The following is a 72,089-nucleotide window of genomic DNA, read 5'->3' on the forward strand; positions in this document are numbered from 1 at the left end:
CACGAGCGCAGATATTGTCTCATCCACTCTGAACAGTACCTCTAATGAACATCATTCAGCCTCTACATCTTGATGGGAAATATCATGAACTTCTGGCAGGAGCACAGGGCCTCTCCAGGTGCATTCTGCAGCCCAGGGAAAGGGGTTTAAACATGCTGGAGCAAGCCTTTTTTTTTTTTTTTTTTTTTAACTTTTTATTTGGTTTATGCAAAACAAGCAGGTTTGATAAACCCACCTCAGAGACCTAGAGTCTAAACATAAGAAAGCCAGTTCAGGGTGCAAATAGAGAATGTGATGCCTGCTCAGGCTAGGATACTGTATGTTTATAACAACCACCATCTTACCAGTCCAAAGCACTGAAGATTCCCCCTTTTACCATGGCATTGCAAGTGAACTTGAAAAAATATTGGAGCTATTGCTCAGTGGTATTTCTTGGTTAGATGGACTGGTGGATCCTGCTTTAGCACTAAGTACTTTTCAGACTACACCATGAAGTCCAAAAGCAGCTATTACAAATGTAGTACCAGCATTTGAAATCCGGCTGCCCATCACCCCTCCTCCATTTGCCAACTGTAATTAGTTTACCTTCTTCGCAAGTTTCAAGTCACTTGAACAAATTTTCTGCCTTACATTTTCAATTTCACAATCTCAGGGATGTGCTTCCTAATTATGCGAACATTCTTTTAAAGACTAGGAAAAAGTTAATTAACTCGCAAATAACACAAGAGTTATAAAATCTTTTCAGAAGAGACATTATAGCAAAGAGCCGTGATATAATTCTGAAGAAGCCAGGTATATCAAACAGCCAGTACAGCCACAGATGACTGTGTAGAGCTACTCTCTGCTGTCTCTCCCACCTCCATCCTTACCCTCTTTCTTCCTGAAAGGCATAGGAAAGATCCAAGTGGCACCGAAATAAGACCTGAGGAAGGACCAATTTGCCACACTTGGAACATTTTCTAGTTTATTATAATACTCCTGCCTATGTCTCCTCCAGATGAAGAGATGAGTAGCTTAACAGGGCAAGGCTACTGCTTCTGGCATATTTGTGGAGCCCAAGAGATAAAGAGTAAGAAATATGCCTGCCAAATGAAGTGGAAAGTGTGATTTACTTCCAGCTTCCCTTGCCAAGGCCTGTTTCTCAAATATCAGTTGAATTTATCCCAAGCACTGGTGTACACAGCTCCAGTTGGATATGTCATTTATTTCTTCCAAAGATAGGAACCCAGGAAGTGTTTTCATCTCTTTGTAGATTTATTAAGTGCTACTGGATTTAGACCTAGCTTAAAGCCTCAACTCCATTTCTTTCCTGTCTGCCCCCCAATCTGGGTCACAGACCTAAGAATGCTTCAGTGCACTGTGCTTACCTGCAGAAACCTGAACTCTGTACAAAAAGAGCATTTAAACACAAGTAATGGACACTCCTAATAGAAGTGATATTGTTAGCAGAACCATTGTTCTTCTAGTAATTCTATTTCACTCACCACCTGTGAGACCCTCATTATGTATCTGGCCAGAGTTCCTTCATCCAAAGTGTCATCTTAATTCGCTACTCCATTTAAACCTTGGTATCTCAAGTGCAAGAAGCCCCTACCCACTGCATGCAATTTATGTTTTCAATCCATTCCTCCTTCCCTCTCACCTAACATCTTGCCCTTCAGAGTAGGGTGCAATCTTCATGCACATTCACCCAACTTCTAACCAACCAGTTTTTGTGATGTCACAACTTATGGCCTCCACATGTTTCTAAATACCTGCATACTTCTTTCAAACAAACCAAGATGGGGATGTTTTTACAGTCAGTCCTCTCCCTGCTAGAAATATCTGGGCAGTCTGCTCAAGTTTTCACCTCCCCCAAAAACCATCCATAAAGCATTCCCATGTCAGGTGGGTAAATGAATAAGCCCATTTTCAGATACCATTTTCCATTTGTGACTCTCTATAGTGCTTTACAAAGGAGGAACAGGTATTTATCTCATTTAATGAATGATGAAGACAAATACATTCAATCCATAGCAAGCTTAGTAATGACTCCTACAGATGACTAGGAACTCTGTTCACCAACACTACTGGTGTGAGATCTCACTTTCATACCTAATAATTTTCACGTGAGAAAAAGCTACACAAAGGTCATCTGGTTCTTCACAAAAGAAATTTTAACTAATGTAAGAAAACCATTTTACATATTACATTATTGGGTAACAAGTATGCTATTTTAACAGGCTACCCAAGCCTCAACAAGTTTGGCCAACAAGTCTTTGTTAATTACTATAAATTTCTTTTCTCTATGTAAGCAACAAACTGTTTCCAGAAATAGAGAAATTGAAATAGAACAAGTAGGATATAATATGAGCACCTTTTGTTTTGAGGTTTGTTTGGGGGTTTTGGTTATTGTGATGCTTTGGGGGGTTGTGTCCAACCCCCCCACACACCCCTTGGTTAGTTGTTTTGTTGGGGCTTTTTCGGTTTGGTGGAGTTTAGGGGGGCTGTGTGTGTGGAGATTACACCACCATTCACTTTTTTTTTTTTTTTTTCCCCCTGTGGTCCTACTAAATTGTGACAGATTTGTGTTAGAAAAAAAAGGTGTCCCTCACTCTAGCAGAAAAAGACACAACAGTTTCTAATGGCTGGCAAGCTAAGCTGGGCACATTCACATTAGAAATAGTCTTTATAAAAGTACTGAAGGCAGTAATTAAGTGTTGGAACAACTTACTAAGGATGGTAATATCTATCTATCTCCATCACTGGAAACTTACAGCTAAAGCTGCTAGTTATGAAGTAGTAATTACATTAATGGAATTTCTGTGGTTGTCGTTACAAGTAAATTAAAATAAATTATCTGAATTTATCTATCTCCAGACTGGGATACAAATCTCCAGAGTTTATTGACCTCCTTTAAAGGCCAGTAAAACTATACTTGCATTAATTTATCCTACATATTGAAAGCTTTTACCAAACTGACTTAAAAATGCATGTCCAGTTTTCATCTTCGTAGAATGAGGTCACTGAACGCATGTACAAAACTGTAAAAATTTGACAGGGGGAGAAAAACAGTTCAGACAATGCATCCGTTCTGGAATGTTTCAAATAAGTTTATTAAATAATCATGTTTTACATGTCATCAGACCTAACCCCTGAAGTGCAAAAATGTTTCTGAGGTATTAAGACTGGAGGAAAAGAGGCACAGTGTGGGTTGTAAGGGATACCACAGCACAGTGGACTTTGTGAACAACAGGCCTTTATACAGCATTTGCAGGATCAGAGAAAATTGAGAACATGTCTGTATTTGTCCTTAGCCTGGAGAGACAAAAAGCCCTGATTGTTAGCCAGTTGCATCACATCAATGAAAGTACAGATATGGTTAACACAGAATGATGATAAACATCAATGAGGTGTTTCTAGGCAAATATATACAGTACATGAAAAATGAAAATTAACTGCTGTACGTGTGGCCAAAATCCCAACCATCTATCCAGTCCAGCTTAATATGTGTTGTGTCTACAGTGGCCTCTAGTACCGGCATTTTTGTCTATTCTACATAAAACTGACTGCCCTATGCTCCTGTTTGAGGATACCTGGTCACTCACACTCACTTCGGTTAAGTGTGACGTTTATCAGATTAACTAGAGTCAACAGTACAGTACTGCTTGTGACCTGCTATCCCTCTAGTTGCCCTCTTCCCCTCATCCATGCAGGAAATCTGCCAAAGAAATAAGCATTGATTTACAACCCTACATGTAGAAAGGAAAGCCTTATCCAAAAACTGCAAAGCTCATGGGGCAAAAGTGGCCCTTACAAATTAGGATATTAATGAGACTTTTTCTCAACTGCCAAGTTGTGCTCCAAAAATAGTTTTGTATGAGGAAAGTTCAGGCATTACTTGTTTGTATTAGCTTGCCTGTTCAAGGAATCGGGCAGGAGAAGGAATACTTTTCCCCTTGGAGCAGTTCCTGGGGTTAGAATTTGACTGAAGGCTGTAGATGTGGCAGTTCTGTGCAGAATTAACTTGCTGCTAAACGCTAGTTAGATTTAAAGTCCTCACTGATTCTCACTCAATGATTTTGCTGGGAAAAGATTTTTCCACCTTAAGAACTGCAGCATTGTTTCCTGGGACCAACTGCAGTTTGCCTTAAACTATGTGACTTAAAGATACTCAACCAAATTACGCCCTTCACATGATATCATCACAATTCAGCGGAAGATACATCTAAGAAAACATTTCCAAATGAACAGTAAGCAAAAATTACTTATTCTAAGTCTCTCTTGAGATATTTTTATCCAAGATAGAATAAAACAAAGTCCTCCTGAGACACAAACGTGTTTTCAGATCTGTGAAAAGTACCATGACAAAATAGAAGTGATCCTTATCTTAGTAGGTGTGTATGAACTTATGAATGTTTCTGAATGTGTCAGGTTTAGTGTAAGCATGGCAGGTTTGGAAAGGTTCTCACCTTGAGTATTTTCACCTTTGAGACATCACTGGGAAGCTGGAGAAACAAGCTCTGTTGTCAGCACACCCATGAGCATGATGTTATACAGTCTGATCACAAACGCAATTGAGATTCTCATAATTTTCTAGGATTATTACCAATATCACTGCTGCTTACCTACACAACATCATCTAGCAAAATAAAAATACAGAATAGCTGGAATAGAAGCTGGATACAGATGGAGCATTGCCTTAATAGTATTTTTTAATGGAATCATATTTCATGGACAAGAAAGGCAGCTCCAAAGAAAAGGTGCAAGTAAATCATCAGTTTCAGTTGAAAACTGGGTTTCGGATGCCAGTCAAAACTGAACTGTTGGGCCACTTTCTGTGCAGAAGAGTTAGGGAACATATGAAAAAGAAAATGGTTGTGATTCCTAGGATGACAACACCTGAAATCAGTGCAGTGGTGATTAAGTTCAGCTGGAAAGGAGGTCCATCTGGGTGATCTGCAAGGAAAACAAAAAGGCACAGGTAAGATCTGGTTACAATCTCTCAGCAGTGCCAAACACTTCCGTCTCTCCATTACAATATACAGAATATTTACAGATATAATAAGATATTCTATATACAGAATATTCTATATACAGAATAATTACAATGAAGGGACTAAAACTGTACTTCAGAATGAGCACCTGGCTACTCGGATAAAGCTTATCTACATATACATTGAAAATAGTTATTAGTTCTTTCAATATCCATGATACTGATGGATAAAGAGAGTAAGGATACTTATAAGACATAATCCCTCATACGCTAGTGATTGACCTTAATCTGTGCTATTTAAGGCAAGACTATTGGTGTCCAAGAACTATCAAGGCAAAGGTATAAGGATTTGTGGCCTAATCGAGCTAATGAAAGGATTTCTTCCCTGATTATCAGTATTCACATCTCAACTCAAAGTGTATATAAACCCTTAGCAAGCATATCTAGCACCATATATCTGAGATACTTCAAGTTTATCTGTATACCTTCACAGAAGGCTTCTAAACACATTTATCAATTCTCAGAAGAGGTAACATGGCTATGAACCAATCCCTGGATACTGGAACACACACATTCAGCCTATACCATCTTTTCAAGCAGGAAGGGAAAAACATACCCACATTTGAGTGGCAGGTGCTACCCAAAGCACCAATGTGCATTTGCCTAAGACCTGTGTTTGCCATTACCACTGCTGGAGAGTGAAATGAAACACCACCACAGCTTCTCCATGGGAATCCAGACTGCTTCTCCCAGAAACAGCCACCTGCCCTCAACATCATCAAGAATGATGGGAAGGCAACGTAACAGCCATTAACATAGCAAGCTGTGTGCAGCAGATGAAGAATTTGGGTTTTATTACTTTAATGATATCCATGGGTAGGAACACACCACGGAGCAGCTCATTATAGAGAGAACTTTGTTTCTATGCCAGAAAAGAAAGGTAGCCACTTTTATGTGGTCTAAGTTGAGAAAAGAAGAGAATAAATAGCATTGGAGTTCACAGGACAGGATAGGTTGCTAGTGCCATTCAGTCCTGTTATGAACAAGTGTAAGGTGGAATGGCCCAATGGACCACCTGGTTACCTTGACTATCTTTTCTTAGTCATCAGCTACTCCTCGTTACCAGCAGAGAGCAGTAACAGGCTGAAACAAGTCCTCCAAGTGCCCAAAGCAGAAGCAACCTAAAACCTTAAAGACCTGATCTCCCCTACAGGCTATTTCCTTCATTGCCCTAGCAGACCACAAGTTTCAATCAAGCTTCTCCATAGGCTCTTTGTGTGGTTAAATGCTAGGAAAACAGGAGCTGAAGCAGAGCTTTTCTGACTTTGAGCTCTGAACTGAGCTGGACTGCACCATAAAAACCAGTTTGCTGCTCTACTCCTGCATGACATGAGCAAATTTTACTGTTTAAGTCTGACTTTCCATCTGGCAGTTGCAATGTTCCCTCACCCTCATATGTCATAGCCGCAGATTTTCATTTCAATTCCATCATAGGAATTACAAATTTCTGTGTTGGTGGGGCTAGGTACACAAATTAAACTGAGCATTCCAGATTCACCAATTGATTTCTTTACAGTATGTCAGTATTGACTCTTTTAACTGACAAAAATATAAAGCCAAAAAGAAAATCATTCCAGCTGAGTGCATAGAGCTCAATCAAAATGGTATATCTCCTCAGTTCTGTTTCACTCATAAAACCTCTCTTACGTTTCTTGAAGTCTGGTTAACTTACCAAGCTGTGAATTGTTGGTTGGCGTCTCATCTATAGAAAACAAAAATGGGATGTATTATATTTTACAAATACCTCTGCCTATGGCTCCCCTCCTTGCAACACAAAAGCCAATAGTCCTAGTTTTATTTTCAAAACACATCAGCTATACTTGCAACACTGACTAGTAGCTTTTAGCACCTCTGGTAGAATAAGGACACCACCATGAAATTGCTTCGTTTGTAATGTGAGCGCACCCATGTGAAGTTACTTAATAGCCTGTGGAGGGAAAAAAACCCCAAAACGACAACCACCAGGAAAAAAAGAAACACAACAAAACCAACAAAAACCACACCAAAAAACCCCACCAAAAAAAAAAAAAAAAAAAAACCAAACACCAAACGAAAAAAAACCACACAAAAAACAACACACCCCCAAAAAAATGGGGAAAAAAAACCCCTCAGAAAACAAAACCCCCACCTTAATGCAGGAACCTCTTCATTGAAAATGTGACCCAGTTCTATTTTGTCCCTCAATAAAAATAAAACCATAAGCAAAATATTATACACACTGTTAAAATCAGATTACATGATGATCTGTATAGGAAAAAAGTTAACCTGAGTTTTTCAAGGCAAAATACATCAGGGACCAGAAATGATTACAGAAATTCCCTTTTCCCATTCTCCTTTTTCTCTTGACAGTTACACACCAACATCATATTCAGGGAAACATCTATATCTTGTCTTCAGTGTTTACTTATTTACCATTGTTCATCTCAGAATTACATTTCTTGTCACTCTTTTTGGTTTTTTGGGCAACTTGTAAGCAAACTCACATATACATTTGTTTTGAGCAGCTGCTTTAAAAGTTTAAGCGAGACATCCATCAAAAGCTACACAATTTCACCTTCACAAGTAGGTACCTGCTTTGTTTTTATACGCAGAGACCAAAACATTCTCTGCTGTGTGTGTCTCCTGTAATGACTTATTTTAGATTTAAAAACAAAAATACAGTTTCTCTGAAAAGAACAAAATATTAGAAATAAGAGTTCAGAAATACACAGAAGGAGGACCATTACTCATCTGCAGCAGCACTATTCGGTTCCTATCAGAGTAATTGCATGAACAGCTCTGCTACCAGAACAACTGGTGACTAGTAATGGCAAGACCTGGCTAACTTGAGGTGCTTCTGCCGACACTGATGTGCATGGGACCAGCCCCAGACAGATGCAGCACCAACCTGTGAGGGAACTGAAGCGTCCATGCAATTGTAGACTTAACACTGGCGCACACGTACCATGGTGAGTCAGGTGCAGCAGCTTTGATGGGCTTTGTACAAATGTATCTGTACTAAAGTTGGGCCAGACCTGGCCTCGAAAATAGTATAAGCACTCCATGTAGCACTGCACCAGAGTAAGCCAGCACTCCTCATCCAAAACCAGATCATTCTGTTCAAGTTTTCTCATGACCTTTCCCCTTTTCTTTTCTTGACTATAGTATTCATGAACCTCACATTTTTAATGTGCTTGTTTTCACAATAGGAAGGGACAACGGGAGGAAATACTAATTCCCTCTTTCTGCTCCAGAAGGAAAAGTGAAGTGCAAGTCAGATTACAGGACTTGCACAATGCCACTCTGGAAATTTGTGATAGAGTTCAGAACTGACTCCCATTTTTTAAAGAATACTTCCCATCAAACCATCCTCCTGACAGCAGGAGTGGGATGCTCCAAAAGCATAATATGGAGATGCAGAAATATGTTTAACCTAAAAAGCTTTAGCGACATACCTCAAGTAGATGATACCTAAAACAAAAAATATTATTTTCCTTTTCCAGCCTTATTCATGTTTTCATTTAAAAAACCTCAACAGTTGTCATGAAATTATGAAATTATAAAATCATTGACCCTTTCTTTGGGGTCATTAAAGAGCTAAGCCAAGGTTTTTGCTTGAAGTTATGCAGTATTTAAAGGTAATTGATAAGTACCCTTTTTTTTCTATTGTAAAAATAGAATTCACAGCCTTTGAATCATAAGCTATATCGCCTAATAAGGTTGCTCATATAACAAGCTTTATCTAGTTTCCATTCCTTGCCCAAGGCAACATTTCCCTAGCATACATGTTTGAGCAAATCTGTCATTTATTTCCCATAAGTAGTCATGCATGCAACTTTGAAGTTAGTTCTTTTCACTTTCTCTCGACTAATCAGATGGCAGCAACTCAACTGGGACTATGTATAATGCAGAAAAAAAACGCTTATTTTCATTGCAGAAATGTTGCTTATAACAAAGGGTATTTGTTCTAAAAACAGTCTTTTGCGAAGATGGTTCTGCATTCTGAAAGGTCAGTTGTTCTCTTTTTATACGTGGGCGCGATCACTTTGCATGTAAAGAAGGATTTTATTTCTCAAGTGTTTAAATTATTTCCATCTAACTATTTCAGATGGAATTCAGTCCTGCTCTCAGCTTTCTGCATCTAAGACTGATGAAATCAGTTGCTTAACTGCAACTACTTATAAATATCTGTAAACAAAATTTCTTAGACTTTTTCAAATATTTAAATATTTTGTCAACAGCAGTCTCAAATTCTTTTCAGAGAATTTGCATTTAAAGCTGCAGGTTGCATTTAAAGCTGCCTTTTTTGAAGCAAACAATGCTTTGGCAATAAAAACAGAAGTCATGGGATTTAAAAGAGTAGATCTTGGCTCACTCCATTTAGAACTTACAGTGTGTTTGCCCTATTTCTTCCTTATAGCTGAAGGCAAAACATAGCATGTATTAATTTTATGCAACACTTAGATAAAAATCCAGAGGTGAAGGTGGAAGAAATGGTGAATACAAAGTGACAGTGAATACTCATTATCTGTCCAAATTAAATTGCAACACTGAACACAGTACCTTAAATTCCATTATCGTCAGTGAAATCTGACAAAAAAGAGTCATCAACCCACTGAGTTTGGGCTTTTATAATGGCCTTATGTGCATAACAGTATCCCACAGTGATTTTACTGTGGTAAAGGAAGCATGTGAGAGACAAACAGAAATATTAGCTCAAATTTTCTACCAAAGACTCCAACAGTAAGGACAAAAAAATAATGCAGCAATCTCATGGAGAATCCACCCTTTCCCTAAGTCACTGAAAATTTATATTAAACTGCAAAATATTTCTCCAGGTTTCTGGAATTTCTGCAGTCTATAGTAAAAGTTTGTTCATTCCTACCACTCCTCGTAATGATGGGGCCAGCAGAGATTACAGCATTGCCAGAGGTGCTCCGAGGGCTCCAAGTTGTCCTCCCACCAGCGTCTCTTCTTTCTCTGTTACTGCAAATCTGAGCAGTTAATCAAAACAATCACAGTTTCAGAGTGGAGTGGAATTATTGCCCTTCTGTGCTTTCTGCTTTAACGTAAACTCTTTAATAAGCAATACTACAACTACGATTTTATTCCTTAGCATGCATTAAATTACTTTGCAATAAAAACAGCTACGGTATTCCTTGGAAGTGTATCTTATAAATGCCTCACTTCCTGTTGAATTTTGCATTACTTTATTTACAGAGCTACGTTGCTGTTGTACACAGGATTCATCTTATAGTATATTAAATTTTCAGTAGTTAATTTCTCAAAGTTTTGTTTACAGACAGTTTTCCCCAACAAACATGTTTTGCTTGACTAGGGATAAACAACATGCTACAATCCTTCTCCCAGCAAGCTTCTTGAGTTAAAGTTAGCACATTCTCCATAGTGTTCTAAATAGCAATGACTCATTTTAAAACAAGCCCCAGCATTATGTCATCTGGAATCCACCTTTACCATCTCTAACTTATCTAGGGTATTCAAGTATGCTCCAACCAAGAGCATTTCTTTAATTTCAACTTCTTGTGAAAGAACTCAGCACATCAATTCAATAGTAACAATTATTTTAAAGTGTAACATAAAAGTATAAAACATCATACGAAATGTCAGAAGTGTACTGAACTGGTAGCATTTTAAAATTCTAAATGGGAAGTCATTCAGTAGGAAACGATACTGCATTCTGAAGACATCACAGAATATTCTGTGTTTATATGTTTATTTAGATGTTTCAGTTTCCAAAATAAATTTATTGTTCCTGACACTCCTAAAGTGAAATAATATTTAATTGACACAACTTCATGAACTTCAACAAAACAGCAGTTTCCAAACTATAAGGAGGGTGGTAATTAACTATAGAGAATGTAATTTCCCCCCCCCCCCCCATCAGAAACTTTAAAATTTTCATTGACAGTATAATGGCACTTTACTACAAGTTTAAGTTTTCCATAAGCTCCATTCTAAGATATGTCTATTCGTCCACTGTAATTGTGGATATTTTGTTTCTTAGATGCTACACTAAGAATATCAGCTCTGAAGCTATCTCAGAGTTTTTAACGTTTACAAATGAATTAAGGACCAAAAGGCAAACAGTTCATTTCTCATGTGTTCAACAACCTGCGTTTTGCAGGTCTAGTATTATTCTATGTCTGGATGACAATATTCACTGCCCTATTTGTCAGTTGTTTTACATGTCTTCAGACACAAAAAAACCCCCATTCTTCAGACTCTACAAGTCACCTTCATTCTATGCCATCCGAACTTCCATAGCATTTGTATGCAGAATAACTCCAGTGTGCCTAGTTTATATCCAGATAATTAACAGCAGCTTCCATCCACCGAAACTTACTGGCACAAGAAAGGGACAGTCATCTGCTCTGCACAGCTTTGTCACGCAGTGAAGGAAGACTGTAGACATCTTCTGGTTCTTGTGCTTCACAAAGCGAAACACCTCAAAGGAAAACCGGCCCATTTGGCTCTTGCCATTTTCAATTATAGTTGTCTGTGGGTCCTTGTCACAGCTAGTTTTTGTAGAGAAGATTAAAACTAGGATGAGCAGCTGTATTAGCATTTTGAAGCTCTTAACTGAGAATAAGGTAACTTAAGCAACAAGTTCAGCTTGTTGCTGAACTTCAGCTTCAGCTCCTCAGAAAAGAACACAGCACCTTAATGTGAAACATGGGAAGCCACAATCTGCCTGTTAGGCTGCACAGTCCTGTGCTGAAATGCATTTCTACAAAAACAATATGTTTTGTTTTGCAACACCACAGCTATAACCAAGGTACCATTTAATTCAAGTGCCCAGTGTAGACAGGCAACTCCAAACGAAGACAATATCTCTCTAGCAATTGTCACTGCTAAGATTTAATCTGAGATATGCCAAGATGTTTCTGAAAGTTCAAATTCAAATAAGTGTTATTGCTAGGAGTAGAAGCAGGAGCACCTATTTATCTTTAATCATTTGCTTAACTGCTTTCCTGAACTGGAGTCTGCGATGCTTTATATCACTGTCATTCACCACAATGGTACCTTTAGTAAAATAAAGGCCAGTTTAGCTATTCAGTTTGTGTGTTTATGGTATCTCTAGTAGAGCCATTTTGGATATATGGTTCTCTACCTCCACGATTCTTATGACTTTGCACTTGCTTCTATGTTTATGTTCACAAACCAGACAAGTCCTGACATGTTATCCATAAGCCTAGACCTTGGTCCTCCCTGCTAATATTGCTTAGACTTTCCAGGCAGTTTAGAACACTCCTATTGGAGAGATTTATAACTGTATTTTAAAGGAAAGACCCACAGAATACTGGGTGTGCACAGGACCTACCTGAAAAAAAGATCGTATCGAAGATCATCGCTAGGATTACCAGATGGTGTGGTGTAACAGTAGTCCATCAAAACATTCCACCTGCACAGGAAGCAAAGTGATAGATGAGGTGAACTGGCAACGTAAGAGTAGGGGTGGAGAGCGGATGAGATAAGATTAAGAGACAGTAAGGCAAGCATACAAACTGATAATGCAGGTTGTCACACTGAAGCTGAGCCACTGTGCTTAACAGGTCACATACAAGTGATCCTGCATTCCGAATATATCACCTGTTTCTTCCCACTACTTAAAAAACTAAACAGCACAGTATAGCAGCAGAATTGTATAAATCAAATCATTTGGTTTCATGCAAGTCAGCTGCCATACCGACACAGGTTGTATACTTCCTCTCAGAAGTCATGGCTGCATAGGACTAAAAATCAAAACCATCCCACTTTTAAAAGCCCTAGAGTTTCTCACTTGATCGAGGCCATTTCTTAAATAAGAGCAATATAGGGTTTAAAGTATAATTCAGGAGAGCTTTCATCAGGAGGACAGCAGCAAGATATGCATTCAATTCATCATCGAGGACCTGATATCCCAGAGCTGAGGGCAGTGATTACCAAACACCAACCAATATTTTGACATATAAAAGGCTATGAGGAAAGACAGTTGCTTCTAAATCAGAAAAATTTGCAACACCAAGAGCTGAATAGCAAGCAAGACAAGAAATAACATCCTTCATGGTACCTGCCATCAAGGTTGGTTGCTCTTACAGCTGCATATATTTTGGTTTTCAAAGGTAAACCTGTACTCGGAATAAGGAGCTGCTGGCTGTAGGTTGAATCCTGAAAAACAAACATTGCCTCAGTGTACCAGAAATCCCACTGTAACAACCCACCTGCAGCCACCGACTGAACTCCCATCTAATTTTTCTGACTTTTCTATGTGGGACAGTGATTTACTTTGTCCTCCATAAGGGAAGAAGTAAAAAGCAGTGTCACAGCATTTGGCTACAAGTTTGTAAAGATGAACAACACTTAACTGGCCTTATCCTATGCAACTATTTTAGGGAACCTGCTTATGATTTTATGAAGTGGTTGGACTGGTGATTAAAGAAAATGTATCAATCATTAACATCTCATTAAGCCTCCCAGCACCTACAGGCAAACACAGCAGCTTCTGTAGTTTTCTAAAGGAGGAGCTTGACTAGGTTGTCACAGTGCCCCAGGAGATAGCAATGCCACCAGGTTTTATATATCTTAAGCTGTAGTCTGGGAAAACAGACACATTCTATTGTGCAAAGTGTAGTTTTGATGGAAGTTGGCTTGTTGAAAACTACAAGTAAACGTTTTCATTTAAATTCCAGTATTTAAAAAAGCTGTTTCAAGCAAGCTGTATATAACATAAAAGTTGGGAATTCCTCATATACTACTACAGAGATATAGCTGTTTTATTGGTTTCTTGTTCAAAGGCTGAACCATTAACGTCAGCACAGCAATAAAGCTACAAAGCATATCTGAGTGACAGATGTTAATTCAGCATATCGAAATGCACTTACTGGTAACATCACCTACGTCAAATTGGTTGCTAACCCGGAAAGCACAGGGACTCAGCACGTTGAGACCTTGTCAGAGGTCAAAACACTCAATACATACACATGAAAAGTTTTACTATAAGCGGAGTTTTGACCAGGTTCAGTGTGGCAGGCAAGACCAAGACCAGCAGCTGACAGCAACAGGAAGGATTAAGCACAAAAATCACCAATATTTTCCAAAGAGAACAATGCCAAAATTCACAGCATGCCCAATATTAAATCTCTGCAGCATCAGGACCCTTGGGAAGTATAAATGCACACACAGACCAGTTCTGTGACATACACGAGCAAGCCCTTGACAAACCATTCAAGTAAGTTCAGGTAAGTTTCCTTTCTTTAAAATTAATTTTACATTTCTCTAATAGGTAGCTCTGTTGCATTTTGCAACTGATTAAAAAGTGCAGAGCAAGTCCCTCACTCTTGCATTCCATAGTTGTTCCTTTTTTCTCAAAGAGTAGGTTTTATTCAGTTAGACAGATATTTACAGGAAAGCCTAAAAGCACACAACCACTTAGGCTCTGTGAAAGCCCAATAAACATTTTGCTATTAAACTCTGAGTCTATCATGTCTCCTCTTGTCTTTCCTAACAATAACATGCTAACACCATAAAATAAATGTAAACATCACCTTGTGAGGGAAGATGGAAGTGAGCTGAGAGATGAAGAATCAATGTTAGGAAATAACATTACAGCTGAAGTTTAAAAGCATGGCTGCTCTCAGTCAAAAGCCAAATCTGTACACAACCCCTCACCAATACCAAGGGTGGACAAGAGCCTCGAGGTCCCTCCCAAATCCAGGACTCCTTAACAGAGACCAAGTGAGGCCACAGAATCAGAGTTCACAAGACCATGGCTGTCCCAAGAAGCACTCCCAACCAGACAGGCTGTAAGCAATGTGGGAGCTGCCTGTGTATACACTGAGTCCCAGGATGTGAACCAGAAGGGGATATCCATCACTTGAATCTGTCAGCCTTAGCAGTATTATTCATGCTAGTGCTACTCACTAGACTAAGTAATATGACTGAAACCAGAAGGATAAGACAGCACTGTTCATGGTCAACCTGTAAACTCACTGGGTTGGGGAGGATGAAAGCCCCTCTTGGCATCTGGTATTTGAGGAAAAAATGTGCTCAGTATGAGCATCAATCGCACTTATACCTCACTGTTTGCAGAATTTGGCCCTGAAAGGCAGCAAATATGTGGTTGTCAATGCTTACCCTGAAAAATTTAGCTACCCTTACCCTGCCCTATCTTTTTGGTCGCAGGTTTATTTAAAAATGAGAGAATTATAATCTTCACTTTAACAGATTATATGTTATTTGTAGCTCTACTCTGTCAGACAAACCTAATTTTTTTTTTAAGCATGCCATTGGAAAATGTGCTGTTACAATATTTATAGCTCATTATGTTCAAAACATAAAACATTGACTTTTAAATCAGTTGCATGACTTATAACTCAGGATCATGATGACATGAATAATAATGAAAAAAATCAGATTCATAATTTACAAAAATGATGCTTGATAGATTGAAAAATTGATATTTAAATCAGCTATTTAAAATGGATGAATAAAAATTTTAATCAACATTAAAATATCATTTTCGGGATGTTAAGTAAGGTCCAAGCATTTTTCATGTTTTAATGTCACCATCCATATTTACATAGCAAAAGCTTTTACAATAATGCCATATCCAAGTTAAATTATCTAAAACATATGGGAGTAGCATAGTTAGAAACTGTTAAAATTATTAACCCTTAAAATCTTCAAAGTCCATGCAATGAGGTCACAAGTGCAGTGGGCTATAGATTTTGAACAAATTCCACATCCCTCGGTTCTATCACAGGTGATCAAAACACTCTGATGAGGCATGAACATAAAAATACCCCAGCAAGAGTGCTACAGTTTATTGCAAAGGGAACAGGTCTGGAATATTTTTACGGAATCCTACAGCGTACTCTGTGTGTTAGTACAATGTACACATACACAGACAGACATATATAGTAATATGTACACACACATAAACATAATAAATGCAAACAGAAGTATGCACGTGGAGTATGATCGTTATTATTGCAACTGATTAGTCATGTGGCACTACAACCTGAAAGCCAGAGCTCTAAATTGAGGAACTGTATAAATACACGACAAAAAGACTCTGTCTATCCTCAAAGACCAGCCATATAAATACAGGACAACATGTACATGCAAACAAAAAGGACAAGGGAACTCAGAGATGAAAGATGCCTGGATGAAAGGCCTGGTTCATGGGAGTGGTGAGAAGGCAATAGCAAATAATGAGGAGGAGTCTATACTTTGCTCTGCTAATCTAGCTTGTACCCAGATAGTGCAGAGATGATTTTAGTTCAGGTCATACTACTGCATTTTATACTCACATTGTAAAGCAACAAATTCAAAGTGCTGATAAATGTACCATTGTTCTCTCTTACAGAAATAGCAGCTGATGACCTACAACAGAAGCAGAAACCAAAAACCATCATGAAGATATCTTTGTGTGTGTTTACGTACTTCATTGTTTTCTATCATTCAAAAAAGCCAATAAGTCATATCACAAGAAGTTAATTTATGCATTTGGGTTATAAAGTTCAGAAATAGGAATTTATAGCTGGAGCACTGACAGAACCTTAACTATGAAGAAAGTAATGGATACTGTCAAAAACACAAATTGGAAAAATAATTAGCAGAAAGGCAAAGTGACAAAAGGATCATGATGTACAAGGTTTAGTCATGGAAATATTTTATTTTGCACTCTATATTCACATGCTTACAAACTATTTCATCAAGAAGTTCTATTTTTTTGCTGCCTCCATTTTGTCATCAGACAACCTGAGTTTTAAAGGAAGCTTTTCATTGTTTAAGGCTCTCTTCATGAAGGCAGCTCTTCATAAACTATGTTATCTCATACAATGATGTTATAGCATTTTCTTTTCCTTTGCATCACCTCTTCTTTCAGTGCTTTTTCCTCCCTCTTTACTCTTGCACAGCTAAAAATTACTGTGTTGACAATACTGCTATGGCATGCATATACTTAGGTGTATGTGCATGTGTGTGCATATACATGGGCTTACACAAACATCGGAATGAAACAGAAATAAAAAGCACACTTACGAAGCAAGCTGGGTATTGTTAACCAAGTATTCCAGTGGATAGCTACAGCTAAATTTGTACAGCAGCCCAGGCAAATAGCTGATAATCGTTGGTGGGTCTGGTGTATCAATATAGCCTGAAACATTACCTATCTGTACCACTGAGGTGTTTCCATAAGCATTGATACCTCGAGCTGAGGACACCTATTGAGGGAGACAAGAAATTCCTATTATCGGAAAGTTAATTGTGGAACAAAAATTACCTAAGGACACTGATGCTTTGGGCCATAATTCACCCAGAGATACCCTCAGAAAATCCTTCAAAAATTAATTCAGCTTAATAATGTGTTCCCTGTGTTTTGTTTTCACCTCCCCAAAATAATGCATATACACTTCACAAGAAATATTCCTGTTCTTCAAACAGACTTGAATAACATTAAAAAAAAAAAACCACCAAAAAAACTCACGTTATTTACTGGGAAAAAAGCTGAAGAATCTTTTCTAGTACAGTTAGAATATATTAGCTTAAAATGAGTTTCCATATGCAATAAAGCCAATACACAAGAAATTTCATTCATAGAAACAATACTCTGTCACTCTTGAGCTTTTTTTTCAACACATCAAAACCAGGGTACTTTATAAGCAGATATAAGCCAAACAGCTGAACTTTGAGTCTGTGTTTTTGTTTACATTCTACATCTCTAAATCTAAATTATAAACTATGTGCAAAGAAACACTGCCAGAAATGCCAGAGCTAAAAAGTAATACAACCTTAATGCCAAGGCAAACTTAGTTCAGTCCCTGAATGCCTGCTATCCTGTATTGCTCAGGCGCACAGAGTGAGCTGACCCAGCAATAACATGCGGCCCTCCAGAAACTGTCTCAGTAGGCATGTACACAATAAGGCAAATTAACAGGGCACTAGACTTCCACTGTAGCATTTCTTTTGTATAACTGTATTAGCAAAATAGATGCTTTCAATAGTTTTAGAATCTGCAGTTTCTTAAAAAGACATTTCATTACTGAAGGATCATCCTGAGGCACACGAGTTTTAACATTTTGCACTAAGTAGCACAGGAGCTATTTTGTTTTCTTTGGCTACACAAGAAATGGCTACAAGACAGATGCAGCCATGTACTTTGCCAGTAGTATACCTAATTATTTGCTAAATGACAGGAAAGTGATGAAAATCAAATTTCCTAGGATCTGTTCCTTGCCTAAAAAATATAGGCTAGAGTATTAAGGTAGTATAGCCAACTACAGCCCTCAGCTTTCTTCAGCTTCCTCACCATCCCACCTCCCAAAATTAAAAAGTTGCATCTGCCATATTACAGATAGACCTGGGGGTTACTGAGTTCTGCCTGAACAGTTGTATTTCCTTTGCTTCTATTAAAAATTAGTTTGAAGATCTCTACTGTGAAACACAGCCAAGCAATGCATAGGATTGTATCATTCCAGTGTGAGGAACATGATAAGAAATGCTCCTTGTTCCTTTATTCTCTTTGTTGCATAGTATGCATAAGCTCAGAGGATGAAGGGAGGTTTTGGTTATATTTTTAGCAGCTGCTACTTTGTCTTTCTATCCTGTCCAGTCTGGCTGGGGAGATCCAATTAGAATCATAGAAACATATAATAGTTAGGGTTGGAAAAGACCTGAAGATCACCTAGTTCCAGCCCCCCTTCCATAGGCATCTCGCACTAAACCATGTCACTCAAGACTCCATCCAACCTAGCCTTGAACACCGCCAGGGATGGAGCACCCACAACTTCCTTGGGCAGCCAGTTCCAGTGCCTCACCACCCTCACAATAAAGAACTTCTTCCTTACATCTAACCTAAACATTCCCCATTTAAGTTTGAATCCATTACCCCTTGTCCTATCAATACAGTCTTTAATTAACAGTCCCTCCCAAGCATCCTTGTAGGCCCTCCTTCAGATACTGGAAGACTGCCATGAGGTCTCCACACAGCTTCTCTTCTCCAGGATGAACAGCCGCAGCTTTCTCAGCCTGTCAAATATTTTTGCTGTGCTCCACTTGGCATGCCTTTGGCAGCACCAAAATCCCTGCAGCTCCAGGCCTTGTGGCTCTCTAAACACTAAAAAAACCCCTAAACCAAACTCTTATTTGAATGGCATCATGGACCGGAGGCTGATGTCCTCCAGCCGACTGGGTGTCCCAGATGACAAAAAAGCTGAAGGAGCAATGTCGGTGCAGTGCTGTGCTCCCCTTGACGTGCATTGGGCAGCCACAGTATCCCTTAAGGTGTACGTTTGTGGCTCTCTAAAACTTAACCCTGGCCTCAACAGTAATTTGCTTGGCATCATGAAGCTGAGACTGACATCCTCCAGCTGAATGGGTGTCCCAGATGAGAAAAAAGCTGAAACAGCAATGTCGGTGCACTGCCGTACTCCCCTTGGCATACATTTTTCAGCCGTAGTATCCCGGCAGCTGTAGGCTTTGTGGCTCTCTCAACGATAACCCTACCCTAATTTCCATGGCATTTTGGAGGGTACACAGACATCCTCCAGTCGAATGGGTGTCCCAGAAAAGTAAGTTGTTCAAGGAGCAATGTTGGTGCAGCGCCGTGCTCCCTTCGGCATGCATTTTCACGCACCGGTAAACCTAGACCCATGGACTTTCTGGCTCTCTTAAAAATAATCCTAACCCTAAACCAAACACAAATTTGCATGTCATCATGGCGCTGAGGCTGACGTCCTCCAGCCGAATGGGCATCTCAGACGAGATAGGTGTTGAAGGAGCGACGTTGGTGCAGTGCCGTGCTCCCCTTGGCATGCCTTTTTCAGCCCTAGTATCACGGGAGCTGCAGTCTTTGTGGATCTCTTACATCTAACCCTAACCCAAAACCTAATTTACCTACCATCAAAGTGTGAGACTGACATCCTCCAGCTGAATGGATGTCCCAGACGAGAAAGGTGTTGAAGGAGCAATGTTGGTGCAGTACTCCATTTGGCCTGCCTTTTTTTAGTCCTAGTATCCCAGGAGCTGTAGGCTTTGTGACTCTTTTAAACCTAACCCCATCCCTAACCCTAATCCTAATTTGCATGACATTGTGGAGCTGAGGCTGACGTCCTCCAGCCAAATGGGTGTCCCATATGGGAGAGGTGTTGAAGGAGCAATGTTGGTGCAATGCCGTGCTCCCCTTGGCATGCCTTCTTCAGCCCTAGTATCTCTGAGTCTGTAGGCTTTGTGGCTCTCTCAACGCTAACCCTAACCCTAATTTGCATGGCATCCGGGAGCTGAAGCTGACGTCCCCCAGCCAAACGGGTGTCCTAAATGAGAAAGGTGTTGATGGAGCAATGTTGGTGTAGTGCCCTGCCCTTCTTAGCATACCTTTGGCAGCACCAACATCACTGCAGCTGTAGGCCTTTTGGTTCTCAGAACCCAAACCCTATCCCTAACCCTAATTTGCATGGCATCGTGGAGCTGTAGCTGATGTCCTCCAGCCGAATGGGTGTCCCAGATGAGAAAGGTGTTGAAGGAGCAGTGTTGGTGCAGTGCCCTGCTTCCTTTGTCCTCCCTTTGGCAGCCCAATTATTTGGATTCCAAATATCGGGACCAGGTTTTGGTTCTGTTTGTTTTGGGTTTGTGGCGTTTTGTTTCTTTCTTTCTTTCTCTTAAAATATCAAGCTTTTACAATTATACTTAAATATGAAGTTCAGGGAATTTACAGTACAATCAACTCAATGGGAACAGCAGGAACTTTATTCCTGGCAAATTATTCTACTGCAAGTCATGGAGGTGCTACAGCTTTTCAGGGAAAATGGCCAAAGAGAATCTTGAACTTGGTGAGCAGTTTTTGTTGAAACCTTAAAAGAAAACCTGAGGCAAATAGGTCACAGACCATACTGGACATTCCAGCCCAGTTGTGCAAAGTTATTAGCGACAAAAGAGGGGGTTTGTTATAAAAACTGACAGGTATCATCAAATACAAGTATGAATTCCAGATAGAATATAAGCCTTAGAAATAATACATTTTTACACTTGTTTTTGTAAATTATTCGTAGTCATCACTGGTTGCACAGTATGATATACACAAACGGTACAACTCTTCTCCTTGGTTTAGAAGGTTTGAGACCTCATGAGTCCCTCTCTCCCCATTCCAAGTGAGATAGCTTTACTGAATAATGAAATTATAGTGGTACAAAACAGACTTCCAAGTCAGCTCCTGGTTCCAGTTCTGGAAAGATTAGTCATTAGCTGTACAAAGATGAACTAAGATGGCTAAATCACTATCCATCATATTTGAGAAGTCACGGCAGCCCAGTGAAGTTCCCACTGACCAGGAAAGGGGAAATATAACCCCCATTTTTAAATAGAGGAAATAAAGGAAGACTCGGAGAACTACAGGCTGCCTAGTCTCACCTCTGTGCCCGGCAAGATGATGAAGCAGATCCTCCTAGAAACTATGCTAAGACACACAGAACATGATGAGGTGATTGGTGACAGTCAGCATGGCTTCACTAAGGGAAAATCATGCCTGACTAATTTGGTGGCCTTCTACAACAGGGTTATAGCTTTGGTGAAGGAAGAGCAACTGACATCATCTACCTGGACTTGTACAAAGCATTTGACACTGTCTTGCACAACCTCCTTGTCTCTAAACTGGAGAGGCATGGATTTGACAGATGGATCACTCGATGGTTGAGGAATTGATTGGATAGTTGCCTTCAGGTACACTTTCTAATCAGAAGACAAACATGCGTCCCACCACATTTTCCCATTACTAATCATGATTACAAATTACTGAACTTTCTCTAGATTTTTTTGATGTATGCAATATATTGCTAACTGGGCAAGACAAAGTAAACATTATCTGTAAGAAATACAATGCTGTTAAGGCCATTCACTTGATTCTATTCATAAACAGCCATGACACAATTTCACTTCAACTTTGTCTTACCACTAGAGTGTTTCCACAGGATTCCAAAGTACTCAGATTGATGATGAAAATGACCACTGCTGGAAAGGTGTTGTTATTGATGAAACCCCTGCAGTGGGCATCCCCATGTTTCCCATTCAGTGCCAGATCTGTCTCAGAATAGCCAGAGAAAAGAACTGTGCAAAAATTTATCTTCATAGTAATTGTCTGTACTCCACAGAAAACATTGATATCTCGTTCAGCTGCGAGAAAAATACAGGGAAAGACATTGTAAGATGATGTATTTCAACTTATCACCATATAATTATTGTAGCAGTTAGTCTACTGTTGTAACTTCTGATCAAATAAATTTTTAGACCCCAGTTAAGGCAAAATATTGGAGTATAAAGGTCAGAATAGCATTATTCCGAAAAACAGATTTGACTCTACAGCTTCACTAAAGAAAAAACAAGAATCAGTATAGTAAAATAGTCTACCACACAACAAAAACATAAATTCAAATTTCCCTGGCAAATCATTTAGTAGCATATTCATAAGACAAAGAACTGCAACGTAGTGGAAAACAGCAAGTGGATAAATATTTGGAGTCCAATTAAATTCTGGAACAGAAATTCCCAGTGATCTTGAGAAACTGAGGAGGCCAAGCTCTGCATTCCAACCCACCCTAGCATGGAAGTCAGGTGTGTTTGTCTGAGCCTGTCTGGACTCCATTTTGTATGAAACCACAGTCTCAGGCTGTGCAGACTTTGAGGTATAACCAACAGTGTATGAGCAATTTATTATGATATCTTTAAAGTTGGGGGGCTTTTTAAGAACCATTGTTTAGCTTTAATGAAAAAGCAGTTGGCTTTTGAAAGACAACGATCGATACTACAACACATCTTGAAATCTTTCATTCTGTACATTATGACAATACGAAAGACCTAGAAAACAGCAGTTGCTACAACTGATCAATATTTGAACAGCAAAAAACTGTCTTGGATGAACCTGACCTATTTTTTGAAAGTTCTGAACATTCTTATGTACTTGAATGGAAAAGCATAAGGTTAGGATACAGGCACAAGCAACAGTTCATTTTGCTTTAGAGCTGTAACATAGCTTTTCTATAAGCTCTTCCCTGCCTGTAGATGATTGGGGGAGGCTATTTCTTTTTTTCCCCCTAGTGCTTTACAAGAAGACATACTGCACCATATTAAACACAAACATTACTGCTTTATATAACAACTCATTTATTACACCTGCTTAAAGATTAAGTGCTGTTAAAAATTGTAGAACAACTTCAGTCAATACTATACCATTAAGCCTGCTGAAATGAATTGTTTCACTGCATTGTCACAACACAGAGGAAATGAAATCTTCATTATAATGAACTAGCTCTTCCCCCACAGTACAGGAGCAAAAGCAGTTTAATTTAGACAGCTTTAATGGTGACTTTAAAGCCAAAACAATCAAGTGCGGGAAATAACAGGCTAAACTCAGTCCTGCACTAATGTGGTGATAAATGTTACTCACTGGGTGTAAATTTGGGTAGAAAAGGTACTGGAGGCAAAGCAGGAGTTTAAGTGATTTGGCATGAAATTCTCCTGGTTTGTACATATACATAATTACACCAATATAACATATAAAGGTCAAGAAGAAGCATGCCTTGGTTTTCACTACATGGGGACTGTTATGATCCATTTAATAGGTATACTAAGGAAGAGGGGATGGTACAAAAAGGCAAATGGCAAAGTGCACTGCTACGCTTACTTGAACCAATGCAAACAGATTGTAACAAATTGCAGGATATAATATAAAATAGCTCAGTTAATTTTATAACTCACTTCAACCCTTTTAAAAAGCAGGATATTACTTTACCTGTTAAGGTACCATTACTCCTTGCAAAATTCTCATTAGACACTACGGGGAACAAGACCATACACAGTACAAAAACAATATTTGTACTATACAGGAGGATAAACAGCCTTTTCAGACAGAACCTTTTCTGCCCACTACTTTACAAGGAAGTACTGTTGCCAAATTAGTCCATTCTGGAATTAAAACAACAGTATTTGTTCAGAAATTAATCTGAAAGCACATTCAAACAGATCCAATGTCTCTTTCAATACTAAACATCTAGCTCATTTCTTGTCAATTTAGAAAGGTATAAATACTACCCCTATATATCATAGAATGGTTTGGCTCAGAAAGGACCTTAAAGATCATCTAGTTTCAAACCCCCTGCCGTGGGCAGGGACACCTTCCACTAGACGAGGTTGCTCAAAGCCCCATCCAGCCTGGCCTTGAACACTGCCAGGGATGGGGCACCCGCAACTTCTCTGGGAAACCTGTGCCAGCGCCTCACCACTCTTAAAGTGAAGAATTTTATCCTAATATCTATATCTACCCTCTTTCAGTTTGAAGCCATTCCCTCTTGTCCTGTCAGTACACACCCCAGTAAAAAGCCCCTCTCCAGATTTCTTGTAGGTCCCCTTTAAGTACTGGAAAGATGCTATCAGGTCTCCCCAAAGCCTTTTCTTCTCCAGGCTGAACATCCCCAGTTTTCTCAGGCTGTCTTCAAAGGAGAGGTGCTTCAGCCCCCGATCATCTTCATGGCCCTCCCCTTTATATATGTATAAGTTTAAACAAAAAAATAATTGCATTCATGCACTAAAAGCTTCTGGTTTTCTGAGTAAGGCAGAAGCAATGGCTTGAAGGTTAGATCACTCAGCTGATGGAACTTTAAATGTTAACAACCTCTTTTTCATAGAGTTTGCATGCAGCCAAACCGCTTGACTTCTGACTCAAATGACACAAGATACCTACAGTCAACAGTACGCACAGGAGTGTCTCATTCAAAACAGAGTAAAGCTCAAGAGCTGCATAGATACTGCAGTAACAGAACTGATCTTGAATCAAGGACATGAAAACACAAGCCAAATGCTGACAGCTGCACTGCCTGCTTCTGCTCTGGTACCCTTCTACACATTCCCAAGACTCACCCCAGAGCAGGCAGTGAAAAATCTGCAGAGGACAAAAATTTCCCACAAACACTCTTGTCAACAAGTCATTCCACCAGAAGAGGTGTGCAAAGACGTGTACAGTTCAAACTCAGCTTCTCTGTATGAGCCTCCTCTTTGATCAAATTGCTGCTTTGATAGTGAATTAAAATGCACAGTGTATGTGAAAAAGCTGTAATATTTTCTTAGCTTCTACTAAGTTCTCAGCCTGTACTTGCAGCAAGAGCCCCCTGTACCAAAACTGTTTCCAATCTGAAGACAGCCAGACTGCTATGGTTCTCTCCTCCAAAAGCCTTTTTAAAAAGCTATGCTTTACTGCAATGCAGAACTAAAGCTTTTTTCTGCAATTAATTCTCTGAAGGATGACAGGATCTAACCTTATTAAATACTCTCTAGAACACATCTAGCTTTTGGTATAAAAAAACCACAGAATATTCAGTCTACCCAATATGGGCTTTTTTTCTTCATCCCTGCTGACTATTCCATACCTACACTCCAAAAACAAACCTGCAAACTGCAGAAACAGAAGTCCTGCTTGATTATTTATCTTCCTATTTATGCAGCATCATCCCCAAGCAAGAAGTCACCTCAACAATGAATGATAAAGACACAAACAAATGAAAAATGGATGAGCTCCAAGGTTCCTTTAGGAAGGCTTAGTTTCTCATCTTTGCTGAAGACAACTATCCTTCACAAAAAGGAAAAAGAGCAGTCAAAACCCCAATGGCTTCCCTGGTATCTGCATACCACAGACCTCAGTAAGAAAGCCATTCCCATGCCATGTTTGAAATTTCAGCTGACGTTAATGAAAAATCTTGGTGTGAAACAAATATGGACCAAGAAGAAAGTCTATCCATAACCTGGCTCTGTGAGCAGTAGCTTAGCGTGGAGAGATACTTGTTTTGAAACGTTCTCATTTTTGACTTCTGCGGCTACTTCCCTTACATTTGAACTCTGAAGGCAGTGAAGGTAGCACCCTCAAAGCCACAACCTGAATCAAGCACTGGGGAAGCAAATGCAGCAAGAATGATTCCCTTCTCCCTGAAGAGGCTCTCTCACCTGTGTTCTGGAGTTCTTCAACCCAGAAAAGAGAGTTGCAGCAGTTTCACTCAGCTCCACTAGCCCTAGCCCATTACATGGCATTCCTTTTTGCATACTGATAATAGTATCTGTCAAATTTTGGGACAAAAGGGTTTCCTGTTTTCTACCTCTATCTCAAATGCAGAATTATTTTTCTTTCCTAGCTCTCAAAATCAGCACTAAGACTGTTAATTAAATTCCAACCATTGAATCTTTCCTGCCCGAGTTCACAAACAAGAAAGAGCAGGACTCTACTGTCAGCATCTATGGGCAGTGTGGGGTGATTAGCATTTACTTGCGACCTGAACAGATTTCTCCTTAAGTCCCTGAGATTTGGCAGACATGGAATCTGATATGACCTTTTTTTTTTTTTTTTTTATGAGGCAGAACTCCAAAAGGCCCCTGAACACCCACAGTAAGAGCTGTGTTCAATTCACAGGTATCACATTGCAAATATAAAACCATGGCACAGGACTGGTGCAAAAAAATTATCAGGAAAAATTTAAAAAGAACAGAAAGAGGAATCTAAATTTCCCTCTAGTTGCTGCAATCCTCTCAAGAAGCCTGAAACAGAAAAACAATTACATGAAAAGCTACAAAAGCTAGATTTGAGAACGGTGGGCACAATTCACCCAAACTTTTGAAGCAAGCCTGTAAAACTTTTACCTAAGAAGGGGAATATAGAAGCAGTTTGTGAAATACTCAGTTAAACAGAGATTTTGTTAGGGATGGGGACAACATATTTGATCTTCTTTGCATGTTTTATTTCCCTGCTCTTCATATTCACATTAAGTGAAAAAGGATCAAATCCACTGCCAACAAAGCATCTAGCAGTATGGTGGTACCACAGGATGCAATAAACAGACTGTAGGCTTTCTGTTGACTTAAGTTTAATAAGAGAGCTGACCCTTCCTAGGAAAAAAACCAATAAAAAGTCAAAACTATTATAATTCAGAAAGCAACTACATTGAATGGTATTACAGGGCAATACTATATTGAGAGTTCATCGCTATACTGTTCAGTTCAATTGTTATCTCAGAATTCAAAATGTGAGCAAGCCAGTGTTCACAGCCTTTATTATTATTATTATTATTATTATTCTGCCCAAGAAACAACCAAGGCAGGAAGGATAAGCAATGTAACAGTGAGTAAAAGCTCTCTTGAGCTGAGTAAACCCTGGTACATGTTACTAAGACTGAAATTTCTTTTCTATTTCTCACTGTATTAACAGCTCTGGACACCTGCTGTCCCCAAAACACCATCCTACTTTCTCAGAGGCACGAGCGTACATAATACATAGATACATGTCATTTAATATTGAAGTGCAGCAATAAATTCTGCCATCAACTTCATTTTGCTCAAAAATAGATTTTTTTAATTTCACTAAAAGGACATAAAAATATTCTCTTACCCAGATAAAACATGAAAGAAAACACAATTAGAGGTTTCAGACTCTTAAATCTGTAGAGAATTTTTACAACAACACGACTTCTGGTGAATTTCTTGGACAGGATACAGCTCTGGCAAAAGCATGTCAAACCCCACTGATGTGAGTGGAGTTGTATTCATTACTACTAGGCTGAATTTGACCCATTGTGCAATTAAGAAGTAAAGCAAAGCACAACATTAGAGGAGTTTCATTGTCACCAAGATAGTTAACACTCACGTAATGCGGAGTCCTACCCCCAGGCTTCAGACAGATTTAAAGCTCTGTATTTAAAAATCAGCACTGCTTTGAACCAAGACAATAAAAAAGCCCTTAGAAAAAAAGTCTATTAAACACTTACCAGGAAACCTGCTATGGAGGTTAGCATCACAGTTGTATCCGTTGAACTGAGCAGTCACTGAAAGCACTTTAATCATCAGAAGGAGCAGTAACCACACCTGTTCCATTGCAAAACCTAGCAAAACATTAGATGGTTATTACATACATCTGTTCATTGCATTAAAGATGCTTACTGCAGACATTTAACCACTAGGGAGGTGATGGTCTCCAGGAACAGGACTGGGGATAAAGCTCACAAGCTTATGCGAAAGAGGCCACAGGCAACAGGGCCTGTTTCTCTACTTCTGAGTAATGTGCAATTTCTAGTAAGTTCTACATCTTCTAATCATCACTTGGGGCAAAAAAGGTACTCAAGGGTGATATAAAAGAAAAAGGGGAAAAAAAAAAAAAAATCCCTAAAATATATCAATAGATTAGGATCACTTAAATATTTAAACTCCACCAGCTCTTTTTTTTTTTTTTTTTTTTTTGGTCATTTCAGTGTAAAAATTCTTTGAGAAAGACATCTTAGAACATTAGTTTTATTGTAGCCAAGTCCTTGAAACCATACAGATAAATGGCTTGCTGAAAAATTCTCAGACTCAAGGTCCTAGAATAAAAATCAGTTCATAAATATTTGCCAAAAATCTGTTCTTTGAAGCATACATGCAATTGCATTGAGCTTATGTACAGACTTGGCACAGACTTGCATGTACTTGAATTGTATCTGGCAAACAGACCATGAGATCAGAACACGACTTACTAGTGTCTTGAGTAACTATTCCTCTTGGAAGGAAAACTCCAAGGTGTAATACCTGTGGTATTTAGTACAATCAAAAAACAAAATCTGATTCATGCTTTTGTCAAAAATATCCCAAAATATTGAGATTTCTTGTCCATGAATCCAACTGTTACTGATCTATTATTATTTATAAGACTTTGGAATCTCACAAAATATTTCCGCTAATGTAGACCTCCAACGCAGCAATGCATTTGCCTAGACAGAAACTGAGCAATTCTAAGATTTAGGAGTCTTGCTTTCTCTAAAACTACAGACACAGAGATGATGATCACCACCTTTCTCCAAATAGACAAAGAACATTCGTAAACTCCACAAGTGCAGCACAGCTAACGCTGCCATATCTGTCATGGCAAGTAGCTGATACACATTGCAGAGAAGAGCTGGCAACAGCACATGAGAGAATATTTGAGACAAACCCTCACTCTTAACTGGGCCTTTCATAGCTACACAGCAGTCTGAGCTAAAGTCTGCTCAAATTAATAGAAAGGCTTACACTAGTTTTCAAACCAGGCTCAGAGTTCACAAACCTGGAACTTAAAGGCTTGTGTTGAAAGACAGACCCATAGAAGACACTCCCAAGTGCTTTTTGTCAGCAAACAAACCAACTACAGCAAAAAAGTCAAAGGCATGTCCAAATGTCTGGCTGTTTACCCCTGCGTAATTCTGCTTGGAAGTACATGGAATAAATACAGAAAATTGGAAATGCTAGCTTCCTGCTAAGCCTGCATGCTTTCTATAAGTCAGGTATAACTTCTACTATCATATCCAAACGCAGTTTTGCTAGCAAGTTCTGCACAACTTCCTCAAAGTGTGACCTACGGCAACAATGCAACCTCCTTTCAGTTTCAGATGGATACAAAACTCTAAACGAAAGCACTCTTTGACCCTCTACTCCTTTTCCATTAGACTTTCGCGGAGGTTGACAGCACTTACAGCTAATGCTGATGAAGAATTGTGAAAACATGGGAAAATAAATTTTCTGTCTTGCTATGAAACTTCTATATTTTCATGATCTCCTCACCTTCTCCATTACTCTCAGATGGAGAAGTAAGGTGGTGTTTTGTTTGTTTACTACGAAAATTCATACTTTATTTTGAAAGAAATATTTTTTCCTTTGGAAAACTGGCATTTCTACAGTGTACTGGAGCCTGACTTCTGCTTGTACAACAGTTATATCAATAAAGTGGCTATTACTGTTCTGTTGTACATGAGCTGGTTTCTGATGTCCATCACAATGGTATAAATCAAGGGCAATTTACCAAGATCTAAACCTGACTCCAATTTTCTAACTGCCACAGTATTTTTTGCTATCAAATAAACATTGTTTGAAAATAATTTAATGAAAGATGACACTGACAAAGCTATAGCTATTATTTTAGATGAAAAGCAGAACTTGCAACAAATTCTAAAATTTTAATTATTAAACAACTTCTGCTGCTGTGTTTCAGAGAAAGGAGAGATGATTGCTAAGGAACAAAGCTGAATTAAAACATTAAGTATTTATAGGATTAGTTCTCTAGCTAAGAACAAGACTGATTTTAACACAACCAATAATGTCCGACTTGCTTTCTGGCTATTGACTCATCTGCATATGGATCAACATGCAGATCCACATGACCAGCTGAGCTGAATACTGCTGATTTCAGTTAAATAAGTTAAGAACATGCATTATTTTTCATTTCTCAAGAGAATTACAGGGCTACAAAGTACTGTGAGAGGCCAACCTCACCTATCTGCCCACCCCAGCAGGAATCAAGGCAGCCATTCCTGTTTTTCCAGCCTGTTCTTAAAAGCCTCTGGCAATCTATTTCTCAATGGAAATTCCTAAAACTTCAGTTCCCCAAATGTATAAGTCATTGTACTATATTGATATTGCTGAAAATTTAGTCTAAGCAGCATAGAAGTCTTATCAAAAGTGACAGAAACATCATAATCTTATTGTCTGTACATGAATATGAAATTAAAATTCCATGTACAAAAAAAAAAGGAAGTTAATATGCAAGTGTCAGGAATAGGGTGATTTATAACCCATGAGTCAAATTCATGCAGAAGATATTTGCCTTTTTTCTTCAACTTAGTATGCAATTCTTTAAGCCTTTTGCAAATAATACAGCTCCTGTGTTTTTTTTAAAAAAAAAAAATATATATATATATAAAAAAGAGCTTCTTTGGTCTAGTAGCAAACATATTTGGCTGTTAAGATGATTTTCATGATGAAACGTGATCCTTTCTATCTATGAAACTCTTAACTGACAAACCCATACCAGGTTTCACCGATGTATCAAGATTTCTCTTCTATGTTCTTCAGATCTCATCTCTGAGATCTCATCTTTAAAGCATCTTAATGTTTACATGATTTACCATGTTTTGTTTATGACATTCATAGTGCAGCGTTTATATTCACCAAAATACCCAAATCACCTTACAAAATCCTGTCATAATCATCTACATAATTTTATTTGCAAATGTTTCTGCCTCCACTCATCCACCTAAGGATCTCTTCCAAACAAGGTCTAGTATTTTCTATTTAGCAAGGGAACCTTTCTTTCCCCTTGATGTGGGGGTGGAGGGAAAAATCCATGTGTAGGACTTCTGTTTACACAAACAGAAGTTCACATGAAAACTGTCTCAAGCATTACTAGAACAAAACAGCTTTAAAGGCCAGGTATAGACAAAGAAACAGTCAGGGATTTAAAAACCTACCATGCGTGGTTAATTAAATTATTTCAGAGACCACAGTTCATGTAGATTTCTGAAACAATCAATTAAAAGGAAAAGGAGCCCAGCATATCCAGATTCTAAGGTAATAAAATTAGAGTAAACTTCCATAATTCAGAAGTAGTCAAGGTATGAATCCCTGCTGAACCAGAGTTGTCTATATATTCAGCACTGAGTCACACCTGCACATCTTACTGTTCTGTGCTGTGTATCATTGAAGAGTACAAAGGCTCAAGTTGCAACACACAGTCTTTTAATTTAATCATTACCATTTTACAAAGCCCTTACCCCTCTTTTCACAAACTTCACCATGTCAGAAAACCCCCACAAAATTTCAAAGTAAAGATGTTTATGATTTAACCAAAAGCCATTTTCAGTCAATTTAGGAATTTAGTTTCATGGAGAAGCAGTGGTTTGGCCTATCTAGATTCCCTGTTCTTTCCTCTCTTACCACCCATTATTAATTTCTCTTCTTTACCTATCCTCTCTAAAAAGATCTTAAAAAATTTTCCATTGTGAACAGCATTCACTGATTCAGCCCTATATTTTTATTGAAATTCATTTGTGAGACAGTTCCGAATTCTAAGTATTATATCAAATATTCATCCTGTGTTCTATGAGAACATCCTATAATCTTACTGCTTGTTCTCTAGTTTTCATTCACAGGATGTGGCAGTTAAAAACCCAGTTAATAGTAAAAATGAAAACTTCTGAGAGAAAATTATAGATGCAAGAAGTACATAACAAAGCTAGTGAAAAATGTGTTTTCATACATGTGTTTTACATGTCTAAAGTAGCTCCTTGTGTTGTTGGTTTACTTTGTCTTACTGCCACACTTGCTTCTGCACCTGCACTCAAGTTGTGAATAGTTGTGAATACATTAACTGTACTGCTGTCAGGTCTTCCAGAACCTCTTGTTTCTAGACACATATTGGATTATTTGTTATCACTTAAAAGTAACTTGGTGAACAAAACCAGAAGACTACCTCTCTACTTCAAGTTCTTCAGTGGAACTTTCTCTTAACTTGTACATGCAAATTATTCAGATCACGTTTTCACTATTGCCCTCCACTTCATCAACTTGGCTCTTCTGAAACAGATAAAATAGGTCTTGGAACTTTACAGTATCTGTTTTGAAGACAAGCTTAACAAATAGTGATAATTGCCTGTTTTCAAAAGGATTGTTACAGAAAAAAGGGCACCCGAGATGTGAAGAACTTTAAGACACTTTTCAACTATAAAGTTTCCCTCTGCTTGTGGATGATCTTTGGGGCTGAGACTTTGAAACATAGCATTTCTTTTCTTACACATTTCTGATTTCAGACTCTATAGTGCCATTCCATTTCTGACACTAAGCGCAACCTGCAAAGCTGAAAAAATACATAGAATCATAGAATGGTTAGGGTTGGAAAGGACCTTAGGATCATCTAGTTCCAACCCCCGTGCCATGGGCAGGGACACCTCACACTAAACCATGCCGCCCAAGGCTCTGTCCAACCTGGCTTTGAACACTGACAGAGATGAAGCATTTACCACTTCTTTGGGCAACCTGTTCCCGTACCTCACCATTTCACATATGCAGACATGCACACACATGTATGTATATTTGCAGATGACAAATATATATACACAGAGGCACACACATGTATCTTGAAGGTCAGCAGTTTCCTAAGCAGAGGACTAAAGCTGATGACAGTGCTAAACCTATGAATAGACTGTATGTTCCCAGAATCACAGTATTTGAGGGTACACAGCACAGACATAGAGCAAATGTAATAATTTAACATGTATAAGGAAATAATAAAACTAAGAATAGAGATCAGTACACCCTAGAATGTAGAAAAGCAGCTGATTTTTTTTTTTCTCCCCACCAAAAATAGTTTTGGTTTATATAGGCAAGCTAATATATTTCTCTGATAGCTATTCAGAATGCAAAGAACAGTTGCGGACTATGCAAGAGAGACACACGTAGCCAGGCATAAAACCGCTTTCAGCATCAATTATTTGGTCCTAGAATGACTAGGTCCTAGAATGTTTATTCACTAGTCACATATTTCCACTCCATTACTGAGATTTAAAAATAAGAGTCCTGGACTAGCTCCATATTACATCAGCTTTGTAATTAAATGTTGGGTCAAAGCTTGGAGCCCTCCTTAATCAAACTTCCACCAGAACCAACAGGAGCTTTACATGATGAAGACTAAATCATAGCTAAAGTCTCAAATGCAAGGATGTTCTGTGAATCAAGCAGGTGCCTACACTGTCCAAAGAAAATGAGAGACTGGGGAACAAATTTTTGCCCAGTTTTTTAAAAGCAATATACAATGGTTTTGCTTTGGCTCTAAAATTTAAAAAATTCTGGTTTAATTTCCACAAAAGGAAGCCACACCAAAATCATCAGTATCACTAGTGAAATACAAAGACTTCAAATTTTCACCAGCATGCTACACAGCAACTGAAGTTCAAGACCATAAATCATTTATATGGAAACAATCCATAGCCTGCTTATGAGTTTAAATGAAATAACCATTCTAAACCCTGTTGAACACCAAAAGGCTTGAAAACCTAGATCTGGTTCCCAAAGGCACAGCTCAGTCTTTTTTTGTGAATCTTATTACTGGTAGTGAGAATTAAACATGTATGTTGGGTAATCAATAGAAGTCTTACAGCCATGCTGTGCTTTTCAACCTATAAAATCGGCAAAAGGTGTGCTTAAAGAGATACGCACTAGTATAGGTCCATCTGGTGCTTCATCTCATAGCCTTGGATAGGCAAAAACTCCAGCTGAGGCTGGTTTTTTGCCTGCCTAAAGTCTAGGGAAATTTAATTGGTGTACCATACTGAGAATATGCTGGTAAAGAAAAAAAACAAACAAACAAAAAACAAAACTAAAAACCCCAAAAAAACCACAAAAAAACCCACAAAAAAACCAAATCAAACCCAAAAAAACACTCCAAAACATTCATAATAATCTTTTAAACATTGTACTTCAGTATGCATGTCTGTCTTCATCACTACAACAAATCCTTGGCTGCACTGAGATTAAAAGAAATCTGGTCTGAAAAGAAACTAAGTTAACTACATATTTACAAAGTAAGAAGAGAAACAGTGATCAAATGAAGAATATGACTATATTAAGTATTTCCAAGAGATTTATATGAAGTAGTGTAATACCTTCTCTTCTAAGGAGAAAAGCTATTATGGAAATACAGTTACTAAAGCATAAAAATACTGAACAACTATTTGTTGAACAAGCCAGAGATCTTGACTTACTAAATCTATTTAAACTTATTCACTTAAGACTGCTGAAGCCATGGAGTAAACTGTTTACCTGTTATTCTGTGCGAAACATCAGAGTTATTCTAGCTTTTCCTATATCCACTAGTGAAATACTAATGTTCTTCAAATGCACCACCTTCCACCCACCTTGTTCTATATTAATTTTACTGGAGTTATGCTTAGTAATGGAACAGTTAGATTTTACTTTAAACATTGCCAGAATACTTGCTTTGCTGTCCGACAAAGATGACTTCAGTAGGATATTTAGATCTTTCTTCCTGCATTTCACAGAAAATATCGCTAAAACTTTTCCAGAAATTTATTTTAACCAACTAAGGAAATGATAGCATTTTCCAAATCTTGCCCATCATATCATACAATGAAAGTACCTAAATATGTATCTGATAGATCAGTTAAAAATTTAAAGTTTTTGTTTGTAATTATGTTTCTGATGCTGTGGTTCCCAGATACCTCAATTAAATGTGAAAGCACAAATAAGTTTAATGTTCCTGATATAAAAACGCACAAAACTCACATCTCCTAAGCCTCACAGGAAAGACAGATTTCTATTCTGTTCTTCTAATCTGCATGAGCTGTTTCCGCTGTTTCCCACAGGACATTCGTACGGATATGAAGAATGCAGAATATTGTCAGTGAGAGCAGAATTGAGAGGAAAGCATGTTTGAAGGAAGTGCTTTATGGTCAAAACTTTGGTCCAGAATTAAAGAATTTTGGAAAAAGTCTCCTCTCATTCATGCTCTTCAGACTACATCAGAAAAACTTTGACATCAGCAAGAGACCTAATTAAAAAGAAAGGAAATCCAATATAAAATTTTGAGATTATTGCAGTGATCCAAAAAGATCATTCTAGCCCAAATTTGGAGGTTCTTGACAAAGTAAGACCTCCTTTTAACCATTAAAATCCACATAATTTAACTTTTTCCACTCAGCTCTGCATTTCTTTAATTTCTTTAATCTTGTGTGTTAGAAGATAGATTCTTTAGTGCAACTTCACTGGATTCAAGATGAAATGCCAAGAATATAAACCTACCGAAAACAGATTTTCTATTAAAGCCACTGCATGTCTGACATCATAAAAAGTAAAAAATAAATTATTTTGGATTTTCCACTTTTCACTTATAGACTATCTATAGTTAACAGTTAAAACAGCCCAATTACAAAGCAAGGATCATCAGGTAACCACCAGCCATGCTGCACCCACCTACGAACTGGCTAGTACATATATAAGTATCTGTATCGAATACTAGTAGAGTGTTCTTAAGACATTGGCTAATTAATCCAATACTGAGAAAAAATGGGCTGATTTTGCTGATTTTGTTTTACATTGTGTTCCTTTTTCACTTTCAGTGGAGACAGTGCAATTTCAAAATCACTGCGAGACTAATGCGAGTCCAGGATCATCTTGGACTGAAACACAAAAGCAATAGTCACTTCAAGTCCCCTGAATGGGAAATGTACAAAGAGCGTCCCTAAATCCTCGAAAAAAGAGGTTGTTCCTAGGCTGAAATTCATTCTCCAGACATGCACAGTTCAGTCTACAGATTTCCTCCTCAGACCACTGATCATTATGGGGGTTCCATCAGAGAGCAAATTTACAGAGACTATCAAATCATTTGATATAGGCCACTGAAGAGTCATCACATGCTAATGGCCTTCAGTTGCCTTTAACACACTGACCTAGTGATGAGATGCTCTTAATCCTATTGCCTGCCCCCCAGAGCCCAGCAGTCACATGGGCAGATAAAGATCTAAATGAGTATCATTCTACTTCATTACTCTTTTTATGCTTTAGAAGAGAGCAATATAAATATAAATCTTCACTAAATAATGCTTGATGTCACTAGCAAGTAGATTATACTGCAGCCATTTGTTTGGAGCTTGAAAGTTACCAGTAAAATGAGACTTCCCTGTCAAAAAACAGCAAGTGTTTATGCCATCATGATTACTCCAATTTCCTTACTTTTAGGAACAGAAATCAAGCAGCAAAGCTGTAGAATCCTGCTGTAGTACAGTACAACCTTATCTAATCCTTACAAGTTTAACAAATTTGCAGTAAATAATGCTGCTAATATCTTGGTCTAAGGAAGTATGTAATATCAGAGATTTCATAGATGCTGTGAAATCAGAGAGCACTTACACTGTTATCAGATTTATATTTTAAAAGAAAAAAAATAAACAGAAAAATTACTTCTACTGTGAAATAGAAAGATTCACTTATGAATATTTCTTTCACCATGTTTCAAGTTCCTCTAATCGCCATTTTAGACTTAAAGGAAGGTTTGAGGTCATTTTCAAATGAGGGGTACTGCCCAAGACCTAGCTGAAAGAAAACAAAACATAACACATTGGTAAAAACATTCTTTGATCAAAAGCTTGCAAGCAAGGCCAACACTCATATCTTCTGCTGCTCTTAGGCCATGATAAAGTTTTCCCCCGCAGTACACAAAGCAATTATATTAACTATGTCAATTTCGACCGTATCACTTCATCAGTTTAACTGAAGACTTGATTTCAAATCCCCACTATCTTCATTCAAGAATATAGTCATCATTCCTACTTTAAAAATAAACAAAGATGGTGCAATTATTAAGTCCTGTCACCTTTGTGACAGGAGACAATGTAATTACCAATCAGCAAACCCATGTAATCCAGTCACAGCGGAGCCAGATAAGAAGTCTTGCTTATCAAAATTTTCCTCCATCAATGCAGTGATTGTGGGAATAACCTGACTGACACCACAAGTTGGATAACATTGTCTCCTTCAAGCAACTGATTGTTTCCATTCTGAAAGCAACATGAGTGGGCTTGACATACGTTTGATAGCTTCAGCACTGCAAGGGTTTGTAACCTTCTCCCCTCACATTAATATTGTGAATCTGGCCTGCGTGCCCGTAGGTAAAAGCTAAGATCCACACAAAAAAAAAAACCCTCAAAACTAAAAACAAAAACACACCTCTTTTCACAGCTGGATGCTAATTTGCTTTCATGTTTTCATTAGCCATTCCTTGCATTCGTCTTCCCTGACAAACTATTCCTACTCAGAATTCCCAGTGAGATTAAATTTGTCTGACAAGTAAGATAAAGTAAGAATTTTCTTTAAAAGGTCACAAATAATTTGATATTTAGTAATATTTTAGTAAGTTCTATTGGCTGACATGGTGGGCACTTACCCAAATCCCCTGTAGCTGTTGAGTCAGCTGTACTCCATCTATCCTGTGCTCCTGCATGTGACCAAATGTTTGACTCCTCTGTGCTGCAGAACTTTTTCAGAAAATACTCTGAGCCTGTGGACGGAGCAAAAAGAGACATTCATTATGAAAATTCTTTTTAAAATAGGTCTGGATTTTAGATGGGAAAATTTGACAAGTCTCAGAATACTTTACAAGCCTCTTCATCATCAGACTGAAACCTGAGCAGGATCTTTATGATAGATTTTTTCAATCCTCTGCCTCTTTTTCTTGCAGCCTTTTGATCTGCTTCTCTCTACTTGTATAGAGATCTCCAGAGGACCAGGTGGGGCAAACAATCAACCTGGAGAAATTATTCTGTCATCAGCTTGTTGAGAGAAAACCTTGTCTGCTTGAAGAGAGGGGTGGGAGGAAGGAGAGAGATGGAAGTACTGAGATAGGATCTGTAATTAAGCTGCAAGGTTATCAATGTCCCATTGTTCGTTGTTGTGAGAAGTGTCTTTTTATTTATTTATTTTTTCCCAATTCTGGGCTAAATTCATAGTACTAAACAAAACAAAAGCAAAAAGAGCAACATTTCACACTGCGATGAAAATGTGATATAGGGGTGTCATCATGAATACAGGCGTCGACAGAATTATAATTACCCACAGGACATCAATGCTCACAAAGCCAAGTGCACACAAAGGCAAAGATCAAGCTGCTAGAAACCAAACCTGCCTCATAATATCTACTCCCCTATCTCTGGGATTTGGAAGAGGCTAGCAGAGAGGTGTTTAACTCCCTTTTGTTGCATGAGTTTTTTCTTCTTCCTGCCTCCTTTTGACCCCTCCCTTCAGGGGAGAATTTTCTATTGCAACCATCTATGTCTGGAAGCTTTTGTTACACCTTTGGTGAGGAAAACAGAAGTTTATAGGCTTTTTCTCCATGGAGATAGCTTTGAGGTGGCTGGATCTGCTGGCTTTTGAACAGAAAAGCCCTGCCTCTGCCATGCTGTCACTTCGACCAGCTCCTTTTAAACATCAAAGTGCTGCAGAACACATCGCGCACATTCATGGTAACTGGGGCAGACACAGAAAAGCAGCCATGTCAGTACCAGCGGTGACATGATGCACTGACACTCACTCCTCATGGTCCTACCACATCAGGGCACTGACAGAAGAAAGCAACTTTAACACTGAAGCACCCTACAGAGGCACGGTCCTTGGTGAAGGAGGTCCTAGAGGAACCCTGGCAGGTTCATGGGTCTGTGTAACCCTTGCCTGCTCTTGGTTTCTCTGGAGGCAGTGGGATGCTCCCCTCCCATTCCCTGAGCTACCCCTGCCAGTCACCTTCATATGTGGGAGGTCAGCGGCCTCATTGCCCAGTGGCGCTGCATGCAGCTCCAGAAGAGCTGAGCAAGATCCATTTCTACTTCGTCCCAGTGCTGAAAGAAGGTAACCACTGCACACAACCTTGTGCTCTGCACCAGGGAATGGCAGGCTCCACCTGGCCACTCCAGACCCAGTGAAGAGAACCCAGTGCTGACCCCTTACTCAGGCAGCCAGAGTTTTCATTGTTCACAGCAGTTTTGCTCTAGAAAAGATCAGTCTATAAGAGTTATACTTTGAAGCCGTCAAGCACTAAACGGCTCTTTACGTCTGCAAATTTCTAGTCCTTTATATGATTTTAATGCTGCTTTGGCTGGGTAAATACTTGAAACCTAAATCCAACCTATACTATGAATAACGTAATTCAGTCTGGACTAGGGCAGCCTTGAACTAATACAAAGATAAACCAAGAGATATGCAGCAATGACATGTTCCAGTCTTTTACTTCATATTAAGCGCTCAGTTTTGATACCTCATCACACAAATCCACAATGAAATATCTCAGTGTAATATCAGTTTTACAAACAAGAGTGTTTAAAGCACCATCTGCCCTTGAGTAGGTTTTCAAAATGGGAATATCAATTTATTATATTAAGACACTTATAATATCAAAAGTCACCCCTTTCCTCTTGGTCTTCAGATGAGATTATTAAAGCCATCAAATCATCTTAAGACAGTGTGTGCAATTTCTGTTTCCACTGACAGCAAGTACAGCTTCTGTGCATCTGTTTCTTCCCTCCACACGGATATGCACACAATGAAATCCTGAACCAGCATCACAGCTGTCATCCCATCTTTCTCTTACTGCAGACTATGCTTTTCAGTAAATAAAGAGGACAAAGCACCAGGCTGCAGGACAGATACTTATACGCTGAAACTCACTGAAGCAGCCGGCCATCTGTCCTGGGTTCAGCAGTAGCAGTCATTTTTCTTCTTCTAGTAGCTGGTGCACTGCTGTGTTTTCAATTTCAGCCTGGGAACAGTGCTGATAACACCGATGTTTCTAGTTGTTGCTAAGTTATGTTTACTCCGATCAAGGACTTTCTCAGTCTCATTCTCTGCCAGGGAGGATGGGAAGCCGGGAGGAAGCAGAGGCAGGACACGTGACCCAAACTAGCCAAAGGGGTATTCCATACCACAGCACGTCATGCCCGCTATATAAACTGGGGGGAGTTACCTGGAAGGTTGAGATCGGTGCTCAGGGCTGGCTGGGTATCGGTTGGCAGGTGGTGAGCAGTTGTATTCTCTCCCCTTGTTATTCCTCTTATCATTATTATTATTGGTGGTAGCAGTAGTGGTTTTATATTGTACCTTAGTTACTGGAGTGTTGCATCTCAACCTGTGGGAGTTACATTCTTTCGATTCTCCCCATCCCTCCGGGAGCAGGGGGAGGAAGAAGAGGGGGAGTGAGCAAGTGGTTGCATGGTTCTGAGTTACCGGCTGGGCTTAAACCAGCCTTCATCCCACCAGGTCACATCAGGTACCTCTATGGAAATTCTTGCTGACATACCCCTCTCACCACATGCTTCTCAGGGAAAGAGCGATTAGCTACATGTTCCCAACCCCAAACAGCTCTTACAACCTGGAGCACAGCAGTTCCCCCCTCAACATACCAAAACTCCATAGATAAGGGGGAAAATAGCCTCAATGTCCTATTAGTAACTGCTTTTCTTTATAGAAAGCAATAAATCAACAAATCTCTGTACTTAGTAGAAACAGGCACTTCACTGCTATCACACTATACTTATAAGTGATCTAAAGGATAGGCTACATGCACCCAAGAAATCCAAAGTTCTGTTTCAAGTTCTCTATAATAGGGAATTGCGTAATTCCACTGCTGTATAATGTACTATTTATCTACTCTTTGCGTTTAAAATAAATCTGTAAATTCATCAACATGGAAAAACAAAATGAACCTGAGTATTTCCCCATTAATCCTTGAAGTAACATGTCCCCAACTATTTGATTTTCTAATCTTACACAGTTTATGCATAAAAAAATTATTTTTACTCTGTATAGTATTCAAGTTTTTCAACCTTTCAGTATGATTTCAAACAGTTATTTTGGCCAGAATAAATGTAAGATCACAGTGCTATGAATAGATGACAAGGAGCTTTCCAGATGTAGCTCATTGTGATTAAGAGACATCTTGCTCATTTCCAAATTCAAAACCTGTCTCCATCCCTCAAATTCCTCTACCTGTCTCACTATTTTGTGTATTATTTGAGATCAGACAAGCCGATTCTTCTAAACACTAATTTTAGAGAAGTTTAGACACAGTCTAATTACAACTTTTTGCAATTAGCATCTAAGGAGCTTTCTCTTTTCATACAGAAAGACAAAAACCATAAACAAAACTATTTCTCCTATCTTCCAGTATTTGGAAAGCCCCCCACTCATACACAATTTCCTGCTGATATCTAAATACCTGTGAGGAGACAGAGTGGCTGTAAGAGGATAGAAAACTCAATAGAAGAGAACAAATTCCAAATAAAAGGGCAAAGCCAAAGATTATTAACTAGTCCCTACACAACCCAAATTCTGCTAATTTGCCCGTGACATAACTTCAGAGTTTGCCAGATTTCTCTTAATTTAAAAAAAAAAAAAAAAACCAACAAAAAAAAACCCCACAAGATTATAATTTATTATTAACTAGGAAAAAGAAAAAAAAAAGAAAAATATTTTCCTTCTGATTTTATCACTATTATCCTCTTATATAGAGAGCTCTGGAGCTATCTTAGACTTGTTTCTACCAAATTAAAGCCAAAATCAGAACTTCACCATTAATATGAAATTCCACCTAGATTGCTAGGTTTTTTTAAGCACAGAGGAGAAATAAGGTTATTTCAAAACAAGACATTGTACAATTTTATAAGTTATATAAAATTCCCATGCTTGGTTCAAAAACGAAATGCTTTCCTCTCTTATATAGGGACTCTGCCTTTTTGAGAATGAGTTCTGAAGATTCAGAGTGATTGCTAGAGGGTCCTTGAAATGAATTCTGCAGTGTAAACAGCCTTCTAAGGGAACAATTCAACCAAAATGCATTTCCATTGTTTAGGAAAAGAGAAAGTCTTACACGTGATTAGAGAAGTAGTTTAACTTGCCATATATCTTGTCCAGAATACACCTTAACACCAAATGTTTCAAAAAAGTTCAGGAAAAAAGGATGCCTAAAAGCACACCACCTCTGCAGACAAAACATACCCCAGCAGACCTTTCCCATAATATAACCTGACAGGAGTCAGCTTATATTTGGGATATATATTGGTGTATATAGGCTTATATTTGGGACGGATCACAGGAATTTTCACTGTAGACATCATCATCATCCATATACAGCTATTACGTCCCCTCTTCCCTGCTGCTTTTCCAACCTATACTAGTTCTTTCTTCTTACTAGTTCTTCCAATGAGATGTCGGAAGTCTCCAAACCCGCTCCACCCCTTCTCCAGTTGCTTGTGTTTCTCATACCTGTATTTATCTGCATTTAAAAAAACCCAGGCTTTTACTTTTTAGCTGTTTCTCAGTATTAAGCCCATATTAAGCCCCTTAGTATAAGCAATTCATGCTAGTACCCAGGTTTCTTTTCTGAAAGATCAAGTTTAATTCAGAACCCAGCTAATGTAGATTAGCAATTTATATCAGTCTTCTTATACCTCAATGTGTGCTATACCCACAAGAGAAAAAAAAAAAAAAACCAAAACCAAAAACCAAATCATCAATACTGCATGAAAAATTCCTCCCTTGTCATAATCAAATATACTCACACAAACTCACGGCTTAAAAATGGTCACAGCTATTTACATTATTGGCATCTAGAGAGAGTGCATATCAGTTTTAAACAACTGAACAGTATTCAACCTCAGAACCAACTAGTTCACCTTCCATCTTGCCAGGGCAATTGTAATTTAAATCTCTGTAATGCAAACTGTTAGCAGAACAGGGAGCACAAGTGAGAAAAATTATCATGAAATTATGCTTGCAATGAAACATCACACAGAACCTAAATCCAGTTTATGTGGAGTTTTACCAAAGGCAAAAACATGACCTGAACAGATTGTAAATAACCCTGGCATCAGTTTCATCTGGGTACAGACTACAGAACTGGGATATGTAAATCCCTGTTAGTCATACTAGCACACAACAACATACATCAAAGGACCAACATGTTTCAGTATCAGCAGAGGTAAACTTGAATGAGAAATGGCTGTGGTAACAAATTGTGAATTGGATTAAAAAACACATACGATTACTTCAGCTTCTCTGAAGTAATGAAAACCTGCCTGCTCCACGGCAACAAATATATTCTGCTAGTACTTTAGAACAGCATTAAAACCAGCTCATTTCTTGATTTAAAATTCCTTCTTTTTTCACAATTTGTCTGATTTTTAGTTTTAGGTGTTTAAGCCCCTACTGGCAGAATCTATATCTACTATCATGAGTTTCAGCTCACCTGGGGGTGTTTTGAAAGAGTTTTCCTGTTGACCATAACACACCTGAAAACCTGCTGTGAAAATAACTCTGAAATTAAATTTCCTCTTGGATTATACAGAGAATTTTATTTTCCCCCAAATCTAAAACAAAGTAAAGACCACTGTTACCACTTGCCATCTTCAGTCATAGAAAGTTACACTGTCCAAAAAGAAGATGCAAAGTTTGTTTTTAAGACCCCCATTTCCAATCATGCACTTCAGTATCAGTAGATGAATCCTTAACCTTACATGCTCCTATGTATAATCAGACACTCCTTTATGAGCCTATTCCCACCTCCTAGCCAAACCCACAGTCCCTATTCCTTAACAACTAGATTATACTTAGTTGTTCAGTACTTCAAGCATTTGTCTTCTGCTGAGGCCTGCAGATTTTCAGATGAGAAAGAGAGGATGGTTTTGACCTGAAAGGAACATTAATTTAGTCCTCTTGCTTTACAGCAGAGTCTTTCCTTGTCTCCCCCAGCCATTAGCTTCAACTAAATGCAGATGTCACCAGCCTTTCTTTAGCAGAGGGAAATAAGTGTCCCATTAAGTACTTAGAGGAGTGGACAGATTCTCCCATTCAGCTGGTTCCCTACACACTTGCTGGTGCTGAACAGCAAATCTTGTATTTCTGAGAAAGGGACATCACAGAGAGGTTATTTTCCTCTAAGTGGTTTCCTTATTTCAGCAGTTCTCAAATTTAGTATTAAGTTGCTGAAAGATTATCTCATTCATATGATTGGGAGCCTGTTAGCCTCCAGAGTGTAGGGTGAAGCAATAACTATTTGTTTGAAAAATACAGGTAGTTTAGCTTGCATTGCAAAGAAATATGCCTGAATTTGCCATTATTCCAGGGATGAATCCTGAAGCCTTTATTTCCTTTTCAGAGACTCAGGCCCTGCTCACAATGTTGAAAAATTACATGCAGATAATCTCAGCTGCTGCTCTCATTCACTAAGAGCCCAAAGTGAACTGAAGCAAAGGGACTGCCTGAGCAAGGCTACTGCAGACCATGTGCGAGTGCCCACAGCCCAGGGCTTCTCAAAGAATGAAAGCTATCTCCACATAAGGTAGGATGAGATTTTAATGTACTTTAATACACCAGTGAAGTTCCCCAACACAACTGGGATTCCCCCCCACTTTGGTGTAAGAGGGTTTTTCAGTTTTAGAACTTGGCTTACACTGTGCTCCTTCATTTGGAGGTCTTTTATTTGTGGGCTTGGGGGGGGGGGAGGCTTATAACCACTTTTACTGAAGAACAAAAAAAGCAAGTGAAGAGCTAGTTCAACAAATGCAGAGCTTCCCATGTTTATTCAGGCCACAGACAGATTTCCAAGACCTCTTTCCACGAGTAAATTTTCCCTAGGTAAATACAGCAACTGCTTTGGTTACTAGGAAAATTTTTTGTAACTTAATGTGAGATTAAAACTTCCTAAGACCATTAGGTGTCAGGTAATTCTAATCAAGGAGGAAGAAAGTGAAAGAGCAGGAAGATTTTTCCGCAGAAGAGCCTGACCCATTCCTCCTAGGTTATACCTGCCAGCAGAATACAAAACCAGCAGGTTGATTCCTCGGGGTAAAAAGCTCACTACACCACCTCCATGAACTGGATTTAAGATGCACGTTCATTATTTTGCAGAAGGAATGTTCAGCAGAATCAATATGCCACCAAGGTAAAAGTAGAGGATAAATCGTCCTGAAAGTTGGTCAGGATTTTCTTTACTATCTGCGAGGGAATTAAAAACACAGCAGGAGGTGTATTAAAATTGTGCTTTTATAAGCTTAATCAGTAGGCTGGAAAATTATTTTCAGAAAGGAATAACGAGCTCCCAAATCATAATTTGCCAATGGCACATCAATTTTCACTTGTCTTCAGATCATTTACAAGCATCCAGCACAAGAACACCTTTCCACCTTAGGCTCCCTCATCAGAGGCATGTGCCACCTATACAAGGAGGAGTTACCAGTTTAATGGTTGCATGAGCTAAAAAGGTCCTGAATTTGGATCCACTCAAGATGGATAATTCATGGTCATTACCAAAGCTGAGAACAAATGAGCTTCCACACTCTGTTAAATAAAAGCTTTTCTTGTCCTCTTCGGCATCTTCACAGACATAGCAAAGGACTAGTTGTAATAGTTGATCACAAAATTGGTTGTGCTGCCACTACTGTGACTGACCCCATGGTCACTGTCCTCATCACCTGCCACCCACAGCAGCTATTAGGTTATTTATCCAGTATACGGGAGAGCAGACTGAAAGTCTCACCTCCAGCTAAAGGGAGCACATCTTCCCTTGGGTACCACTCCATTAGGTTAAGGGATGAAACCTACTCCCAGGTTGGTGACAAGAGTTTTTGTCCCCACCAACTCATTTGGTGGAGTCCTTTATACAAGGACTCTAATAATTACGGCAAATGAGAGAATAATCCAGTTTAGCATATGCTCTACATCAGTGTCTAAAGCATTATCTTGAGAAACAGGACAAAATTAAAACAAAGCCCTCAGACTAGAGGTAGAGTAGTCAGGTCACAGGGCTAACCGAGGAGCTACTGCAGAGGTAGGTTCCTGTCAGGGCATCCAAAATGTCATACATTACACAACACAAGAGTGACATTACAGACATTAAAAAAAATATTTTCATTCAAGTTTATATTTGATTTCTTTTATGACAGCACACAAGAGCCATATATGCATATATTAACTGTCTGATGTTCTGTTCTCACACTTCTTTACAATGTAGTAGGCATAATTTTCTCTTGTTAAGAGCTATTGTCATCCCAGGCCCTGGTTGTGTTCCAAGTGAGCTATTTTGTTTTACAGGGCAAAATTCAATTTAAAATGTTGGTTTTCTTTAGGAGCTATTTATTTTCTGCTAGAGAGTAATTAACAAAAAGGTATAGGTTGGGGCAGCTGAACAGGTTGAGGTGTTGTGTTTCTTGTTTTAATTTAGTGTTGCACTCATAAGTTTATTATTATACTCACTTAAAAAACTTTTTCTCTAGCAAACGGAACAGCATCAAAAGGGTGGGGGCTCTGGTCTTTGCATGTACACTTTTTTTATCCATTCTGCCACACCTCTGCAGAAGTCAGACATTCTGTAAGTTGTTCATTTCATGGGAGAACAAGGATGAGGACCCTTGCTTTAGTAGCTGGGAAAATAAGATAGACATTGAAGGCTACATGGCTGGGGAAAAAAAAAAAAACCCAAACCAATAAATCCTGTTACTCACATTCTTCCTTGTACTGTTTGAACATGTATTTTTAATACCGCAGTTTATCACATACAAGGAACAGCCTACTCCAAGTTCTGCATCAAGAGAACTCAAAGAAGCTGTAGCTTTCTTCCTTTGTTCATTAACTGAATATGCCTATCCCCCAGATCTTAGCAGATGTGTCTAAATTAGCATTATTACTTCTCCCTTCAAACTGCCATTCTCAGAAATACTCCAATTTTGTCCCATCTTTGTTGTTACATTATGAGTGTCTGCGATGCAACATCTCAGGACTGAAGATAGAAACATACTGTTAGCATGGCATTGGAGACCTGAATTTTTATCTTCTCCTCCATGCAAAACCAGCTATGAATATGAATCCTTGAACTTCAGACTCATTTTCTGGAGAAAACGTGGAGGAACTGAACACTTGCAAATCTTCATTAGTCTGTACATTATGGAAAGATACTGTAGGCTAAATATCAAGATTGTTATGTATAATAACAACAGATCAAAGTAAAGGCTACTATACTAAGTGAAAACATTACAAAATCCCACTGTGATTAGAGCTACTTCTTTTAAATAATCCATAAAATCAGAAAGTGAGAAAAATATATCCTCTCAAGAATTACAGCTCTACTTGATCTATTTCCTCCCTCACTATTAAGTCCACTGCATTATTTATTCATTCAAGTGTTTTAATCAAGGTAACTCAGAAGTCATTTGATTTAAAAGAATGGAGTGTTAAATGTAGCCGTAACAGATCACAGCAATTCACATCCCACGGTGATGTACGGCAGCAGAAGAAAATAGCTGTATTGAGGACACATTGCATGGCTACAGCTGAGACTCCTACTGTGGCAGAAAAAGGAGATTTTTTTAATTAATAAATACCATTGAGACAGACAGCCTTCCCTTTTATGCTTGACCCCAGGATCCACACCAACCACATTGCACCACCAACCTCGTTTGAAGGCTTATTCTGCAAGACAAGATACTATTTAACTTTGGCACCTTTCAAGCATGCAGCCTTACCTGTGGAGAGCCAGGCTGCAGCAGCAGAGGACTCCAAGAATTTTGAAAAGCCTAGCCAAGAATTGGGTAAATATGTGGCATATTAACATGGACAAAATTCCACTCTGTTGTGGCTTGGCTACACAATTCACACAAGTGCTGCCATTCTTTTGAGTGCAGAGCAGCAGTGGCTATCATGCTGAAATACAGCCCATGACAGGCTATTTTCATCACATGGAAAGAATATCAAGATTGGCTTTAAATCTATTTGGCTGAAAAATATTGCCAGGTTAAGTGTTTTTGTTGCATTTTTCAAGCCATTTTTAGCTTTATTCAAAACTTGAATTTTAATCAAAAGTAGTGTTGGTAAAAACCATGTTCAGGAAAAGTTCTATTCATTTTCCTTCATGTTCTCACATTGTGGCTGGAGAGTCTCCTGTACTTTATCATGTCTGAAGGTACCTATGCTTTTCTTTCCACTTTTTTTGAGCAGTGAAAAAAAAAAAAGAAATTCAGATTAAAAGGGACAAAAACATTAATATATTGGTTGTCGAGCTTATCCCAAATAAAGCGTTAAATAAGTCAAAGGGCAGCAGCATCTGTGGGGTTTTTTTATTTTGTTTTGATGTGAGGTTTTTTGGGGGTTTTTTTGGTTTTTGGTTTTTTGGGGGTTTGGTTTGGTTTTGGTTTTTTTTTTTTTTTTGTGGTATTTTGGTTTGGTTGTTCGGGTTTGGTTTTTTTTTAATACATTTGAAAGATTTTTTCAGAACCTGAATTCCATAAAAGAATTTTGAGTTTCATTTCCATTTCAAATCATGGTGCTGGAGAAATAAAGCAATAATTTTCCTAAAATAAGGGTGCTTTTTTTTTTTTTTTTTTTTTTTTCCTTCCTGTGAAATGCAGAAATCCATTTCTCAGCCACCTGGCTCCATTAGATCTCTCTGAAATCAAGCCACTAAGATATAAAAACTTGTAAGAAACACAAAAGAAACACATTGAACACTCCAACTAAATTGGAATATAGACAGATATAAAATTAGAACAGAGAAAAGAATGTACAAATAACAATGGGTCACAAAACAGAAGCAGCAAAAACTTTATCAATCTTATTCCTGAATAAAATACAAATAACAGCTTCAAGACCATCCTCGTAACAAAGGAGAGCTGCAGACCTACAATGAAGCTAGGAAATACTGGAGACAACTAGAAAGCTCATATCAGATTACAGAGCTACAGATAGTGAAGATCATGTTCTAGAAATGTCAGACATACATAAAAGCTCCCTAAAATAAAGCTTTAGCCTTGTGTAATAAATCTTTTTATACATAGAAACATTTTATTCTTCCTTCAACAGGACCCGTGTATCACCTCTGAGACAGTCACATAGGAGAGAAAGAATCACTCTTTTGATGTCAAATTAGTTGTAGGCTCATGGCAACAACATTACCAATAGTAAACAAGGGAATCCAAAACAAGTAAACGAAAACTCTTGCTAAAATAAAGTACAACTCTAATCACTAATGATTATAGTGTCTGAACAAATGCATCAGGATGTGATCTTGTATCTGTTTTAAGGCAGTATCTTCACAGACTACAACTGTAGTTTAAGTTAGTTTAAGTTAAGTTCCACACAGAAGGAAGATCATAAACGCCTACTGTTCTTACACTTCATGCAAGAAAACACTTTTTCCACATCATCCAAATCATTTTCAGCTTTACTTCTAAACAAGAGTAATTACTATTGCTTTTTATTATTATATGCAAAAAGCTCCTCTTTTCTAGATAAAGGCATGCTACTTGTATACAAATACATTTGGGAAAACAATTGTGCTTTGGAGAGTTTACTGTCTAGTTTAATACCAAACACTTTAAGCAGGGATAAAAATAATGTATGAAAGGAATATGCAACATTATGCACAAGATTAAAAAAAAACTCTTGAAATATTTTTCTTAAAAACCACCCTTTCCAATTCTTTCAGCTTTGTATTTCTATTTCCTTTCAGCCAAAGCTCTAGCTAAAGAGCTTTATCTAAATCTCTCTATATAAAATCCATTGATTTTTATATACTGTTTCTACTGTAATAATGTTCCATTTGTGCCAGAGACTGCATAAATATCAGGATGATAGTATCTGTCCCAAAGATTTTGTAATTATATTTGCAGTACACTAGAACATGGGAGTACAGCCAGGACAGTCAGTAAAACAATAAGATCCCGCTAGGCAGTAGGAGGAGTTGTGATCTTTGGCTGTGGTTCTTTGGGCCATTCTCTTGGAGCAGCAGGGTAAATAAACCAATTTAATCTCTTCCTCAGCCCTAGTCCCAGCTTTCCTGCGCTCTTCCCTGTCATGCTGATGCATCTCTTCTGGCAATGGAAGAGAAATATCTTAGAACAAGAGCCGTCCAGCCAAGATTTTTGCAGACCTTAAGGCAAAGGAGAGTTATTAAAGAGAGGAACAGGAAAACATAGAGATTGCTAGGATTTCTTCCCTGACATGAGAGGAATCAAAAGGATGACAACACTTTTTGAAGATTTAACCAGGACACATTGCTGGTTACAGGGAGAAGACAACATTCTCAGTACTGAATGAGGATGGAGCTGCAACAGCAAAAGCTGTGAAGGATCTTGGCAAAGAAAACAGACAAATCAGTATGAAAGGCGGCAGAAGCAAGTCAGTAAAGAAACAAGCAACGCTGTACCCCTAGCCTGGCACTGCTAGCCAAAACCATGCTTTTAGCATCCTAGAGGAATACAAGCAGAGCACAAATGTGCTCAGGAAGCCTACAGAAAATGATACAGCCCCCATCTCTGGAACAAGACACTGATTCTAAGGACAAGAACAGCCTCAACTGATCACACTGCTAGGAAAAGCCTAGAGATTTCACAGAAGTGATCTCCAGTTCTTATATGCTGCCTGGAGATAATCACATTAACTGAGATCAATACACCTGGGTATATATAGAATCATAGAATAGTTTGGGTTGGAAGGGACCTTCAAAGATCATCTAGTCCAACCCCCTGCAATGAGCAGGAACATCTTCAAAGATCAGGTTGCCCAGAAGCACATCCACCCTGCCTTGAATGTCTCCAGAGATGACGCATCCACCACCTGTCTGGGCAACCTGTGCCAGTATTTTATCACCCTCAATGTAAAAAATTTCTTCCTCATGTCTAACCTGAATCTCCCCTCTTTTAATCTAAAACCATTACTCCTCATCCTATTGCATCAGGCCCTACTAAAAAGTCTCTCCCTATCTTTCTTGACAGCCCCTTTTAAGTACTGAAAGTCTGCAATAAGGTCTCCCCAGAGTCTTCCCCAGGCTGAATGCCAACTCTCTCAGCCTTTCCTAATGGGAGAGGTGCTCCAACCCTCTGATAATTTTTGTGGCCTCCTGTGGACCCTTTCCAACAGGTCCTTATCTTTCCTGTACCGAGGACTCCAGATGGGGTCCTCAGCACTCCAGGTGGGGTCTCAACAGAGCTGAGTGGAGGGGGAGGATCACCTTCCTTGACCTGCTGCCCACACTTTTTTGGATGCGGCCCATGATGATCCCAGCTGCAGCAAGCTCGTCTTCTATCAACACCAAAAAGACACATAAGATTGTGGCTTGTCACAATCTCTCTCCAATACTACACATAGCTGAATATACATAAATGTTTGTAAGCAGTTACTTCCAGGATTCACTTATTTCTACTTATATTCACATTGTTTCTATTTACACAGTAAATTAAAGCACTTAATCACATGATTTCAAAAAACTACATTAATTAGTACTAGACAAAGACTCTACACTAGTAAATACCCCAACTACTCATACTGAGCTTAGACAAGGTTCCATAATGATGTTATTAGGAAAAAAACCCCAAAAAACCAAACAAAAACAACCTATGAACTATGCACTACAAGAGAAGAACAAAACTGACTATCAGCCTAAATACCTAGATCTGATTTATAAACCATAACTATGCAAGGACAGCTGACCTTGTGGGAAGATTCTTTTACAGTAAAGATGTTTGTTCAAGGGTATGAAACACCATGCAATTAATGATGCAGACAGACTTGGCTTTCAGTAGCAGTTTCATGGGAGTTCATCTGCTGACTTAAGTTAGTGTGGTAAATTTATTAAGAACTACTGGAGCTAAAATACACCTACAGGAGTAAAAATTAGGCCACACTCCTTTTACATGTCCCAGAGAAAAAAAGCTTACCAACCAATCTAGCACTTCAGGCCACTTAAATTTTATGCCTAAATATTTATGCTTGAGAAAATTCAGAGACTCAGGTGAGACTTCAGTCCATTTTCATGCATGTCTGTATTCATGATCTCCTAATAAGTAGTAGATGAAGCAGACATAGTGGCTGTACTAGAGTACCTTATATTTCCACAGTATTTCATCACCTATATCTTTAAGTTATTTATCTGAGAGAAAAATTCTCTCAGCTTATATCCAGCCTAAGGCCTTTTAAGCACTAAGGAGTAACAACACAGGTTGGATATGCCTGTATGTCAGTCTTAGATCAGAACAGACAGATGGGTGCTTGGGAGCAAGCATAAGGAGGACAAAATAAGCCATATCTGCAAGAAGCACTAGTAAAGAGAGGCTGGCAACATGATATAGTACTCTGACAAAGTGGGCAGCAGGAAGGAAATAGGGTATAGGCAGTTAAACAATGTCACGATTACTTTCCTCAAAATTCATATTTCTCAACACTTCTCCACTTAGGAGAGTGTTGAGACTCTCCTAAGTGGATACAGGAGACTTCACTGAAGCCTGAGATGTTGTGTTAACATTGGCAATGTGAATAAAATTAATTTCTACAATTCCTTCCCTATTTTAAAATTGCCATGGAAAAAGCTTTTCACCAGCTGAAACATTTTGCAAGATCATAGTTTCTCTGTGCTTTCATAAGTCCTGCAACATGATGACCCAAGCCAAACCACAGGTTCCACTGCTTCTAAAACTCAGCTTTCACACAGCCACCTTCTCCTGTCACAAAGAAAAGCATTATATATGCTTCATGGGTTTCCACATGTAGAAGTTTCAGACACCTTGCTGGTTGGCCTTGCCAGTACCCAAAAATCATCATATTGCACAAACATTTGTAGGAGGTTTACCATAATATCAGCACATTTCAGGTTTATAAAGAAGCATTCAGTAATTGAAATCAAGCTCTTTTTGTTTTGCCAGTCTTGCAGGACTTGTCAGGCAAGTGCTGCATGTCTGTCAAAAGGAATGGTAGATGCACCCCACATTTCAGACCCCACCCAGCAGAAAACCACAGTTACTACATTTCTAAAGATCTTAGGCCGTCATGGTATTGTTTCACTATGCTCCATAAGAGAGATGTCAAAGAGCTACTTTCTGTCATAAGCTACCATAAATACTAGCATTATTTCCCCTGTAGAGCTAACACCCTACATAAACAAATAGGCAAGCCGAACACTGTGGTTTCAAGACCTGATCCCTCAAGAAAGCACCAACAAAGATGCATAGTATCATCAGATACCTGAGTCACCCAGTGTCAGGGAGCAGCAAAGGGCCAGCTGCTCCCCGTGGCATGGTGAGCCAAGAGCCCTGGTGGTCCTCACCACCATGCACTGCCCCCTCAAGTCTGGGGACGCCAAGCAGACCTTGGCCATGGGGTCCATCAATGGCCCAGGACAAGGCAAGCAAGGAACCAGATGCAGGGCCTGTGTGGGGAGGCCAGGGGGAAGCCATAGGCAGGGCCACACAGAATCCATCCAGGAGCCACCAGCAAGACTGGAGACAAGCACAGATGCCATCTGAGGTGTCCACTGGGAGAAGGGCTGCCTAAAGTAAAAAGGGTTGCCCAAAAAAGTGATAAATGCTCCATCCCTGGCAGTGTTCAAGGCCAGGTTGGACAGGGGTTGGGCAACATGGTCTAGTGTGAGGCATCCCTGTCCATGGCAGGGGGGTTGGAACTAGCTGATCTTAAGATCCTTTCCAACCCAACCCATTCTACCATTCTACACAGGCTTGGGGTCCAACTGGCAGACAGGCCAGAGGCAGGACACGGGATGGTCAGCCTGCAGCCTCTCTGGGGCAGGCATCAATGGTCCTTAGGGGCTGAAATGGGGTCTCAGCAGGGGCAGTCAGGACTGGTGGTTCCCTCAGGGCCAGGGTGTTTGAGACTCTGCATCATATTGGGACACTTGTTATCAACACATCCCATTGATTTTGTGGGATGTCAGCTCTCTCCAGCACTCTGCTTTGAGCCAAGCAGTGATGCCACCATGCTCACCCATTCAAGCAGAGGTGAGGTGAGGGTGCAGCACAGTGGTGGGGCACGGCATGGTTTCCCCCCTGCCAAACACAGGTCTGGACCTTCCTTACCAGCAGCACCCAAAGAAATGAGACTGGTTTCCCGCTGCCATTCATAGCCGCTGCTACCCATGTCTGCCCCAACAGCAGCTGGCCTCACACACCCATGGTGCACGGCCTGCGGATCACACATGGGACATGTAGAAGCACACCACGCTGAGGACTGAGCATGGTACTGCAGCGGGACTGCTCCCAAAATTAAGCTGCTTATTACTCTCAGCAAGAAGATATGTGAAAATGCACCATTGAACATTGTTAATGTTTGGTTCCATCAATTATCTGAAAGTTTGGCTTAAGAATCAGCTACTCTTATTTTGATTTGAGGCAGATCATTCAATAATCAAATATTCTTACTTGTCATTGTTTTATACCGGAAGAATATAAACATGTCAATGCCAAGGGTCCCTTGTCATGCTGACTAATTACCCTAGTTACTAGCCTCTAGATAAATTCTCCACCAAAAGTCTCTTACATGAAAACCAGTATTGTTCAAAATCCTACAAAGTACCAAAGGGCAAAACTAGCACTACAGTGGTGCAGAGAAAAGCAATCACCATTATTTCTTTTACAAATGCCAGAAAGAGTTCCAAGTTCTCTGAATCATGCTCCAATGAAATTAATGCTATCTCTACCACAATCAGAAAAATTTGTATGTTGCCTCTCCAAGTTGCAATTCAGCCTCAGAACAACACAAATCTTATTTCCATCTTCAAATCAATACTGAAGGCCAGAGGCACTTCTGTAATGTTCTAGTCTGACCCTCAATATGATACAGACCAGAAAGCCTTCCCAACTGTTTCTATATCAGGCTTTAGCTCCTGCTTGAGCAGTTGTTGGTTTTGGGGTTTCTGGTTTGGGTTTTTGGGGGGTTTGCATTTTGTTTTGCTGTGGGCTTGGTTTTTGTATTGTGTTTTTTTCTGTTTGTTTTGTTTTAGGAATCACATCTGGTCTTCATTTGGAAGCAATAAATGCTATTTCTAACCCTGATCAGACAGCTGTGAACATGCTTGTCAGTAACACAGGACAGAATATTCCCAACTAGTAGTAAAATACAATAGAATAAAATAAAAATAGAAATGCAGGTAGAAATGTACTCTGTAGTTGGAAGAGATAGTATTTTTAAAAGGCAGGTTGAAAGAGGGAAAAAAAAGCATTTCCTTGGGTCTCTTAGGTTGTTTTCAAACAGTAATCTTAGTACTGGTGGAAAAATAAATCAGTAATCAGTTCCAGGTTAAAGGGCAAAAGTGGCACTTTTTTTTTTTTTTTTTTTGCATTCTCTTTAGCATTCGGGAATTTATTCACATTATATATACTGCATATGTACAGAAACAAGTGTCTCTACATTCATACAGTCTTTCACAATGTGCTCCAAGAACCACAGTGTCCTAAAATTGCTACCACAGTCAGTATGATGTTGATACAAATACTCCAATGATCAACGTAGAATCTGTAATTAGATGAACACTGACAAACACACAATGCTTAGTCATATGCTATTAGGGGCGTAAGACACACAACGCTTAGTCATGACTTATTAGTACTGTAAGTTCCTCTCCGGTGCAAGTACCAAAGCTGCAGAAAAGCTGGGCATAAGAGAAGATACCTTCTCTTATGTGGTAGAACACAGCACATTTGATCATAAGAACACTCTCCATTTTGAAGGGACTGATCACAACACTGGCCAAAAGAAAAAAAATAAAATAAAAAGTTGGCATCAACTAAAAGGGAAACAGAAACATATGATGTAAAGCAGGGGGGAAGTATTTTTTTATTTCAAGGCAAAAGTTAGTACAACAAAGCTCAGTAATAAGAGAAAAGGGAAGACTTCAGGAGGGATATCTCCCTACAGTTTTCATATCTGCCCCTTGAATCTGAGAATAACTCAGAAGCATTATAGAAGCATTTAATGTACAGCTTTATTTAGATTTACTGTGCAAACCACAGCATCAGATTTTCAACAGTTTAAGAACTGATTACAAAACTGATTGGTCTTTACAATAACAAAATGAGGATCAAATATCTGCTGGAACTAGCTGCACCCACTTATGCCAAGTGTTTTTTTTCAGTCACCAGCTATAACCACTTTAGCACCATGGAAGAGGTAAGAGTTCAGACACAAAAAGAAAGGAAATAAATACAAAAGGAAAAACAAGTTTAGGGTACTTGGAGATCAAAGAGACAAAATAAAGAAATCCGATTAAAAAAACCCGTCAACTTTATACTTCATTATGAAACACCAAGACATCTGAGGCTCTGACAACCTAAATATATTATAAATAAATATCATGAATTTTGATACACTTTCCTCTATTGAGGAGTAGGATTTGAAAAATGAACAAGAAAAATCTTTCTGTTCCTCTTTAAACTCCATTAACTCCTAAGAACCATTATGTTCTCAGACAGACTACACAAAAAGTATTCATTTACAAAACACAAAGCAAAGTCATTCCAAGCCTCAAAATTAATGCTGTAAACCCTTAAGCAGTTGTAGAAACATGCCCAATTCACAAGGCTACACTATTTGTCCATTTATAAAACTAGATTTAAAAGACTTCCATATTAATTTAAATAGATTTAAAAGACTTCCATCAGAAATACTTCTGTATTTCTGATAGAAATACTGAAATTTGCATTAGTAACCTCAAGAGAAAGCAGATACTTAATCCAGTTTCTTAAAACAGGGTCTTCCAAACACCATTAGAGTTGCACACACAACACCACATGTGCCATGAACACCAGTTCCAGCCAGAATTCTAACAGCTGCACTAACTAGAAAGGTACTATTATTTCAAGTTTAAATTCCTTGGACAAGAATCACATTTTCAAGCAGCTGAGATATTTTGAAGGCCAAGTCCTGCATATGCAGGTTCCTTATACAACGTACTTTATTAAATAAAGAACCACCAAACCGCAGTCAATAGAGTGTGCATTTCTTAACTTACAATAATATAGTTGCAAATAGCCAATTACATAAGTTGGTTAATCGCATATAACTACAAAATGTAAATACACATCAAATAAAAATTCAAATAAATTTACACACTACATGGCAGCCACTGCTCACACAGGCTTGCCATTTCATTACTGTTATTTCAAGGAATTACTGTTATTTCAAGGAATAAGAAAATATAGGATATATCCAGAGAAGCACCAGCCTGCCAGCATCAGCTGACATAGGACTAAGTACAAGGAAAATATCTTTCAAGTAGAAAGATAAGCACAGAAATGTACACCCAAGTATTAAGCTTCTGCTGAGAAGCAATACAGAGTGAGGTTCAGTAGTCTGATATTCCTGAGCCCCACATCACCAGGCTAGACAGTCACTCCTCATCTCTGCATCTCCACACTTCTTTCACAGTCTTAAAGCTTTTGTAATGTAGTTGTTTGTTGGTGCTGTGAAAACAAGCATGTGTGCACTCAACTGCACTAAGCACGAGATTCATATCCCAGGTGAGAGACAACTCAAAATTCCATTCCCATTTTGTAATTACAGCACACATAAAACGGAACAAAACATGAAGCAACTGCCCACCCCCCACAGAAAAATTATGATTCTATATCATCAAAATGTATTCAAGGAAATAAAGCACTAAATGTACTGAAGTACACTTCCATGTGTCAATATGCTTACAACGCATCCTCCACAGGAGGCTTCATCATACTTCTCTAATAGCCCTTTTATTTAGATTGGTTATTATTACCACAGTACCTTTCTCCTCACCCAGGCAAGCAGCACAGGCACCAACATTGATGAGACAGCCCTATCCAAGGGAGCTAAATACTGGGCTCACCCCTCCCAGATGCAAGCCCTGAATAATCAGGGCTGAGACCCACACCAGTATCTAGTTTCCCATTAGCTAACCCTAGGCCATATACAGGTCTTCAATTCACAGAGGCTCCCTGAAAAAGCCCTGTCAAGAAATAAGCTGGCAAGATGGGCCCCTGCGCAAGCTCTCGCACATAACACAAAGAGTAACAAATGATCAATGTTGCATCTCCAGGCCATATTGCAATATTGTAGTAGGGATGCCAGCAGGTTTCCACTCCACTACTGATTTTCAATCCATACCCATATTTGGCACTTGGCTAGGACATGATAGTCAAGCTTCAGCCTGAAGCATGGTCCTCAGGTCCACTGATTTCAGCAACCATTTGGGGAAAAAAACAAATCCTAAACAAACCAACTACAAACACACAAATATTTGCCTTCATGCCTACCAAGAGGGGCTTATACAAATGTACAATGTACGTTTCAAAGCAAAACTGGAAAAATCAAATTACAGCATGTCTGCCATATACTTACTCCCTATTAAAAGTATTGCTCCATAAAACCTAGTTACGAGGTTAAACATGTCTCATTAAATTTAATAATCAACCATTTAGAATTTAAAAGAATCTAGCACATCCTTTGTCCATTTCATTCCCTGAACCAGTACTGATGGTTGTACACTATTCTTTGTCTAGCCCAGATTAGAATGTCTCCCATGATTAATCTCCATGTGTTCAGGCAGTCCCAATCTCTCCACACAATAAAAATACATTAATCACTGATTACATTCTGCCTACAGACAATATCAGTCTTCCCTGGCAAGCTAAAAAAGCTGCTCCTCATTTGGCTATTGAGAGCAGTGCTTTGGAATCTCCAGATGCTCCATTTGCTCCAAATTTGTTCTGCTGGGTAAAGAGCTGAAAAAAGCCAGAGCAAGCTAAATAAGAGCTAAATTCTGTCCCTGAGTACATAGGCATGCCTCTGTTAAAATCACTGAGAGAGGTTTTATTTAAGATTCAGCAGACCTAAGGTTTAACTGATGTCAGAACAGGACAAGTGTTACTGGACCAGGAAGGTATAACGGAAATAAGCCTCAAGACCAAACAGTTTCATTCACACAAAAGCAAAGCAAACATATTTAAAAATCCAGACTCAGAACTGATTCTAAAAGAGAATAAGTTTTGAGATTGGTTTTGCATTTTTTTACTTAGAAAAAAAGAAACCAAAGCAAAACAAAAAACACACTACAGGCTGATACTGTAGGAGCCTGGAAGATCTGCAAGACCCCCCAACCTCCAAAATCAGGGTATTAATCCAATACGTAGAAGGTGCAACATTGCCAACTACAAAAATAGAAAAAGGTGAGAGAGGAATGAATGCTGGCCATCGTTTCTTTCTTTGCACTAGGATCTAGGCTTCATATGCTATGCATGGCTATAATTCCTATTAAAAAAAAAAAAAAAAAAAAAAAAAAACACAAACACCAAGAAAACCGGAAAACAAATGTAATAAAGTGGAGGAGAATTCCCTTCACAAATGAGCGCTACTCAAGCCTACTTACATGACTTTAAAGGAGTGTGGTAAGTTCTCATGGACTTCCTTTAAATGGCTCCTATTTAATTACTTAGAGAGCTCCAGAGATCTGAGAGATTAAATAGGCAAGTGGTGCATCAGGACATAAGTGCTCTACTAGGAATCGGAATGAACCTCACATATTTCTGTTTTATCCATGTCATTGTATAGCAAGAAAGTCACAACTAGGAACTTGCAAATAGCTGGTATTCAGCTTAAGTGTCATTAGAACTCCAGTTTTAGTAACTCCAGTAAACTAGAACATAATTTAGGAATAGCATCATCTTAACTCTGAAGTACTCTGACAAATAGCACTAACTGAGCAGTAGGAGATTGAGTTACTTCTGTATTCCTAATCTTTTAAACTTTTTTTTTTTAATATAATTGAGGACACCTATACCACTTTGTTAGTTATGTCAAGCTATTTGCAAAGCAAAAGAGAAGGGTAAGAAAGGTTTTACAGATAATTCAGAATTGAATTATCACACAGAACAATTCTTGCAGTGCTTTTGGACTAACACAGTAAAATATTTAGACATCAAACTATCATCTCCCCATGACTAGTGACAGTAACTGCTGTTGTGTCAAACTCATAACTGTCATGTAACCTACAGAACCACAAAGAGTGGTCACAGCACAGTGCTGCAGTCAACTTCTTGAACAGCTGTAAGAGCACTTGAAGATTACAGGATTTTGGTACTAAGGAAATGGGAAGACAAATGCAGGGCTTTTCTTGTCAGCTTCACCCACTCACATGACCTTCAGTCACTACCACACACATGCATCACACCCCTACACTCCAATCTTTTACATTGCCTGTAGTCAGGTAGGTGCATCTACATTAGCTTCAAGCTACAGGAGCTCTGCTAAAGGATCCATCTTTCTCAATGTTATGTCAAAAAAACCCACTGTACTACATAACGTGTAAGTGCAGCCTGCTGTTAGACTGATGATTGACTTTGCAGGTATTCTTGTTCCTGTGCTTGTGATCCCCTGGTAGCATTCACTGGAATAACAATACCAGAGAAAATATGAAGGTACAGAGCAGCATGTGCTCTTGTCCAGAGGAACTGGACAAGATACACAGTACTTGTGTCCCCTTTGCAGTACATTAGCTGCTCTTGTTGCTACGTATGGTGGACCATTCACTTGGCACAAATAAACACAACTAAAATAAATACATCTTCCTAGAAACTCTGCATTATTGATGAGGAACATTCATTTAACAATAGTTTCTTTGGGATTGTCAAAACTGACGACCTAAAGTGCTCACTTCCAAGGCATTATGTATTGATAAAAGCTTAAACTGATAATACAATTTAGAGTGGATTTTCTCTACAATGCTATTTAATGACCTATGCTAATGCTTGAAAAGGTTATTTGAATTATTCTGTTCTTCTTCCTGGAAGGAAAAATGTCAGGTTTTGGTAGCTCTTCTAGCTTAGAAATGTGGGGAAAGAAGATAGGCAGGAAAAAAGACAGACAGAAATAGACCTGGTCCGTTTGTGAAAGTCCATGGAATAAAAAAAAAAAAAAACAAACAAAAAAACCCAAAAAAAACCCAAAACCCCAAAACCTATGTCAGTACAATATATGATTAAGTATACCACTACATTGGCTACATGGAAGTAGTTTTAGATTCAGACCACTCCTAGGAATCAGGGCAGTTTGATCACCATGATCAGAACTAAAACTATGATCAGGCATCTAAATGCTGTATCTATATGGGAAAAAACTGTATTAGGATAGCTATAGCAATACTACACCAATGCAGCTCTGCGACTTACAAGGGGCACAAGACAGCAAAAAGGCTACTCATTTTATTTTGTTCCTTGAGTCCATGCAGAAGTCAACTGGCTACTCATAGCCTAAAGTTACCACCCCTGAAGCAACAAGAGACAATATGGGGTATAAAATAGATATTCAGTTTTATTTTCTAAGTATAGTAAGCAGTCTCTTTAACTTATTTGGTTCAAAAAACACATACCTGGTATTTTGGATTTCCAAAGAAACCAAATAGCAAGATATACCCTGATCACTGCATTTATTCCAAACAAATACTCTTTGTTCCCTCAGCCAGTGGCTAATTGCCGATTTGTTTCATGGACAAAACCTGATGCAGAAAACAGAAGCCAGCTATTAAGTATAGAGGATTACAAAAGAATGCAGGTAGTATTAAGCTTAAGGCAGACTGCTCAGCTAGCAAGCACCAATGTGCTAAGCACAACCCCACCTTCTCTATCTCCTGATCTGAATCTAACTTTTTTTGCAGTAGATTATCTCTCTCAAGGGTAAATGTATTCCAAACATTTAAGAGCTCTTACAGAAGGCCAGCACTGATCTCCGTGTTTGAATAATATTCCAAGTGAACCCTCACTGGTAACATGATAACAAAATCAGTTTCAGTCAAAAGAGAAGTCTTTTTGCTCCTCTGTTCTTTTCTTTTTGTAAATTGATATAAAGATCAGAGTCATCTGCATGAATAGGATTTAAAATTCTGGTGAAAACAATAAGAGGTACTTTCTGGCCCTCCCAAAATTTGTATTCAACCTCTTCCTTTGTAAAAGCTGTAATCACACTCCCATCGGTATTCGAGGGATTTATGCAAACAAGGTCTCTTCTGTCAAAAATCATTGCAATTCAATGCAATGCAGGCTGGTTGATTGTGTAGATTACTGGTACCAAAGAAGATGCAACTTAGTATTCTGATGCATGTCAGCTCTCTAATACAGATCAGATGGTCTTAGCAGTATCATCTCACCCATTCTAGCATAAGATACTGTATCTATATACAACCAAACCAGAAAAATAAGGGAAAACAACAGAAGGGAGGTGACTTCAAGCTGCAGTCATAAGGCAATTTAAAAACAAAGCTAAAATTCAGCCTGTTGCTTAGTTGCAAATACAGTATTAGCTGAATATCTTGTAAATTTTCTCTCCATGGAATGTCACCCACTTGCATAAGGATGGACTTAAATGAACAAAAGCCTGCCATCTTTACCTCTGTGCAACTGCTAGCTACTGTTTGCGCATGTTACAAATCCACCTCATCCACCCAACAGACAAAGGACTGAAATAAATCCATTACGCAGCTCCCAGACACAGGACTTGGCTTCTTAGATCTAGCTGTAAAAATTAACACTTACAGCTGTAGCAGCTCTCTGGCTGACTTCCGTGCAATATCGCAGTTCCTCCATCACTCAGGGCCATACCCTGCCTCCTTTGGGCAAGTTGTGCAGTTTGTTTCAGTGGGTAAAACCCAGTCATTTCAAGTCAGATGAGCAAGATTTAACCATGACCTACCCCCCTCATATTATTGACTATTTATAGACAAATCTAGATGCCTTAGAGAAATTCTACCTGCACTTGCACAGGGGATTATGATTTGTGTGCTCACTGCCACTCTCAAGAATGAAGAATGGTTCTGTCTTGCTGGCCTAAAACCTTTTATCAAAACCAGTTTGATGCTGTGAGGAAAGAGAGATTTGATTAAACCTGTGATGAAACACATGCAATAGAGAGGAATATCTGCAGTGCTCTTTCACCCCCACCCACTTTCTCCCCAGGCAGCCAATGGTGCTTCACAAAAAAACCATTACACCGTCAGGGCAATCTCTAACTGGCTATATTCTGCATAGTTTCTAACCCAAAATATATAGGTTAGATAAAAAGTATGCTTTGATTGAGGCAGCATATTACCAAGCACCTGGGAGACATACAATAACTTCTGCAACTCCCTTGAGTAAAAGAAATATGAGCTAAGATCTGACTGAATACTATATAGCTTATAAATATAATCTCTTTAAGCCTGATAATATGCAGAATACTTGTTTTGACCACATGGATCTTTTTTGAATTTACTTTCCAATATGTCTATGCCACTGAGTTACACTAGCAGAAATGCTTGAAACAAAGAATTTAAGGTGCTTATCTGCTAAAAACAAGTGTTACACTTAAAAACACAGTTCTTGGTGCCAAAATGACTGTACAGAATGATTTAAGCTTCATGCACATCCATCCACTCAACAAAAATAATAGAAAATAACTTACCCCAAACAATTTAAACAGCACATAAATGCCAACAGAACTGGGTTTATGCTGAATCTATTAACACAAAATATTTACTGAGTAACCACTACAAGAAGTCAAGAACCGTTCATGGATTTTCCACAAGCAGAAAAACAAGATTCTATTTTCAGGGTGAATAATTGATTGTGCATCATTTACTCAGCTCTAGTACTATAATAGCTGGTTGCAAATAAGGACATTGAGGTATACACAGCAGAACCTTAGTATAAAGGGCTCATTCTGCCAAGGGAATTTGGGCCAAATACTTAACTTTAGATTTGAATTATACTTCCTTATGAGACCAGAAGTAAATCAGGCTTTATTCTTTATTTCTCTCCTTTCCCCATACACATAATATGCATAATCCAAATATTACGACATTCTGCAAAACTGAGCCTCATTATGTGTGAAAAGAGCCACATTAGAGAAATCTACAGAAGTGGATATAAAAGGTGACACATCCTTTTTTTCAGGTTGGCATATAGCTCTTTAGAGCAATGATCACATTGGATACAGTCCCCCAAATAAGCTAATAAAACACATCATGTAATGGTGGCAAACAGTGGCTGTGTGAAGTTCTGCTGGTCTCTGTCAAGAGATGTTACTAGGCCTAGCAATACAGAAATACCTTCTTTGAAGAGAAATAAAAATATTATAAAAATAAAAATAGCTAATTTTGCCCTATTTAAGCAGCTTATCTATAGTTAAAAAGCATGGAATCAAATCCTGCAAACCTGTATTCTTTTTCAAATTACTAAGAGAAGGCGGGAGCTCTGTCTTACAAGTGCCCTCATCACGCTGTCTCTCTACACTGCCTTCATAGGACCCTGACACCCCAATATTCATCTGCTTGACCTCAGTTTAACTGCAGAAGTTTTATCTGCTTTTAACATTGAGTCTTAATTAGGGAGACAAAAGAGGTTTCTTTAGATCTTTAAGTTAGCTTCAGTGGAGAAAAAGATGTTAAGATAGGTGATGGACTCTTTAAAGCAACTTCTCTGATCTCCCTCACTCTACCAGCACTCCTTTCAAGTTTTTAGCTGGCCTGCCCCACTGTTAACCTCCCTCCACACTGAGAATTAGCCATCTATTCTCAGCCTTTGTTCCCTCTCTCAAAGGGCTCCACTCTTTACCCAAGAATCCTCAGCAGTCTTTCATAACTGTGTACGACAAAATCCTTTTGAAAGTCAAAACAAATTATTGCCACTGGTTGAAATATAGACAAGCTCCTATTTTGTCCACTTACATACAGCACACTTTGAAAGTCTTGATGCTGATACAATGCTGCTTACTGCAATCTAATGAATTAACAGTGGTATAAGAAGCATACCTAAGTGAGCTCTATTGCCTCAAATCTTATCTCTAGTAAAGAGCAAGCTCTTTGCCCTTATGGTGGCCCAGCACAGGACAAATATGTGGCTAGATCTCTCCAATCTTCAGCTTTATATGTCCTAGCAATTTATCTTTTAATTGAGAATTAGCTCCTGCTCCTCTGACCCAGAATCTGTCAAAGAGGTACAAAAAGGAAAAAACCTCATGTGAAACCCACTTAATATTATACTTCCTCAAAGTTTTGTGGAAATGTAGGAATCAAAAACATTTACCAAAACTTGTAAAAAGTAAAACCAGCAAATTATGCACAAACCTGACAAAGTGACAGAGTGCAACACAATCTTTGTTAAAATTGGCAACCTCCACGTTTGTCACAAAGAAAACTGTGAACTACTTGAAGTGCAATCCCTTCCACACGTATAGGATCTGCCTGTGAGGAATCAAACAAGCTAGAAGCATGAGGTTTGGGTGTTCGGTAAACCAGGACTGAACTTTACTGGATATGAAACAAATATAAGAGTTAACTAATTCAGTGCCTAAGGACAAAAACCTCATTCCCAACTCCTGCACATCACAAAATGTCACAACATTTGGCTGCCTCCTATCAAACAAGAGCAAAATAGCATGACTTCTCTCAGGGCAGTATTAAAGGACAGTGTCAGTGCTTCATTAGAAAACTGGCAAATGTCTTCTTGTTTTGCTCAAAGTCACCCTGCCAAAGTAGCACAGTGGTAAGAGGCTGAATAGAAAAATGGGTACTAGTGAAGGAAGAAACATACTCCGTCTGATAAAAACTGATCTCCTATTTCCTTTAATCATTGTGATTTTCTAACTGAAAGATATAATACGTTTAATAGAGCAAAGGTCTTTGCCATCTTTATATTCAGTTAGAAACCATTTCACTGGGTCATTAAAATGCAGCCAGGGGACAATGTGATAATACCTGACAAAAAAAACTTACTCGAGGGAAAAAAACACACCAAACAAAACCCCACAAAATTAGGCAAAAGCACAGAAACTAGTTTAAAGACTCAGACTATTGGCCTGACTCTCAGCAGTACATCACATCTGGAAGTGGAAACTCCATCAAACCTTAACATACTTAGCACTACCTCAGAGTCTTCAGTTCAGTTTGGACTAGGTGAGAAGTGACAGGTTTGAGTCACCAGGACTCCTTCTTACCAAACATAAATCTTCTCCGGAGGTCTACCACCCAGGCACTGACCAAGCACAGACTGTTGGATTTTAGGAGGCCACAGAAGTAGAACTCCTCAATCAGATCTGAGGGTAATCAGACTTCCTACAGCATGACACAGTGCTACAGTAAAGCAGTGCTCTGGAACATTGCATTTAGGCTTGGTAATCAAATAAAACTGTCACTCAAGACTTACTATACTTCTGCGCATAGTTACCCATTATATGTAACAAAGCCTGAACTTATTAAATTACTTCATATTTTCAGTATTATGCTGTTGTTTATTATATAGCGATATGAAGGAATGCAGAAACAGTCATTTTCTACTAATACTGAACAAGGAACATTATTAGATTAAGGACAGAACATTACCCTTGAAGCTTTTCTCTCAGTTACGTGCCACTGCAGAACATCCAGTTATATACTTCTCCCTGACGCCTCCTGCCGCAGATTTGAAGAACCAAGGCAAATCTCTCCTAACACTTCACTAACAGTGGGAGAGGCACAGAGAAGGAAATACGTTAATTTTGGTAACAAACCAGAAAAATACATTGGTGTCATATTCCTTCCATCTGCAGAGAAAAAAAGGCCAGTTGGTTCCCACCACACATCTATAAGATGAGACAGGCAAAGTGTCTATAATAAAAGGGCATTTACAAAAAAAGAAAGAGATGAAAATTGATACACATGTAATAGGTTTTAATGGGTAATGGACAGGAGGGAAAACATGTTCCAGGCAAAACCCCAGAATTCTCTTATCAAGTGTTTTAAAGACAGTGCACAAGCATGGAGGGAGGAGGCACAAGAGTCTATGCCTTTAGTTCCCCTTCCCAATCTTGCATGAGCAGAAGCCCCAGAGGTGGAAGCTTAGTTACCACCATTTGCCCATGGGTTACTCTTCTCACTTGTCAGTCTGTCACTAGTTTTCTGCTTGCAACAGTTGAGCACAGAAGCACACAGAGCTTGGACAGTAGGGCAGAGATACTGCAGAAGCAGCTTTGCAGGGGGTGTTATCTCCTTTATGTCCTACGGTCACAACAAAAGAGCAACAAGTCATGACATCAATTCTCTGGTCCCCTCAACACACTGCAGCAAATGGGAACAAAGTAGAAGAGGGGTGAAAAAGTCCAGTCCGATCCACTTTCAACCAGATCCACTGGAAGTCAGCAAAGCGATCTCAGGCCCTGACAAACTCTACTCCTCTCTGGGAACTGTCCATAGCTTTATGATAATGAAACAGCTCTTCATGGAGCTGCCAGTGATTTCCATTTAGCCTCATCATGTGGCAATGCCCATGTGCAAGGCTGTGGAAATATTCTTTTCACTCTGCTCCACGCGTTACTGGCTCATTATTCAGAAGCTTTCTGGTCAGATGGCATTAGAAGTTACATCATTTGACAACAGTATTTGGAGTGCTCAGTATCTGTGAAGAACAGATACAAGGTATAATCAAAATGCTGCAGAAATAAAGATTACTTTTCAACCTTAACTAAGCTTTTTCTGACTTCTGGCCACTTCATTTTATTGAACAATGAGGGAGTTCTGCAATGAAAACCTTCTCCAACCCCAAGGTCCTAATGCGGACTTTTTGAGCCTTATTCCAAGATCTTGGATCAGGAGAAGGAAGCGGTACCCAGGCGAAAGTTATCTCAGGACACATGCAAATGTATGCTGCTTTTCTCCATGTGCAGGGCAGACATGCATAGGAGGAAGCCACAAAGACAGCATACCAAGGGCAAAGGCCCTATCAGCCTCTGATGTGGAGGGGGGTGGACCCCTGAGGGCCCATCCCTGGGGGGGGATGGACCAACCAAAACCACCAACAAAAAAAACCCAAATAGACCAGGGTAACATACATTTTAGCCTGAATTTGTGGCTTTTGTGGACAGAACTGCAGTCCTTATAGGGTCAAAGGCTCCAGACCGAGATTTAAGACACATTATAACCTACCTATAAGCCTACCATGTAAGCAACATATCGGACCAATTTTGGTACTGACTGCTGTCACCAAAATACAGGTAAACTGAATTCACACAAAAGGGCTCTTACAGGACTGACAATACACCCTCAGACTGACCTCAGTCCCTAAAGCAAACTCAACAGTGATGAATGTCCATCCTTCCAACTGACCTTAACACTATAAAGCTATTTCTGGCTTTCATGCAAGAACAGAAAAAGACCTGTCCCTTGTTTTAACTTTTGAAACAACATAAGGAGATGGGTGTGGAGATAGCTACAGCTTCTGAGTTAGTGTCACAAGGAACATGGGAAGGTGAAAACTGAAAGGAATAGAGTTTGACAAACAAAAACAAAATGAAACTGCTACAAATTGCTCACTGTAACATGCAAGAAAAGATATGGTGCATTTCAAAGCAACAGAGAAAAGTGGAGAGAGCTGCTGTATGAGCTATCAGTATGCTGCAAACCCTAATAAAATACGGGCAATGTCTACTTTGCTATCTTCTGGACTTTTCTGATTACAACATATGTTGGAAATGCACATCTGCTCTTCACACAAAATGGATAGTACATACTTTAAAAGCAATTTTGAGGAATCTACAGGGTAGAAGCTGATTAACATTGAGCTCAGCACCTGAATTCTAGTCCAGTGCCACATGTCTGACTCACAGCGTCATAGTGGTGCAACATTCTTTACCTCCATTGTTGTGAACCTGGAAATTGAACATCCATTTAGTGCTAACAGCAGCAACATTTCCAGCAAGAAGCCCCTGGAACAAATGAACACTTTGCACTGAAATATTGGGCTTTTAGACAAAACACTTCTTCCCTTTTACCAGGTTATTTGTATCTCAGTCTCATTTGCTTTTAAGAAAGAATGTGGATTGTGCAACAATCTTCCAAACAAAACTGTGCCACCATTTTGCAGTGGAAGGTAAATGCATGAATTTGTAATGGCCTGCTGCTGAATTTTTGACAAACTGATAGTCTCATGACAGATCAACAGGGCATACATTTCACAATTTATAGCATTGAAAGACACATGCAAATGCATACATAACAATAAATGCTAGGGGTAGAGTTTCCTGCCTAGGAAGCTTTTGTACAAAAGCCTTTTTAAATATTTTCTTGCCACTAGAATGTCTACCTCCTTAATGTAGGATCAATCTAGAAGTGGATGTTTCTGTAGATCACCCTTATGCTCAATTTTTCCTTGCCTAAAATACAAGTAATTTTAACTCAGAAAAGCAGAATTGCCCCAATCCTATAAAAATTATAAGCTTATTGTTATTACTGTTAAATAGGGATGCCAGACAGTAGAAATCCTGCTACAGTGGTAGAAACAATGCATACTCACATTTTTTGCATTCTGGAATGTAATCCCATGACTACAGAGCATCAGGAAACTACTTGAAAGAGACAGATGAAAACAAGCAATCCCCTTGCTCTCAAAAAAACCCACTCAACATCAGAATACTTTACAGAATAATCATTCCTCCTCCAAAATTTCCACAAAACACTGACTTGTTGAAACTGACAGTTTAATAGAGTTAATCACAATTATGTAGCTTCTAGTTTTCAACTGTAGTAATTCTAAAGTGTTCAAATGTTTCTTCATTTCTAACTAGCTATAGCTGTTTCTAAAATACATCTAGATAAGTAGTAGCACCCTCTTTCTTTGCACTCCTCAATGCTGAATGCAACATTTCATCCTAGGAAGCTCTCTGGGTTGGAACAGCATTAAAGAGGCAAAATAGCCTGTTTGTCTTTCTGATCAATAACCAACTTCTGATAAGAAGGTTGGGTTGAAAATCTCCCATAGAGGAAAACTACCTTAAAGTCTGCAGCTGAACATTCAGATATGGAAATTAATGTTTAGACAATCATGGAAAACTACCTCTTGGTAGTCTGACTCACATTTTGTGGCACATAACACAGAGGGTTTTGCAAGGTACTGCACAAAAATATTGGTTTAACATTTAAAGAGCCAATAAAACAAGTTTTTCTAAGTAAAAGGTCTTTCTTGAAATAATCACATAGAGACACAGAATGAGGAGGAATAAAAGGGGCAGGAGGAGCTGCCTAAGCTTACAATGGCTAGAAACACAGCACTACCACATTAAATTAGTTTTATATTAAGCTAATTTCATTCCTGTACCATGATAGAATTGAAATACTACTAAATAAGATCCAAACTTGAAGGTAATTTGACTTTGCAAAGCATTTTTTTCTAGGATCTTATGCCTACACAAAGTCTATTTGAAGATGAACTGCAAAGATTATTAATAGTGAAGGAGATTATTTCCTTTTTTATCACTAACAGGCACTTTAAAAAAATAATATATTTTATACAATGACCTCAGTATTGTGTTGTATGTGTGCATATTTCTGAGTACCAGTGCCTGTAAAATATTGATACCCACATCACTGAAGTGTTATATTCCTATTTTAAGAGTTGAATTAAAAATTCTTATGCAAATAGCAACTATAGAGCATGTGGGTGTGTGGACTGATAGGTAGATAAGCAGATGCTACCAACAGTAAGAAGTGGAGTTTTATGTATCTCTAAAAACACATGAATTTCAAAGTTACAGATTATCCTAAGGGAAAACAATAGTCAGTCCAATTATTTTTTTGTGAGTAAATGGTGTGGTGATTTCAAATCTATTTTTTTCTTTGTGATTCATACACAAACCAAACCTGTTCTTTCGCAATGTATTTGCCGTTTGCAAATATTTCACTGAGTAATTTATATGAAGAAAATTTACCCTAAGGGTTTGTCTGCAAGCTTGTTTGCTTTTATTGTTCTCTACCTATTATCCAATGTGTTTGAGCAGGTTCCCAAGTCACACAACATTATTTCTATTCCCTAAGTGAATGAGTGAAACTTTAAGCTGGTACATCCATACAAGAGGAAAAACAAATCATGAATCGGGAACAGCCAATTTTGTTTCCAAGTGAAAAGCAATCTTTGCCTAGCTGACAATATTCCCTCAGAAAGCACATCAAGGAATGTGACCAAACTCCCTAACCACAGCAGCAGGGCTAGCAGTGTGCTTCATCAAAAGGCAAATCCCATTTGAGACATATACAGCAGGAACAATGCTTCATGAGGCTCTGAAAATGGCTTTTCTTTCATTTCTGAAGTCCAGAAGCACCTTCCAGACCACCAACCTCTCTATAGCAATAGCAAAACTACATACGTTGCATATATTCATTAAGCAATTATTTGGCATCACCATGAACCCGCATTCTTTTGTGCTATATTACTGCTGTACTGAGCAAACAATGAATCAGAAAAGCCTATTCAAACTAAGTGCATCACATTCTCCAAAATCTCACCACAGTTTTTAAAAGGCATTGCATTCAGTACTATGCAATATTCATAGCGTAATCTAGATAAGATTTCCACCCAAGCTGAAATAGAGGGTGATCAGAGCAGAACCAGAGTAGAGGCTTCTGGATGGACAAGCACGGAGCAAGGCGACAAAAGAACATGCACTGTTCAAAACCAGTATTCAATTAAGATTCAAGTCACTGCTCAGAAAGACTGACCATTGCACAACCCAGTTTACAAGCTACATTTAGGGCAGGATCTTTCCTTGCTATGAGCAGTGTGGCACTTGAACCTGGAAAGCAGTGAGCACTTAGACATTCTGATGTGAGCAACGACAGCAACTCCAACAGTCTGTTGCACTAAGACAACAACATTTAGCGCTTGGCAGGGTTATGCCCACCAGGTGGAAAAAACAATACTTGTGCAGTGCCATTTCGTTGTCACTGGATCTCACAGCCTTCCTTTTATTTTGATCGAAACCCAGACAGCATCACAAGAGAAAAGCTACTTTGAGAATATTTTTATAAAAGTAATCAACTTCTAGGACTTAAATGCTACACACAGTGCCCAGCAAAATAGCCATATTACATTTTTGGTACCTTTATTCTCTTTTGCTTTGTGTGCACATATAATAGGAATTTTTACAG

The 72,089-nt window shown here is 38.8% G+C and overlaps 1 protein-coding gene across 1 annotated transcript; it reads right to left on the reverse strand.

Moving 5' to 3' along the window:
- Positions 1-4,762: 4,762 nt before the first annotated feature.
- LOC115603964 (zona pellucida-like domain-containing protein 1) lies at positions 4,763-37,880 on the reverse strand. Its single transcript, XM_030476527.1, has 11 exons — positions 37,773-37,880; positions 27,805-27,918; positions 21,960-22,180; positions 17,060-17,241; positions 16,327-16,399; positions 13,086-13,183; positions 12,357-12,437; positions 11,379-11,550; positions 9,900-10,008; positions 6,708-6,737; positions 4,763-4,938 (listed from the first exon to the last, which is right to left on the reverse strand). Exons 2-11 carry the CDS (start codon positions 27,908-27,910, stop codon positions 4,763-4,765), a joined length of 1,248 nt encoding a protein of 415 aa, XP_030332387.1. The 5' UTR covers positions 27,911-27,918; positions 37,773-37,880.
- Between the last annotated feature and the right edge of the window lie 34,209 nt (positions 37,881-72,089).

Source organism: Strigops habroptila, chromosome 2 (assembly GCF_004027225.2).
Source record: "Strigops habroptila isolate Jane chromosome 2, bStrHab1.2.pri, whole genome shotgun sequence".
Classification (NCBI taxonomy): Eukaryota; Metazoa; Chordata; class Aves; order Psittaciformes; family Psittacidae; genus Strigops; species Strigops habroptila.

Coding starts and splice junctions, on each gene's coding strand:
- LOC115603964 (XM_030476527.1), bottom strand. CDS start 27,910: ATGGAACAGGTGTGGTTACTGCTCCTTCTGATGATTAAAGTGCTTTCA. Junction 10,009..11,378: donor ACTGTCCCTTTCTTGTGCCA/GTAAGTTTCGGT, acceptor TTAACTGCTCAG/ATTTGCAGTAACAGAGAAAG. Junction 4,939..6,707: donor AACCAACAATTCACAGCTTG/GTAAGTTAACCA, acceptor TTTTCCTTGCAG/ATCACCCAGATGGACCTCCT.